The sequence below is a fragment of the Hyaena hyaena genome, unplaced genomic scaffold (genome assembly GCF_003009895.1).
Source record: "Hyaena hyaena isolate Hyena2069 unplaced genomic scaffold, ASM300989v1 scaffold_8, whole genome shotgun sequence".
Classification (NCBI taxonomy): Eukaryota; Metazoa; Chordata; class Mammalia; order Carnivora; family Hyaenidae; genus Hyaena; species Hyaena hyaena.
The window spans coordinates 1,244,130-1,305,077 of record NW_024080640.1 but is presented as its reverse complement, the minus strand read 5'-3'; the positions used below and the strand labels follow the sequence as shown (position 1 = coordinate 1,305,077).

Genomic DNA, 60,948 nt, shown 5'->3' with positions numbered 1-60,948 from the left:
AAGGAAGAATATTGTCCCTTCGTGCTTTCCAGACTAAAAAAGGCAAAAGCAGTAAGCCTGTGTTTTCATCTCTGCTGTCTCTGGACTATATAGGCCTCCCTGTAACCGCCTCACAAAAGGCGTTTGTGGAGTGGAGGGAACGTGGACTTCCTCCACTTGTCCACCCTTTCTGCCTATGGAACAGCCTTCTATTCACTGAGGCCAGAACCACGCCTCGCATTGTCCTGTGTTCCTCACTGTGGCTGTAGGAGCTCTAGCGGCTCTAGAAAACTCAGTCTAAATATACCCAGGGCCCAAATCCTTCCACATGGATTGCACTTCCATTCAGTGCAGTCACCGCTTTTCCTATAAAATCTTCTGAGACACATGCAATTAGAAGTGACTTCTACCTCCCCTGTATCCCCAGGCTCCTGGCGTCATACCTTTCCTATTCTATGTCCTATACTCTTCCTGTGTCACAGTTATTTGTATAACAGTTGTACTGGCCTGTGAGCTTTTTGATAACAGGCTCCTATGCGTCTCGTTACTTTTTGTGACCTGGCACTGCCTTGGAAAGAATAAGCACTCAGTGAGTGTACTGAATTAAATGGAAGCATTCAGTCTGTTTGAATGACTGAGATACCTTATTTGCCTTCTCTTTTCTTACCATATTTCCAGCACATAGTTTTTTGTGTTTTCTTTTTTTTGAGTCTGCATTATGCTACTTTGCTTTAAAAAAAAAAAAAACACAACCTTTTTTTTAAAGTTTTTTTTTTTACATTTATTTTTGAGAAAGAGAGAGCACAAGCAAGGAAGGGGCAGAGAGAAAGTGGAGCAGAGGATCCAAAGAGGGCTCTGTACTGACAGCAGTGAGTCTAATGTGGGGCTTGAACCTACGAACTGTGAGATCATGACCTGAGCTGATGTCAGAAGCTCAACCAACTGAGCCACAAAGCGCCCCTTTTTGTGTTTTCTGGAATTGAAATTGAGAATATTGGGGGTGTTTAAGGTGGATGTTGGGGATTATAGTGAGGGTTATTATCAACAGCCAAGTGCAGACATAAGACAGTTCATCTGAGATGTGAATCTTAATTTACTCCTGCCAGCAATTGTCTGTGTTTCCCCCTCTTCTTGAACCCTGGCAACCACATATACCTTAACTTTAGTTTGCCCTTTGCTTAGGCAGGGTTGGCCAGCTGCTGAAGCAAAAGAACCAACAATTATTCAGTGCCTTAAATAATAAAGAGGTGTAATTTTCTGTCACGTAGCAGTCCAGTCATGCAGTCACCCAAAGGCTCAGGCTGGTTGCAGCTCTCCCGTCCATTAACAGGGACTCTAGTGGAACTGTCCTTTAAAGTCAAGAGCAAAGGAAGAGGGATCATGTAAGGATGCAGAAACATTTTGTGGAAGAGAGGAAAGACAATGAGATGGTCACATTGGACGTTCTCAATCTTCTACATGAAGCCAGGAGAACTCGGGAGACAGCAGACAGGATGAGTCCCTGTGGAAGCAGTGACTCCAAGATTGAAAAGAAGACCCTTTTCCAGGGAGGTCTGTGGCCTGGAGTAGCCAGCAGTCCCCCGTGGGACAGCCAGTGTCAACTACCAGAGCTGAGGGGCCAGAGCGACAAAGAGGAAGTGCAAGAGGCTGGGATCTAGGTGACAGGTGATGGTGGGGGATGTAGAGGAAAGATGAGGACTTGGGCAATGGGTCCTGGGCTTGGGGAACAGAGACAGGGCAGCTGGAATGTGGGGGGTTTGGAGCTGCCAGGATCAAATGACCAGAGTCCAGGAAGGTGTGTCATCTGCTGAAGGTGAAAGAGCAGGGGTGGAGCTAAGGCAAGAGGCCAGGGCTCAGGTGGCAGCTTGAAGGGGCTCGAACTTCAGGACGATCCATGCATTTCCTTCAGGCACCCTGTTCTGGATTTCTCTGAGCTTAATTCACTCCAAAGAAAGTTATTTCAAGTCCAAGTAGACCCTAGTGCAGTCACATTCCACATAAATGCTACAGAGACATTTTGATGTCAGAAAAATCACCTCTCTTTCCCCTTCATCCAAATCTTTCTCTTATGCATTCAAGAATGGCATAAATTCCAATAAGAAATGATTTTCTGAAAAGGCAAATCATTCTAAAATTATACTACACCCTGATGTTCAGTGGAGAGCAGTTGATAGAGTTTGCTCTCTTAAGAGTACTTCAGAGGACAGGATGTTGCTTTACACCACATTTGAAACAGGCTAAACAACCATAGGGTTGTGTGATGTCTACATGCTTTTATTTTTTTTATTTATATATATATTTTAATCTCTTTTTCAATACAAAGCCTTTGAGCATTTTCCCTCTGCCTGGAGCTCTGTCCCTGCAACAAGGAAGAAAAGGGACAAAATTTCTGCCTTCTGGGAGCTTACATTCTAATATCAGAAAATGGGGATGGGATCATTATGATGGCTGAACTATAAATTAGGATTAGAGGTATTTGCAACGAAGGCAAAAATAAAAAAGACACATTAAGGTTATATGTGTCTCACTCTCTGACTAAAGGAGGCATATTATTTTCTGGAAAGAGAGAAACTTTTCCCTAGACATTGCATTCTAGAAAGTTTTCATTGTATGCATTTCATTCATATCTGAAGAGTAATCAATGAGTAATATAATGGGTGACAGTTTTGAAAGAAATGCAGAAATGTGGCTCTTTCTTATAAAAAGTTCACATAAAACCTAAAGGAATACTATTGGCTAGTAATTCAGCAAGAGTTTGATAGGAAACTGCAATCATTATAAAGAAAAAAATATGCTTGAAAAAAGAGGGCAAAAATACCTAACTCTTTCTTTCTAGGTACTGACAGTCAATCAAAACATGTAAGAAAGGGAAAACAAGACCTATAAGATTCTAAGTGGGTTGAATGTAGAGAATAATGCCAAGTCATTCACTGGCACATACCATTTTGCTAAGGGAAGATGTATGGAGAGGCTGTATAATTGGATTCCCTAAACTTGAAGTGACACTGACCCTTCACTAAACCCTCCCAATGTCATTGTAAATTGGTTTGGAGTGTATGGAGAATAATCTGGAAGATGTGTAAGAGCCTTCTAAAATTGCTTAAGACTCTTAACTTGGCAATTCCACTTTGGGAAATCTCAAGGAAAAAAAAAAACTTTCCAGGTCAGGGTGGGAGGAGTCCAAATGAAGTATTCTGACAAAGGGAAGAGAGTAAGGGTGCTGGGATATGACCGCCAGAATATGAATTGTTTGTGAAACTTATACTTTGCAAAATTTGCAAGTTACTTAAACTCTCCAAGTCTCAATTTCCTCATCTGTAAAATAGGAATAAAAATAGAACCTGCCTCATTAGGTTGTTGTGATATTAAATGAGACGATGAATAAAAAGTTCTACTTACAGTGCCTGGGATCTAGGGAGCTCTTAATAAGTTTGGTAAGAATGATGATGATAATGATGATCTTGAAAATTTTTTAAGTCACTCACAGTCTCAAAGATATGAAAATAGCTAAGAAAATGTGTGGTATGTAAACTAAATGATATACTAGGTAGCTATTAAAATGACATGTGTGTAAACTACCTGTATAGTGCCCAGGACATGAACGACTTCTACATATTGATTATAACAAAGTAAGAAGACATATCTACGTTAAACATAATCCAACAGGGGTGCCTGGGGGGCTCAGTTGGTTAAGCATCTGACTTCAACTCAGGTCATGATCTCACTGTTTGTGAGTTTGAGCTTCACATCAGGCTCTGTGCTGACAGCTCAGAGTCTGGAGTCTGCCTCCGATTCTCTGTCTCCCTCTCTCTCTGCCCCTCCCCGACTTGTGCTTGCGTGCTCTCTCTCTCTCAAAAATAAATAAACATTAAATACATATATTAAAATATGTATCAGAATTTTTAAACATTTTTAATGTTTATTTTTATTTTTGAGAGAGAGAGAGACAGAGACAGAGCACAAGCAAGGGAGAGGCAGAGAGAGAGGGAGACACAGAATCCAAAGCAGGCTCCAGGCTCTGAGCTGTCAGCACAAAGCCTGACACAGTGCTTGAACCCACAAACCGTGAGGTCATGACCTAAAGTCAGATGCTCAACTGACTGAGCCACACAGGAGCCCCCTCAACAGACTTTTTAATAGAGTTTAATGATGTGTCAGTTTTCTGGCTATTGTTTCCAATGTTTCTAGTGTTCAAAATGAATTCTTTTTCAAATAAACCTAGTTCTCAGTGCCAAGAGATTAATTTCTTATTCTGAAAGAATCACATGCAATTATAGGAATCACTGTCTTATTTTATTGTGAAATACAAGACAAAGTTCCCCAAACAAAAATGTACAACTCAATGATTTATCAAAAAGTGAACACCAGTGTAATTAATTACCTACCATCCAAGCCGAGAAAATGACACGAGTATCCTCAGAACGCTCTCTCCTAATTACTGCTCTCTCTAAGCATGGATCCCAAAACACTGTAATTTTGCTTGCATTTTTACAAATTTGTAACTGAAATTAAACAATATATATTCCTTTGTGTGGCTTCTTTTACTCAACGTTATGTTTGTGAGATGCATCCCATTTATGTAGCTGGGGTTTGTTCATCTTCATTGTCATATGGTGTGCCATTGCAGCAAACACACCACAATATATCTATTCATTCTACTGTTGATTGACATTTGGTTTATGCAGATTGTATTTTCCAAAGATGGTCACAGACATATCTCTCAACATACGTGTTCTTCTTATAAGTGTCCTTGAAATTCCTCCTATTAAGAGGTGGAATCTATGTCCCCTCCCTTGGACTCTGGGTGAGCCTTTACTCTGCCTCTGCCAATACGCTACAGCAAAAATGATTTCTTAAGTCACTTCATAAAATATGTCCTGTACTTCTTCCATCTTGTTCTTTTGGGATGCTTGCACTTGGAACTCAACTACCATGCAGTGAGAAAGCCCAAGCTATAGCACAGAGAGGCTGCATTCAGGTGTTTGGGTCAATAGCCCCAGCTGAATTCCTATCAACAGCTGGTATCAACAGCCAGATGAGGGAGTGAAAAAGTCTTTAGATGACTCCAGCCCCTCACCACTGAGTCACAGCCTTTGAGCTTCCCAGCAAAGCCACAGACTTTGCAGAGCTGGAACAAGCAGTCTTCTCTAGATCATTTCTTTCTGAACTCAGGACTTACAGAATCCATAAGCATAACAAAATGATGGGAGTTTTATGTCTCTAAGTTTGGATTGTTTGAAAACACAGCAACAGTGTCTGGAACAGTATTGTATATAACTTTTAGATATTATAAATAAAATTTCATGCACATGAATTTCTTTGGGGAATAATAGAGGATCGTAGGTTGTGAATATCTTTAACTTTGGTGAATATTGCCAAAATTTTTCCAAAGCGGTTGTAGCAAGTTAGACTCCTACAATAGTATCTCATTATTGTCTTAATTTGCATTTCCCTAATTTCTAATGAGGGCTAGCATCTTAAATTATGCGTATTTGGCATTTTGGTCATTTGTCCCCCTTCAGTTCATCCTTTGGGATTGTAGCCATTTACATGCTGTTCTAATCCAAAATGAGATAGGAGGGTGAAAGATTTACCCTTGGGAATATTCTCCTACTCCCAGAGCTTAGAAATTCATAATTGTAAACCACCTGATAAAATACAAATCCTTGTGGCCAGGACAAGGCGATTAACTCTTCTGAACTCTGGGTTCCCAGATTTTGGGACAAACATGAGGATGTCGGTGCATTTTAACTGTAACTTTAGACCTTAACATCTGAGTCTTTGAGTTCCCCTGGAAGGATTAAGATGGTTTCTCTTCCCAGGAATTATTATCCATGGGATTCCAGTGAAGTTAGATCTCCAGGCTGCTCTTCTCTAAGATGTGAGACAAGCTTCTTCTTCCTAGCTATGACAGACCAACGGGAAAATGTGCTCACCTACCCCAATGTTTACTGCTGTCCAGACTCCCTAACATTCATTTTCTTTCTTTCTTCTCTTCCTCCCATTCATCTTTCTTCTTGCTTATGATTCCTTCACATTCCTAAATGACTTTCTCTCTTTCCCCAAACTAAAAATAAACACATTGTAATTAAACGCCCCCAATACAAAAATTCCACCCCCAAGCTTTTTTCTCTTAAGATTTTCAACCTAAAATACAAGAACATTTTTAGGGCCAGGAAATGCAAGAGACGAAAAAGAGTCAAAATATAGTGGGAGCAGGGCAGGGGTGCCTGGGTGGCTCAGTCAGTTAAGCATCCTACTCTTGGTTTCTGCTCAGGTCATGATCTCATGGTTTTGTGGGTTGGAGCCCCATCAGGCTCTGTGTTGACAATGCAGAGTCTGCTCGAGATTCTCTCTCTCCCTCTCTCTTTCTGCCCCTCCTGAACTCCGTGCTATCTCTGTCTCTCTCAAAATAAATAAATAAACTAAATATATGTATATGTGTGTGTGTGTGTGCGTGTGTGTGTGTGTGTGTGTGTGTGTGTGTAACATAGTGGGAGCATAATAAATGCTCCCAGAAAAGGGTTGCAGTTGGTTAGGAGGTAGGTGGGTAGGTGGTACTGATAAGCCTTTCTCCCGCAAGGCAACCTTGAAGTGCTTGGGTGCTCACAGAGCCCCTCACTGCCCCACCCCTAGCCTCCATAGGGAAAGCATTTTTAAGAGTCAGCACCCCACTGTGGGGGGGGGGGCGGAATGCTGTTTTATAATGCTAGAGAAGAGCTCAGAAATTCAGCTCTAATCACGCATTCAGAGAACAGTGTTGTGGCCACTCTGCAGGAGTTGGTCGCACCAACCCTGCCTATTGGCCAGCACAATCCAGAGTACACTGTGGAGAAAGAGCAAATTGCTTCTCTCCAGTGACCGCTTAATTAAAAAAAAAAAAAACTTTAACATTTACTTATTTCTGAGAGACACAGAGACAGAGCATGAGTGGGGGAGGGGCAGAGAGAGAAGGAGACAGAATCCGCAGCAGGCTCCAGGCTCTGAGCTGTCAGCACAGAGCCCGATGCGGGGCTGGAATCCACAAACTGTGAGATCATGACCTGAGCCAAAGTCAGAAGCTCAACCAAATGAGCTACCCAGGTGCCCCAGCATGATTGATACTTATACCTTTCTATCTTCTAGATCAGAAGTCATCTAGGGGGCGCCTGGGTGGCTTAGTCGGTTAAGCTTCCGACTTTCGCTTAGGTCATGATCTCGCAGTTCGTGGGTTCGGGCCCCGCGTCGGGCTCTGTGCTGACTGCCAGCTCAGAGCCTGGAGCCTGTTTCGGTCTGTGACTCCCTCTCTCTCTGACCCTCCCCTGCTCTCGCTGTCTCTCTCTCTCCTAGAAATAAATAAAACATAAAAAAATATATATATATATATTTAAAAAAAAAGAAGTCATCTAGGTGAGGGAGAATGAATAGGAGTAAGCCTCATGTAATTGTAAACCATCAGCCTAGAAAAACTGCAGAAGACTCTTTCCCACCTGAGTTGTTTGTTTAGCCTGATTTTGTGTGGTGTCACTTCAGTATGCCTGTGTAACCCACATGCTCATCATTTTCACTAACAAAGAAGTTTCACATTGCCTTCTATTGGTGCTTACGTAAATTATAAATACTAGCTTTTTTATTCAGTTTCTACAATGTAGCAGGCATAGTACTAGACATTTTGAATATATTATCATATTATCTCATGAAATTGCTAAAATAATCCCATGGGGAAAATGTTTCCATTATAAAGGCAATAATATTGAGGCTCAGGAGGACAGGATTCCAGTCCAGGTCCATTGACTAATAAATTCAAGATCTGAATGCTTCTATCAGTTAACCTATTCATGATGCATTGTTTTGGAAGCCTCTGGAGTCCATCCCACCCCACCCAAAGGTTGAGGTCATTGTCAAAGACTTCCTCCATTTAATAACATTCACCTTATCTGCCAATTTTTTTCTTACTTCACAAGGGCTCCTGCTTACTCATCTTTTATTTTCCCCATCAAATGATTCTTTTTATTTCAGTCCTAGAAAAAACCCGCTGGTGACGTGAGTCATTGTTGCAAGCCACTGTGACAATTCTCTGTGCTCCTCCTACAGAAACTGTTATCTAGCTCCTTGGGAAATTTTTTTCCATTTTCTCCAACTTGATTGTCCTTTCTCTGCCAAAGAATTTTCTGTTCCTACACAGTAGAGATTAGGGGAAATCTCCTCTAAACTCTCTCTTGGGTTCAGACAGAGCTGACAATATCTGAGCAGGTTTGGAACTCTTGGGAATGGTTTTTAGGGAGGGGATTTGCTTTAATGGTCCTTGCTTATTCCAGCCCCATCCCCACATCCAGGGCTTCTGCCCCCTCTTGATGGCCAAACACTGCCCTCTGGCTGCCCAGCAAAGCTTTGTTGGCAGGGCATGTTCAGTGCTTAGCTCATGGCCATTCCAAGTCATATATTCCAGATGTCATAGGTTGGTCAAGGTGTTTGCTGGAGGCAGTTAACTTGAGGACTGTTTATCAGATGAACCCTGGAGAGCTCCTGATCTCCTCCTTACCCTGGGTCCTTCCTGGCCTAGTTCTCTCTCTCTCCAGGCCTCAGTGCTAAGATGTTACCATAGGTCAGGTCCTGATGGAAACAATGGAATCAGTCTTGCTAAGGGTTGAGCTGTGTCCCCCACAAAATTCATGTGATGAAGCCCTCACCCCCAGTACCTTAGAATGTGATTGTATATGGAGACAGGGTCATTGTAGATGTAATTAGTTTCATTAAAGTTGGGTCATCCTGACATACGGTAGGCCCCTAATCCAATATGACAGGTGTCCTAACAAAAAATGCCTTGCGAAGAGATAGATACACAGGAAAAACACCATGTGAACACTGGAGTTATGCAGCCACAAGCCAATGAACTACCAGAAGCTTGGAGAAAGACCTGAAACAGATCCTTCCCTAGAGTCTCAGAGGCAGTGTGGCCCTGCTGACACCTTGATGTCAGACTTCCAGCCTCCATGACTATGAGACAATACATTTCCATTGTTTAAGCCACCCGGTTTGTGATATTTTGTTACAGCCTCTTGCCTTGTGTTCTCTCTCAGCTGGGGTTCTCCCAGTACTCAAGATGTATAAACTCAGAACTATAAGGGAGTTGGGTTTTGTTTCATACACTGACATCTTTACAGACTTGCTTTGTTTTTACCCATTATCTACACACACTGACACCTCCATTCTTCCTCAAGCCTCCACCAATAGCTCCAAAAACAGCTTTTACTTTTTGGCACCAAGGTAATGAAGAGGAGGGAAAATGGAAGCATGTACAAGAGATTCCTTCCCCAAAACATTATGTCAAATGAAATGAGCCAGACATAAAAGGACAAATATTGCTTGATCCCACTTATATGTGGTGCCTAGAATAGGCAAATTCTATTTGGAGCTCCAAGGGTTGGGCGAGGGAGGAATGTGGAGTTACTGTTTAATGGGTACAGAATTTAGGATGATGAAAAGTTCTGGAAATGGAGAGTGATGGTACGACATTGTGAATGGGCTTAATGCCACTGAATTGCACACTTAAACACATTTAAAAAATGGTTAAAATGGTAATCTTCATGTTGTGTATATTTTCATGCAATGGAAAAAAAATTACCAGAGGTAAAATCAGCATTTTTACTGATCCTACACAATTACAATTTTCTTTTCTGAGTTACTAAGATTAGTACCTTTGGGCAATTATGTAGGACAATTTGACTGATATTTGTACTGGTTGTTTTAATATAAATTCCCTGTTTTCTCTTAAAAAAAAAAAAAGAAGAGGGGGAATTCTGTTTTCAAACTTAGCTTCCTCTAACAGTGGCAATAATACCCCAAAGATTTTACTCTGTTAGCTTTCAGAGCCAGTCTTTTCAATTCCATCCCTGGAGGCAAAAAGACACGTGATGCCTGAAGGGGGACACAGGGAGTAGATGTGGGAGAATGTGGGATGGACAGGGACCTGGGCTTCAGGGTGCTGGCAGCTGCCAAGTCTTTCCCAAGCCTGTATCTTCTTTGACCTTTCTGACCTGCTGTTGACTCTCCCGACAGTCACACTGCTCAGGAGAGATGTGATTTTTCTGGGTCACCCATTGCTACTGTTATGCTGTCCACACCACACGCAGGACACTGGGCAGGCTGCAGGGGGAGCCCGTATGCAGACACAGAGGGCCGCCTCTTCAATCTGCCAGGCTCCCAAGGGACTGATCTCAGCGAGGGTCAAGCACCAATAGCCAGCTTTCTCTCCCACCACCGTTTGGTTGGAACAATTATTATTATACATTAAATTACAAAAAATATAAAGAAAACTAAGAGAAAGAAAGAACTCAAGGTGCCAGGTGACTGAAGAGAAAATGGTATAGTGGGTGCCATGGGCGGTCTAAATGCTGGGGAATGGGAGAAGGAAGGAGAACTAGAGAGTTTCCTCTACACATTAGTGTTGTACGTCTTCCAGGAAAAAACAAGGCGGGGGGGGGGGGTGGCAGTAATGTGTTGCAGTGCAGGAAAGGCTAAAATCATTGATTCCAGATAGTGGAGACTTAAAAGTGCAGGCAGTTTGATGTAAAACCAAGAGTGAGTGGACCTGAGGACCAGAAAGGAGGTATCAAGTGAGCAGAGGATGGTGGCAAAAGGGATGCCAGGTGGGCTGATGATGACACCTGAGACCATGGGCCATTCACAGTCTGGTTACTGTGTTTGATGGTGCCAAGCCAGATAATAATGAGACTTTCTTTATAACCACCTATCTTTACATAGCTTGCTCTCTGGATAGGGTCGTGACTTCTGTTGGCCTTAGCAGGTGTTGCCTGGGAGGCCTTTGGAGGCACAGTAAAGATTAAGAGCTCTGGATTTCTGGGAGAGATAAGATCCTTATCCTTAGGGAGGGAGTTTTCTTCTCCATTGCCTTTGGTTTTGTAAAGCAGTGGGAAGTTACCCAAGTGGGAGCACTGAGCTTTCTCATGTAGGACCTGTTACAGATCTAGCTTCAGTGATGGCTACATTAAAGGTAACACAGTCCCTCTCATTCTGTCCTATGCCGGCCACGCCCCCACAGCCTTCAGACAGCTCACATGCAAAGACTTTGGATTGCTAGTGACTTTTGTTCCTCATCCGCTCCCTTTCAACAAGGCAAAACTTTTAGTATATTTCAAAGGCAGCAGAAAGATAGCCACTCAACTACCTCCCAGTAACTCTAGGTCAGAGAAGGAATTTCATATAATAGGCTTAATGAGCTCAGAGATCAGGAGGGTCAACTGAACAAGTGAAAAGCAGAAACAACAGGAGTGCAGAGTAAGGGCAGCAGGTTGGGGGGGGCCGGGCACTGGGAATCTCCTAGACTAGAACTACTGAACTCAGTCAACAGATAATGGTATTACCTACTGGCACATAACAGTAGTAGTAATAACAATAATAATATAATACTTATATAGAATGTTCTTTACATATATTAACTTATATAATACAACAGTCCTGCAAGGTAGGTACTACCATAGTCCCCTTTTAAAGGTATAGGAAATGCAAGCACAGAAATTTTTAAGATGCAAATCAATAAAAAAGCAAGTTCCAAGAAGGCTAGGATTTGTCTTTTTTTATTTAAAAATTTTTAAAGGTTATTTATTTATTTTGAGAGAGAGTGTGCAATTGAGGGAGAAGCAGAGAGAAGGGAAGAGAGAAAATCCCAAACAGGCACAGTACTGTCAGCACAGAGCACAACACAAGGCTCAGTCCCACTACCTGTGAGATCCAGTCCTGAGCCGACATCAAGAGTCAGAGGATTAACCTACTGAGCCACCCAGGTGCCCCTATATTTTTAATTTAATTTTAATTCCAGTATGGTTAACATACAGTGTTTTATTAGTTTCAGGAGCATAATATAGTGATTCAATAATTCCATACATCACCCAGTGCTCATCACAACAAGTGCACTTTTTTTTAAGTGTATTTATTTATTTTGAGAGAGAGAGTGTGCAGGGCAGGATGGGAGGGGAGGAGTGGAGACAGAATCCCAAGCAAGCTAGAACTGGGGGCTCAAATTAATCATGAACCATGAGATCATGACCTGAACCAAAATCAAGAATTAGGAGCCTAACTGCTTAACTGCTTAGCTGACTGAGCCACCCAGGCACCCTGACAAGTGCATTTCTTAATCCTCCATCATCTATTTCACCTATCCCCCCAACCCACTTTTTCTCTGGTAACCATAAGTTTGCTCTGTTTCTTGGCTTGTTTCTCTCTCTTTCTCTTATTTTTTCCCCTTGCTCATTTGTTTTGTTTCTTAAATTCCACATATGAGTGAAATCAGATGGTGAGGGTCTTTCTCTGACTATTCACCACCACTATCCCAGTGCCTGGTACATAGTAGGTGTTCAATAATCATCTGTTAAATTAATAGTGAACTGGCCCAAGATCATGCAGATAACATAGCAGGGAAAGGACAGGAGTTGAGGTTTGATGGTTAATTACTGAATCAAACTGTCCTGGATGGACTTACAGGAGATGAGCTTTGTGTGTCTCTCTCAGCCTGAGTTACATCTGCTTGACAGACTCTGCCTTCACTCTCAAAGTTGGCTATCTGAGGAAACACTTCCTAACTCATTTTATGAGACCGACATCAATTACCCTAATACCCAAGGAGATAAAGACATTACAAAGAAGGAAAACTGAAGACCAATAAGTCTCATTAATATAGATGAAAAATTCCTCAAGAAAATATTAGCAAATTGAATCCAACAATGTATATAAAGAATTATACACCATGACTAACTGGATTTATTCCAGGTATGCAAAGCTGGTTCAACATTTAAAGATTAATCAATATAATCCACCACATCCACAGGCTAAAGAATAAAAAAAGTTATATCAACGGATGTAGAAAAAGCATTTAACAAAATCCATTCATGATAAAAACTCTCAGTAAGCTAGGATTACAGGGAAACTACTCCAACCCAATAAGGAATATCTACAAAATCCACAGCTTAGTTTCATCAGTGGTAACAAATGGCGGATATTGAAAATGGGGGAGGCTATATATGTGTAGAGGATAGGGGGGTTGTGGGAAATTTCTGTGCCTTCCTCCTAATTTTGCTGTGAACTTAAAACTGCTCTTAAAAAATTGAAGTCTATAAGTATGGCGATATCTTTCTAGATACAACATCTAAAATATGATCCATGAAGGAAATAATTGTTAAACTGGATTTTATTACAATTAAAAATAAAATTTTTAATTTTATTGTAAACAATGTAATGTTTGACAATGTCAAAAAAAATTGAAGACAAGCCACAACTGTTAGATAATATTTGCAAAAGATACATCTGATAAAAGACCATTATCCAAAAACAAAGAACACTTAAAACTCAACAGTAAGAAACAATCTGATGAAAAAATGGGCCAAAGACCTTAAAAGACCCCTCCCCCCAAATATACACAGACAGCAAATAAGCACATGACAAGATAATGCACATCACAGGTCATCAGGGAAATGCAAATTAAAACAACAATGAGATACCACGACACACAGAATTGCCAAAATCTGGAACACTGACACCACCACATGCTAGAAAGGATGCAGAGCAACAAAAACTCATTCATTATTGGTGGGAATGCAAACAGTACAGCCACTTCGGAAAGCAGTTTGGCAGTTTCTCACAAAACTGCTTTTACTATCTGGTCCAGTAATTGTGCACCTTGTTATTACCCAAAGGAGCTGAAAACTTATGTCCGCACGAAAACCTGCACATGGATGTTGTAGCAGCTTCAGTCATAATTGCCAAATCTTGAAAGCAACCAAGATGTCGTTCAGTGGGTGAATGGATAAAGAAACTGTGGTATATACAGACAATGGGATATTATTCAGCGCTAAAAAGAAATAAGGTATCAAGCAGTGAAAAGACATGGAGGAAACTTAAATGCATATTACTGAGTGAAAGAAGCCAGTCTGAAAAGGCTACATACCACATGGCTCCATTATACAGCATTGTAGAAAAGGCAAAATTATAGTGATAGTAAAAAGATCAGTGGTTGCCAGGGACTTGGGGGTAAGGAGGAAGGTCGAAGAGGTGTAGCACCGATGATTTCTCAGGGTGATGAAACTACTCTGTACAATAACTGTACTTGTGCATACATAACATTGTGCATTTATCAATTCTATAGGACTTTATAGCACAAAGAGTGAACCTTAATGTATGCAAACTTTTAAAAAATGATGTAGAAGTCAGGGGCTCCTAAGATGAAATCCAGAATGTGACAAAATAATCTAACTGTATTACAAATGTAGGAAATAGCTTCAGTGAAGGGAGTGGGGGTTTCGGTACTGATTCAGGTATCTTTGGAAATGAGTGGAGTCTGCAAGACGAACAGAAAATAAGTTGTACATAAATATTATACGGTGTTCATAGGAACTAGGAGGGGAGGATCCATGTAATAGTGGATAATCATGTTTAGTTAAACATGTGTAGTTTAATATAGATTCAAATGGTCACATATAGAACTATTTATAGACATGTCTATAGACACTTAGTTCACACACATCTATTTCTCTGCTCTGTAACCTGAGAGAACCTCAAAACATCCCAGTAGCAACAAATGTATCTAGCACCAGATCTTTATTTCTCATACTATTCCCTTCCTTTCCCTTCCCTTCCCTTCCCTTCCCTTCCCTTCCCTTCCCTTCCCTTCCCTTCCCTTTTCTTTATCCCCCACAAGGTAATGATTCCTGGGGCTCCTTGGGGAAATGGCTGATCCTAACCCTGGGGCAGGAAATATACAAGATAAGCCGGGGTCATTTTGCAGTTCCAAAAAAGTAAGGAAACACACACACATGCTAGAGATAAAAACCAAACTCCACAACAATGAGCTATGCCAAAGGGATACAGGGGTCAAACTGAAAGAGGTCCTAATGGCCAAGGTTGGAACAATTTGAGCAACGAAATAAAGTAGTACATTGGATTATAATGCAAAGAATAAAATAATTATCCACAAATCCATATTTATATAAAGAAATTATTGAGTAAATGAGAGGGAAGAGAGAAATCTCCTGGGCAGAAGAAATCCAAATGATTTATGTAGATACTCCACCCTCGAACTGAAAACATACTCCCCCTCCCTCAAGTGTAAGGACTTTCTTCAGAAAAGCACTGCACGGAAAGGAGGCACAAGAGTAACTTCAGTGGAGACACCTGACAAACACTACCTCAGCCAGGCGATCAAGGTCCACATCAACAGAGATCAGTCATTTGACAGCAAGTACCCCTAATATAATGAGAATGGCACTTACCTTTTTTGATCTTCCTCAATACTCATAAGCCCAGTCTAACCATTAGGAAAACATTATGGGCTCCTGGGTAGTTCAGCTCAGGTCATGATCCCAGAGTCCTGGGATGGAACTGCAAGGGGCTCCGTGCCGAGCAAGGAGGCTGTTTGGGATTCTCTCCCTCTCTCCCTCTCTCTCTCTCTCTCTCTCTCTCTCTGACTCTCTTGCCCTTTTCCCAACTTGCATGTGCCCAGGAGCACACTCTGTCTCAAAAAAAAAAAAAAAAAATCAGACAAATCCCATTTGAAGGAAAATCTACAAAATACCTGACTCCCCAAAATTTTCAAAGTTACCAAAAACAAGAAAAAAACTGAGAAACTGTCACAGCCAGGAGAAGGCCAAGGATATGTGGAAGCTAAATGTAAAGTGGAGACCTGGATGGGGTCCTGGAACAGGGAAAACCTGAAGAAATCTGAATACAGACTAGTTTTAGTTAATAATAACATATCAATATTGGTTAAACAACAAATATACAATATTAATGTAAGATGTTAATAATCAGGGAACTTGGGTGTAAGGCATATGAGGACTCTCTGTACTATCTTTGAAAGTTCTCTGTAAATCTAAGACTGCTCTAAAAAACAAAGTTAATTCAAGTGTATTTAAAAAATGGACTGCTATTCTGCCTTCCCAGATGCTCTACTCTTTGCAACCTGGGTGGGAAGAGGGAGGGAAGCTTTGCGGAGCACAGAGCTGGTGGTCTCCTGGGAACAGATTGAATTTCAGGTTACCGGTGTGAAAACCCCAGCCTGAACCCAGCGCCTTCCCCACACTGGCCGGGCTGGTGCGCATGCGGACGCAAGCACGCGCTCTCCACAGGCTGCGCGCAGAGCCCTGGCTGAGCGCTGCGGTCAGCCGTAGCCTGGGTCGCACGGTGCTGTCCCTGGCGTCTCTGGGCTGGGCTCTTCCTGGCCTGTCCTTCACGTCCCCATGGGTTTCCTTGTCTGGCTTTCTTAGGCTCTTGGTTCTAACTTTTCAAATCCCCAGCTCTCTCTAGAGGGTGCAGACTCACCACCCTACCGAGCAAAGCCCAGTCCTGAGAAAAATCTGGGTAAGGGTTGAGCTCAGAAGCTAGGGGCTCATGGTAAAAAGGAGGGGAAAGGGGGGCATCTTCTGTGCCCCAGTTCAAAGCCTCAGTTGGGAGGACACGCACTTCACTGCCTCCCAGGCGCATTGGGAGGGAGGGAGCCAGATAGCCAGCCTTCTAGAAACAGAGCGATAAGCGCAGGGATTTACAAGTGTTAAGCGAAGCGTCTGGGTGGGGAGAGCAGAATAACTACATAAAGTTATGAGGGTGAGGAGGGGTTGCAGAGTCAATGTCAAGCTTAGGAATACCCAGGGCATTGCAGATTCCCCATGTTTTTGTAGCAAGGAAACGGCTGACTTTAAACTAGGAGGCAAGTGTTGCCAGAGTGCGACTTTGGAGAGGTGGCGGCTAACAGCGCGCTCTGGAAAGCTGAGGGCTGGCATGAGATGGTGCTTGCTGGAGAGAGGGAAGATGCGAGACAGAACCCCACAGCCTACTAACAGATGCCACAGGGAGGGGTGGAAACAGCCTGGAACTGGTGTCATCTCCCCCAGTGAGTGCCAGAAACCCCCGGTGAGGCGTTAGACCGAAGCCGCCGCCTGGGCTCGGCACGGGTTGCGCCCTGTCCTCTCCAGCTTTACGCACGAGACTGTCTTGTCTTCTGGCCCCTTGAGGAGGGCAGGGGAATTCCAGCCACCTCTCCGGAGGACAGATCTTTTCCCACAGCCACTGGGCTTCATCCTAGGAGGTCCTGAGGGCAGAAGACGCCAGCAGTTAGGGCTCTGCAGCAGGGTGAGGGACAGGCTGGAAAGGCCACGGGTGGCCTGGAGAGGGGCGCGCAGCCTGGCTGGCGGGTGGCAAGACCTCTGAGTTAATGTATAATTTCGAGCAGATGGCGGGGGCTGGTGGCAGCCTGGGCCTAGCTAATGAGGGACAATTAGCCCCAAACCTGGAGGGGGAGGTTGAGAGAGTCAGACAGTGAGGGCAGATATTTGCTCCTCAAACAGTCTGGTGCGCTGGGGAGAGGGCTGAGTGGCTGAGCCTTTGGGCTGGCTAGGCCCCCCTGCCAGGGCCCTTCCTCTCTTTTCCCTCCCCCCATCATCTCTGGGTCGAAAGCCTCTGTTTGTTCAGACCCAAGAGCGCGTTGTAAAGGCGGGGGGAGAGGGTGGTTTATGGGGGAAATCGCTGCCACCACCATCTGCCAGGGCTTGTCCCTTCTCCCCCTGATACCCCTATCTCCACCCTCACGCAGCTGTCTATGAGAATAGCGGGTCAGGACCTGCAGGCTTGGGTCCCCAGATCAGGGGCACATGTGGGGGGAAGGGATGAGACCGTAAAGGAGGACTGAGAGCAGACCTACCACAGGACTTCCATGAGACCCTCTCTCACCCAGGCATGGCTGAGTAGAGGGAGCACCGGTCCCAGCTGCCCAAGGATTGAATGGTTTCTACAGGCACTTGCCTATGTGCTGCAGTCTCCCCCATGGCCCAGGGCTCTAGGCCAGCCTGAGGGTGCTGAAGGAGGCTGAAAAGGAGGGGAGTACATATGAGGGTAAGATAGAAAAGCCATTTCTGTGATACATTTGGCCCTGTTTTAAGAACAAGTGTTCCCAACCCTAGGATCAAGCTGAATGTAGAACATCCCACCCCATTCCTCCCCAAGACCTGAGCGCTGGCCAGCAAAATCCATTCTTCCACCCTCTGGGTCTAGTCTTATTGCCCTGCACCCTGCTTGCTTTCAGCCTGACTTCTGAGAGGGTTTTACCAAGTCCAAGGTATGGAATGGACCCAAAGGACTTTCCATGTTGAATCCTTCATGAAGGATCTGCCCAAGACTATGGTGGCCATGAAGCTTCCATCGCTAGGCTGTGTTTCATTTCCAGCATCCCACTCCACAAGAGCCACCTAGCCAGTTACTGGTTCCCCCACCGGTCCCGACAATGATCCAGATAGCCTTTGGTGTTCTCTATGGGAACAGGGGTGTCATTCATAACATAGAGTTAAAAAGCACCAAATCCCTAGTAGGTTGGAGCCTGATAACATCCAGAGATGGAAGAAGAAAAACAAAGCTGCATACCTCATAAACATCCCGCCTTCTTCCTAACTACGCTTAGAGGCTCATTACCACCACCACTGTTGCCAGGGTTCTCGAGTCGAAGGTGCCCCTATTTCTAGGCAAAAATTCACCCTTGGTGTCACTTCAGCCAAGGAGCCAACTGGAGCGCTGGTGAAGATGCTCTGTGGAGAGAGCTGGTGCTATATGACACATGCTTTTCTACATGTACCATCATTCTCTCAGAGAGTTAGGGGCCAACTCAGCCAGTATTCAGTATCCGTCTATATACCCATTTCTCTTTGATAGTAATACACACAAGACCCAGGAGTTGACCCCAGACCCCTGGCATGTGTTCTCTGGCTGGGAAGCCCTCTGTGGTTCTGGAAGTCACACTTGGGCTTCTGCGCATTCCAAGCCTTCAGGAGACAGTCTGAAATTCCCCCATTTCCATATTCTCCATTGCCTTCAGGAGTACTGGTCCCTAGATGGGTGCACTCCGGGTCCCGGGGACCTGCATGAGAGATGGCTCTGTACCTGCTTTATGGTGGCAGGTACACACTGGATGGGCTCTGAGGATTCCCATGGAAGGACAGAATGGGTCTTTGGCTGTGGTTTGCTCTGCCTTGGGGCCGGTGTCTGTCAGCCCCATGCACACCTCCCTCCTCCTCTCTCCTCTGCTCATGGCCTGTGACATCACTGGCTGCTCCCAGAAGGCTGCCCTCTGCTCCTGAGCACGGGCTCTCTGTAGCTCTGGACCCCCTGGCAAGACTGAAGCAGAAGCAGAGTGGAGTCTGTTGCTGGGACCAGACCACCATCACCCCTGGCACCTGCAGGGGGCTCAGGAGCCCAGCATAGGAGACTGAGACCCTCCCACTGAAGCTCCCACCTCATTGCCTCCACACAGGTAGCTCACCTACAGGCTCATTGTCTGCTCTGCCTCCCATGCTGTCTCCATGTCTTTGTGTGGCCAAGCCAACTTCTCTCCTCCTCTGTCTTTGCAGAGTAGCACCTTCCTGCCTCTCCAACTCCCTATCCTGCTTTCCCAACTTGTGAGCACCAGTTCTTTTATCAGACAAGTTATTATGAGTGCCAGGAAGGAGTGGGTGGCTGCTGGGAATGGGGTTTCTGTTTGTGCCTTTTGCATTTGGAGATGATTTAAGTTTGGATATGGAACCTGAGTCTCCACTTCTCCTCTGGGCTCTGGCCACTTAGAGGGGACACAGTCATTTCAAAGGCTTGGCTGATATCTTGAGCTCCCATATCCCACTGCCCTGGCAGAGCCCTTTACAATCCCAGCTTGACTCTCCTGTCTCCATTGCTTAGCTGGCAATCCCACATACAGAAGCAGGGTTGGGGGCTCCTTTGTGCCAACAATTAGAATTGGAAATTTTGTCTTCTGGTGAGGGACTGGCTTCTAACCCTTCCTGGAGGTTTATTCCCTGGGTGGTCCCTGATTTGTGGGAATGCCTCAGCTTTCTTTTTGGAAAGATCTCTGCCTTCTTTCCTGACTTTCTGGGAAGATGAGAACTTGAAGGGGAATGTGTCTCTACCCGTCTGGAGAGGAATAGTAGTAAAAAGTAGTAAAAGCCAGTTCAGCCACTGAGTTGAAAAGCAGCTCCGGGTGCCATAATCCATGAGTTCCTTGTTTCTCCTGTGCTTTTCTCCTCTTTCCGGCTGCACTGTGATCTCTTGGAGGACAAACCCTTGTTCCTTTTCTTTTCACTCCCTTAATCCTGAACAACCAGCAGTGTGCTGATGGTTAATACTTTATTCAGCAAATCATTGCAGATTAGTTAACTAGCCAAGATGACATAGTTATCACAGGAAAGTTCTATGCACAAGCTATTTCCTGGGGTCACCTCAGTCCTGCTGGGGTTCTAGGCATGAAAGGAGGTGGTTTCAACTCCTGTTGCTTGCTGATGAAAGCAAGAGAGACAAAGCATCCCTTGCTCCTCAGAGAGTCTCTTCTTCTCACAATTCTGTGTTAGTGACCATGCAGCTCTCTCCTGCTCCTCACTCTCTCCCTTCAACATGCTTTCTGCTAGTTCAATGAATGTCTGATCCCAGGGAATTGGTCTCTAAGAGTGAAGCTGCCTCACTGCGAGATCTAGAACTCTCCAGAGTTAGTAAGAACCAATGACCCCAGCAGGTTAGAGATGCATCTTCTGAGAGAAGCCAGTAATTCATGCTTGTTCATCAATACTTCCAGTGTGTGGGACCAGAACCTTGAAGGGTGGGGTGGAAATGAGCCCCTGTGTTTCCCCAGAGGTTTCTGGAGAGTACAAAAAAAAAATCAGGAGGAAGACCCTCTCCTGAAGTTTTCTGAGGAAAGCTTTCTGGTAAGTGGTTTGGAGAAACTAATCTTAATAGCTTCCTGATAGTGAAGGCAGAGTCTTGAACCTGGTCTCTAGCCTCAGACCAGGGCAATTGGGATCTTTGGTCACTGATGCCCTCTTCTGGCTGGGCAGAATATTCCAAGTTTTGGGGTTTGACCCTACTGAGACTAAACTTAGGAGGCCCAAGTGCTAAGAAGGCTTTTGAGGGATCAGAGACCACAGCTGTCCATTTGCAAAAGGGAAAGCCTGAGCATTTGGAAGCATAAGCCTTTTCCACCTCCCCGAGCTCTTATAATGTATGCGTGAGCAATGAGAACCCTCTCACCCTCCAGACCCTTATCAGGCCATCCAGAAAGATCCAGTCCTCTGTTGGCCCTGTGATGTTTTAGTTCCTCACAGAAGGGCATAAGTAAAGAGAATTTGGATTTTCTCAGCAAACCTTCTGGCAGCTTTTAGAAACGTGGCCCTCTATCACAAAACACTCTAACCCAAGACCCTTCTGAGCAAGAGACTTCACCCAAATAACCTCGATCATTGTAGACTGAGCTCCAAGACCAAAGAAGGAGCTCCCAGGAGGAACCCCTCTCCCCAGTCTTCCCAGTTCCTGTCCTTCTGTGAGAAGTGTCAGCCTGGAACATGCAACAGGATGGTAAGACACCTGGGAGAAGTGAGAAGAACAGGTTGGTGCAAGGAGGGAAGGAATATCTCAGGGTCCTGCTTCCATCTGCATGGTTTCCTGCCCTTGGCCAGTGTTCTGCGGGAGCTCGGTTCAGTCACCCCTCCCTGCTCCGCTCTGCTTCCCTTAGATCACTAGGGTCAGCACAAATGGCCCCAAAGCAATGACTCACCTATGAGCCACCTCCTAAAGAAAGTGGGAACCAGGGGACCCTGGGAGCAGAAGGGGAGCAGTCCCCTGGGGAGGGGACTTTCTCTGTGGTAGGAAACCAGACTGGAGGGGCCTGAGTAACTCCCAGCCCCCTTCAAGAGGGTCCTCCTTGCCACAGGTGGGATGGGGAGGGGGAGATGTGTCAATGCCTCCTTCTCATGCTCAGGGATCAGCAGTGTGAATCAACTGGGGGGGCTTTTTGTGAACGGCCGGCCCCTGCCCCTGAACACCCGGCAGCAGATTGTGAGGCTGGCAGTCAGCGGGATGCGGCCCTGTGACATCTCACGGAGCCTTAAGGTAGTGTGCTTTACCCGGTGATGGGGACAAGGAGCTGGACAAAGCACCCTCTTAAGGCACGTCTGAGGCTGTTGCAGACTCTGAGGGCTGTTGGGGGTTGGGCTACTTCCTAGAAAACCCTCTTGGGGTCTGGGATGGGGAGCTTCAGGCTCCCAAAGGTGAGGCTGAATTCTTAACTCTGCAGCCTGGTCCACTAAGTCTCACTTTGCCTTGGAGCCTCCTGCTGCCCCAGGGACACTCACCCTCTGCCCATATACCTTACCTGTCCCTGCTTCTCTCCTGATCCAGGTATCTAATGGCTGTGTGAGCAAGATCCTAGCCCGTTACTACCGCACAGGTGTCTTGGAGCCCAAGGGGATTGGGGGAAGCAAGCCCCGTCTGGCCACACCCCCTGTGGTGGCTCGAATTGCCCAGCTGAAGGGTGAGTGCCCTGCCCTCTTTGCCTGGGAGATCCAACGCCAGCTCTGTGCTGAAGGGCTTTGCACCCAGGACAAGACTCCGAGTGTAAGTGCTCTCCCCTCCCTGTACCAGGGCTGGTGAACAGGCTGTCTATGAAGAAGATCCCTTACTTGGCAATGAGGCCATTTCAGGCTGGCGGGGCAGGGTTGCTGGGCCCCCTTCTGAAAAGTGGGAGTGGTGAGACAGGAGAGAAGAAGAAAGTGGGGGAAGAGAGGAGGCCTCCCTGGGAAAGATGTGTGGGCCCGGAGAGAGGAGAGAAAGGCTACTGGGGAAATATCCTCAGGTTACAACCCTGGATCTGTGCACCATCTCCCCACTCAACATCCTGATACCCCCAGGTCTCCTCCATCAACCGAGTCCTGAGGGCGCTACAGGAGGACCACCGACTGCCTTGGGCACAGCTCAGGACGCCAGGTGGGTTTTGGAGCTGCAGACGTAGGCATTTTACAGGAATGATCAGAGCAAATGGAAGCATCTTACAGTTTGCAAAGCCCTTTCTTGTTGTTTCCTGGATCACCCTCACTCACAAGACAATAAGGAGGGCCTGGCTAGGAGGCTTGCTCTCTTCTGGCAGAAGAGAACTGAAGCTTAGAGAAGAGAAATGGCTTACCCAAGGTTACCAGCTAGTTGTTGGCTGGTCCTGGAACAGAACTCAGGTCCTCTGGCCCCTAGGTTCACAGGATCTGCTGAGGAAACGGCGGGGCCAGACTTCCCACACCCTCCCTATGCCTCATGCACAGCTCTCAGAGTGCCCTTCATGTTCTGTGGGATCATGCAAACCTGGACCAGCCTTGCTGCTGTTTCCCCAAACACTAAGCATGCACTCGACCATGGCATTGGGAATGCCTCCCACAAAGTGCCCGCTTAGTAACCTCCAAGAAACTGTGAATGCCCTATGAGCATGGTTCTGCTCTTGTATCCACGTTGTCCCTTATCCACAGCCCCAGGGCCTTGGGAACCTCATCTGATGAGAAGAATCACCATCACAAACCACAACAAGCCATTGTTCCCCTTTACAGATGTTGTGACTCCAATTCCTCACACTCCCCATAGTGGGTGTGAGGTTCCCCGTGGTCCCCACCCAGGGACTGGCCACCGGAATCGGACCATCTTCTCTCCGGGCCAAGCTGAGGCGCTGGAGAAAGGTGCCAGGGCTGGGGCAGACAGCAGGTGAAAGGGTGCTTGGTGTGACATATGTCATGGCCTGTGGGCAAAGGCTGAGAAGTGGAGGCTGTGGGTAGCCCCGCTTTAGGGAGGAAGGTAGTTTAAGGTCATAACAGGTGGAAGTAGGGCCTGAGGGGGAGACCCATGCCTTGCTCCTCTCCCCATAACCTTACTATTTGAGCCTTGATCTCTGTAGAGTTCCAGCGTGGGCAGTATCCTGATTCAGTGGCCCGTGGAAAGCTGGCTGCTGCCACCTCTCTGCCTGAGGACACGGTGAGGGTGAGTGAACTCTGCCACACAAGGTGCACAAAATACAAGAACAAAGACTCTGTGCTGAGGTGGCTTTGGGTTCTGGTGAGGTGGGGATGGGATGAAAAAAGTGGAAAAAGATTTGTTTATAGAAAAAAATCAGACATAAGACCCTCCTTGTTCTCCTTCTGCTGATTGCTCTCCTCTCTTCTCTACTCCAAGCCTTTGAAGTGAGGAAGGGGACAGAGAATAAAGGCCAGAACAGAGAGGGAGGACATCAGGTCTGAGGAAGGGTCTGCGCTCTGAGTCCAGACCAGAAACATGTGATAAGAGCAGTAGGTGCCAGGAAGTGAAGAGCACAGCCAGCTACACTATTCTGCTCTCCCTCAGGTCTGGTTTTCCAACCGAAGAGCCAAATGGCGCCGACAAGAGAAGCTCAAGTGGGAAATGCAGATTCCAGGTCATTTCCCTGCACATCCATCCTTCTGTCCATCTACTCATCTACCTACCCATCCTTCCATCCATCCATGTGTGCATGGATATATCCATGCATCCACTCACCTATCCATCCATCTACTCACCCATCTGTCCATCCATCCACCCAACCACCTGTTCATCCACCCACTTACCTATCCACTTCTCCATCCATCCATCCATCCATCCATCCATCCATCCACCCACCAAACATTTAGTTGGCATCTCCCATGTGCCAGACCCTGTGTTAGATGCTCGGCATTCAGAGTCTCTGGTCTTTAGGTCGGCACTACCCCCAGTTTACCATCCCTGATCTTTAATCCTTCTTCCCCAGTCTCCCAAGGCTCTGCCTTGGGAAGGAAGGCAGTTTAGGGTTATAGCATCCATCTCCTCCCATCCCTGCCAGAAGTTGCCATCTTTCTTAGAACCTCCCTGCTTCTCACCACTACTCTCTGTTCCCCAGACCTATTCCTCCTTCTGAGTGGATCTACTCTCACCTTGTAGGTGCTTCCCATGTACCGACTGTGTCCAATGCCTCCCCTGGGATCATCTCTGCACAGGTATCCAGCAAGAGAGGGAAGTTCATCAATTGGGAAGACATGAGACTCACTGCTTCTCCCAATTCCTGATGCTCCTGGTTCCTACAATACACACTTCAGAAAACACCATGCTCTTAGTCTACTATGTGAATGGTGCCCTCTAGAGTTGTGCAGGAGACAGTCGGAGGCAGGGGGGCAGCCTTGGGGCCCCAGTTCTGCTAAATAGGAGGCATCACTGACAGCCGAGGATCCCCTCTTGCTTTTTGTAGCAGCTCCCTGGGAGTGTGCCCTCAGCCGTCCTGCCTACCCTGGAATCCTTGGGTCCCTCCTGCTATCAGCTGTGCTGGGGGACAGCACCAGACAGGTGTCTGAATGACAACTCACCCCAAGCCTCTCTCAAGCCCTGCTGTGGTAAGAATCCACAGGCCAGGCCTCACCCTGTGGGGTGTGGGGAAGGCTTACTCCTTGACCCTCAAGAGGGCATGGATCTCCAGTTGGGGTTATCAAAGGAACTTTGATACAGCTTTCTTCATTCTTTGCATGGCCTACAAGTTGGACATTAGCCCCTCATGCGTCTATAGTTCCACTGACAGACATAGCAGGAAAGGGGATTGGGATTGGGATGTGAGTATATATATCCAGGGTAGAGAACTGATATCTGTCCCTCTCCACACCAGTGACTTTGGGAGGTGGGGTGACAGCAACAAATCCAAACTCACCCTCTCTCTGTCCCTGCAGGCCACCTGTCTCCTGCAGCTGAACTCCCTGGATTCAGTACTGCTTTGCCATCCTTACCCTTCCTTCCACTGCCTCCATGGCCAGTCTTGGTGCCCCTGTGGCCTTGCTCTGGTCCAGCTCCCCACTCCTGCAAGGCCTGGAATGAGGGAGGAGGGCCAGAGTGGAAAGGAGATGGGGTGGGGAGGATCTAAGATCGTCCTGCCCAAGCAGACTACAGGTTCCTTCTTGTGACTCTTCCTCCTCATCTGTGGACCTGGTCTGGTCCTGCCTCGCTGCCCCTCCTATGTGGCACCTGGTTGGAGGACCTGGGAAAGCCATGCGCACCTACTTCTCACACCGGTCTTGAATGGCCTCTAGTTGGCAGGAATAAAAACTTTTTTTTTAAATTAGCAGTACTTCCTGTTTGTTTTTCCCATGAATATTCATACACCCACCCCTGCTTTTAATAACGATATAGTTTGCTCTCTATCATCTATCTAGCTGTCTTTTATCCTCCTCTCTTCCAATCTATGTATCTATCTGTGTGATCTATTTATATATATATAACTATGTATGCATTTAGCTGTCATCTACTTAATGTATCTATATGTTTATGTAACTATCTACCCAATCTGTCTAATCTATACAGTCATCTACTTGTGTGTATATATATAGATATATATATCTACATATGTATTTGGACACTCATACACCAACATTATGTCCCCCCTCCCCCCCTCACACACTAATAGTACATCATGGCATGTCACTCTTAAGTCCCAACAGGTATCTCCAAAAATAAGGAACGTTTCTTTCATAACTACAACACCATTACCACATCTAAGAAAATTTACAATAATTCCTTTATCTAAGAAAATAGACATTACTTCCTTAATCGCATGTGTATTTTTTGCAAAGCAGCAGGATGGAAATGGCATTTTTCATATTCTGTTTGTCCCTTCATACATACTCCTGGGGCATATTTGCTTGCTTCTTCTTGGCAGTAAGTTTTAAATCTTCTCAGTTTTGTCTCCCTGCAAAAAAAAATCTGGCTCCCCCTGGGAAGCCTTAGTATGCAGGGAAAGAGGGGGAATATGAGGAGAATGGGATGGAGACAGTGATATTTTGAATGGGGATGGGCTCATCCCTCCAAATTCTTTCCCATTTGAAGAGCCAGGGATGGAATAATGGCTGATGGTGCAAAGCAGGATAAAAGGAGTGGGGTGAAGTTTGTTGTCTCTCATCTGGGAGGGCTACTCATCCAGAAGTTATCTTAATCAAATACTCTGGAGCTGTGCTCTTCAATAAGTAGCCACCAACCACACGTGGCTATTTTAATGTGATTAAAATTAAGTCAAATGCTGGGACACCTGGGTGGCTCAGTCGGTTAACCAACTGACATCTGGTGGTTCACTAATGTGAACCCTGGGTCGGGCTCTGTGCTGACAGCCTGGATCCTGCTTTGGATTCTGTGTCTCCCTCTCTCTCTGCCCCACCCTCGCTTGCACTTTGTCTCTGTCTCTGTCTCTCTCTCAAAAACAAATAAAACAATAAAAAATTTTACGTAAAATGAACAATCCAACTCCGCATTCCCACTAGCTATATATCAAATGCCCAAAGGTCACAGGTGTCTCCTGGCTGCTGCATGAGACAGTAAACATTATAGAACATTTACATCAGCACAAAATTTTCTATTGGGACAGCATAGCTCTAGAATGAAATTCTAAGGGTAATGGAGCATACCCTGCCTCTGCCCTGCTGACAGACTGCCTAGGTAAATGGGTGAGGTTTTGTGGGATGACAATCTGCACAGTACAGTCTGAGAACAAGCCATTCATTCAACTATAGGACTGATGTCAGCAATGTAGGGAGCTGTCAGCTGAGGCCCCATGGTCAAGCACATTCAAGTGGAGGATGGGCGACCACTTGTGGGAATGGGGCATAAGAGACAATGTGTGTGTCTCCATCCACATGCATGCCCATGCATCTGAGTTTGTATATGCATTTATGGAATGATGAGGAAGAGATTCTGCCTTAAATGACCCCCAAGTTCCTATCTCTCTAAAGAGTGTATTCCACTCCGTATCTTTGGCCCGTTCTTAAAGTTCTCTGGGAAAGGACTGCCCTGGTCTCTAGTGTTCTCAAGCTTCACTTACTAGATAAAAATTTGTACAAAAGTCCTTCATAGCTCCTGAGGAGACACATACTTACAAAAACCTGAGGTCATTTTCCTCTATGCAAATGGAACCTCTCTCATGCTGTGGTTTGAGCTTCTTTTCTTAACAGATTTAAAAACCAGGCACTCTTTATAGTGTGGTGCAATTTTCCCAGAGTAGGGGGGGCAGGCATCACTGTTGGTATCGGAGAGCATTTTAGGAGGCAGATAGACACTGCGTTAAATAATATTGAGTCAGAAATGAGAAAATTATTTCCCTTTTGACTCCCTTTCAATTCTAATTGCATCAAAGAGGAGAAGCTTTCATTTTGGTCCTAGTCTTTAGTGCCTCTCTAACAGTCATTAATTTTTTTTTTTTTTAATGAGGGAAAGGGACCCTCAGGTTCTGAGTCTTGGACAGGGGAAGGAAATCTAACTAGGATATGATAACATCATTTCATTTTTATTTATTTATTTTGAGAGAGGGAGAGCATGAGTGGGGGTGGGGGGCTGAGATAGAAGGAGAGAGAGAGAATCCCAAGCAGGCACAGTGGGCACAGAGCCTGATACAGGGCTTGAGCTCATGAACTGTGAGACCATGACCTGAGCCAAAATCAAGAGTCATATGCTTAACTGACTGAGCCACTTAGGTGCCCCTCACTGTATTTATTTATTTTAAAAAAATTTTTTAATGTTTTATTTTATATTTGAGAGAGAGAGAGACAGAGAGAGACAGAGCATGAGCAGGGTAGGGGCAGAGAGACGAAGACAGAATCTGAAGCAGGCTCCAGGCTCTGAGCTGTCAGCACAGGGCCCGATGTTGGGCTCAAACCCAGGAGCAGTGAGGTCATGACCTGAGCCAAAGTAGGATGCTCAACTGACTGAGCCACCCAGGCATCCCTCATTGTATTTATTTTTAAGGTCACTTTCTATTCATGGTAAGTGATTCCGGTCTTCTGTTTTATGATAGTGATTAAAATATTCCTTTCATATTGATAGAGAATATGGTAGGTAGATGAAGGCCAAAGTTTTACAGACAGTACAAGAATGATGGTCATTTTGGAAGCTGTGTTTTGACAGAAAGAGTAGCGGACATTACAGTCCATTCTAATTGAAGAATTGAATCAGAGACCCTAGTCATGGGACCTTGGGCAAATCACTTCAGCTCCCTATAAAAGGTGGGCAGTGTTGGAGAAAGTACCCAGCTGATGAGATCAAAGGTAATGATAAGGTGGGAAAATTGGTAACCCTTAGGGGGGTGATGCTGAGGGGGAGTGCTATGCCAGCATAAGGTGTTATTACCATTGCCCTGTGCCCATAGGATTAATAATCCTTCATTCTTTCAAAACTGAAAGGGCATCTAATCATATCTAGATTCTTAATCCTTCAGGGCAAAACTGGCTCCTCATTGGATCACTGGAAAAAGTCTAGTGATTCTGGTGGGAATGGGGAAGATCAGTGGAAGAACTGGTTACCATTTGGTGCTGCCTCTTCTGGATAGAACTTGGAGTGGCCTGGGTCCTCAGTCTCCACCCACATCCAGATTCCTATTCTGTACTGAGTCAGATGCACACCAGGGTCTTGGGGGTGGCCTTTTGTGATGTATTGTTGCTCGAAACAGGTGTTTTGCTAAACTGGGTAGGGAAAGTTGTGTAACAGATATTCTCATGGATCTTGACTCTGGGGTTCCTGTTGTGTTTAGTGTAGTAGTTTCTCCTGGAGGATTTGGATTTCCGTAGGTAGCATCCCATTGACCTGGGAAGGGAAGAGGAAATAGAAACCTTCAGTCAGTCATTTGCTGATCTTGGACTTTTAGGAAAAATCTCATAAGACCATCTGTGAAAAGAGACAATAAAATGATTTGTCCCATTCTTGATGAGGGTTCACATAGATGTATGTGAAGTTAAGTTGTAGGAAAAGACAGTAAAACTTATTTTGCAAATAAAATTAATGGCATGAACATACCATCAGGGTTCAAAGGGATACTAAATTCAACAGAAAAGATTTACTAAGAGTTCAACAGGATCAGGGAAGACTTCTGATAGAGTAGAATCCACTAAGTGTCAGGCTGTCTACTAAGCATTTTATAATCATTAGCTCATGTGACACAACAATCCCATGAGATAGATATTATATTCCCATATTATCCACAAGGAATAAGCTTTGTGAGGTCCATTTCTCCAGGGTCAAATATCAAGCTAAACTGATAAAAATCTAATTAGAACCCAGTTCTGAGTTCAAAAATGAGCTCTTAACCATTATGATACACTGTCTATTGGAATGTCAGGCTGGAAGAGCCTGAGAAGTTTAGTTAAACTGAAACCCTTCATGTAACAGATAAGAAAGCAAGCCCAGTGGGATTTCATTTGATTTTTCTAGCATGGGTTTGTATAGAAAAGGGTTTGTATAGAAAACTGGTAGAAAATGGAAGAAAGAAGTGAACTTTTATTAGGAGTCTATATCTAGATTCATATTGTCACTTAACCTTCACACTACCCTATGAAGTAGATATTCTCATTTTACAGATAGGGAAACCAAGGCCTAGAAACGTTAAAGCAATCCCCCAAAGTTCCAGGTTTATATGATATCAAAACCAAAATTCTTCCTCCTACAGCATTCTCATAACTTTCTAAGTCAAGAAAGTGAGGTCGACGGTGAAGAAACAGGGCTAAAAGCAGTGAGGTGTCCTGAAGAGGTATGAACAGGGAATGATGGATTAGAGGCTGCACCTTAGGAAAACAAACTTGATGTGAAGACGAGATTGAATGGGATGGACCTGAGGCAGGGGAGTGCTGCCAGGGTGGGGGTGGGGGGGACTTCCTGCAGTACAGGCTTTTGGTGACAAGCCTGGAAGCAAATATACCAAACGCAGTTAAGAAAGAGGAAGCCCTCAAGAGGCATTGTTAAGGGAATACCCAAGAATTTTCAGGGTTTGGTAAAAGGAATGAAAGGGAGGAAGGAGAGATGGTGCTGAGGTCTTAATCCAGAAGCACTTGAGAGGGCAGCCATGCCCTAGATGGCCATGGGGAGGGCAGGAAGGATCATCTTTGAGGGGAGAGTGAGAAGGCTGATTTTGAGGGGATAACAAGACAAAGTCAAGTCAAGTGCCAATCAGGAAGTTAGAAAGAGATGAAGTTAGAGTTCAGGAGAAGGGTCAGGGGTGCAGTGAATATTTGGGAGCCATCAGCACTCCAGGGATCCAGGAGTGTAGGGATCAAAAGTGCATGGGATAGAAAGCATACCCTCAGGGTTACCTGTCTCCCCTAAAAATGGGACAAAACTCTGCATCTTAACAAAGAAAGATAAACACACGAGTACACCTGATTTTGTCCCCTGTAAGCTTGCTTGCACATTTGTATCAGTGTGGCATAATAGTGAGAAACCTAGATCTGATTTCCCCTCCTTTCTCTAGCAAGTCTGGGTTTAGAAGCCATGAGACGAAAGGCACAGATTTGGAACAAATGTCTGGTGTTGTTCAAGTTGTGGGACAGAAGTTGCCCAGGGAAGGTGTTTTGGTCTCTCTCACCCACCTCCCTTCCTTTCTTTCCCCTCAGTTCCTGCTCTCCCACCTCTGGGTCCTTACTCACTTTATCTTACCTAAAATTCCCAAATACACTCTTTGGTAATCTCCTCGCTGTCTGCCAACAGGGTGCCACTTCGGTCGGATCGCATGTAGAAGCCATTGGGTGCCAGTACCGTGAGCAAGTTGCTCCCATGAAGCTCTATACAGAAGTTGAGAGCAAACTTTCCCCAAGGGCGAAAGGTGCCAAAGGATGTTATTGACCAGAAGGATCCACCCTGTGCTGGGGAGGGAAGAGCTCAGGTCGGTGACCCATTCAGGACCAAATTTTCCAGCAGTACAGACTGAGGAGGCTCCCAGGAAGCATGCCAACCCTCCCTGACTACCCTACCCTGCCTGTGTTGGCAGGTCCCCCTATGGAAACTCAGGAGGTCTGGGCTTTGCTCTGCCCACCCATTCTGGGGGGCCTTGAAATGTGGAAACAAACAGAAACTCTGTTTTTCCTTTTATGATGAGTAGGATCTGAGCAGCAGGCTACAGGGCTAAGTCTGAGTCAGGGCTAAGGCAGGGCTAGACTCTGAACCCAGGGATGAAGAAGAGGAGCTCCTCACCCTGGAAGTGGTAGATGCCTTGGCGGCAAGGCAGCAGGTGAATGCAGTCAGGTTGATCCATATTGCACTTCATTAGGTCGTGTTCTGATGACGTGCCCACGTACCCATAACGACCTCGCAATACGAGGAAGGGACGGTTAGCTAATCGAATCCCAAATTCCTCATTTGGGCCTAAAAGATATAGAAAGAAGTTATCTGGATGAGCTGTTTCTAGATGCTTTCACAGATAGAAGTGGGAAGAGGGGCCCTAATTGTAAGATGTTGTCAATACTTTAACGATTAGTAAACACCTACTATGTTCTGGATCTTATGCTAGGTGCTTATGAAATGTTTGTGTAAGCACTAGTGGGACCCAAGAAATGTTGATGTTCTTCCTTCCTTTGAGATGTGTGAGTCTATTTAATCCTCATGATAATCCTGTGAGGCAGGCAGGCTGGATATCACCTCCATTGATATAAGGGAGCCAATGAAACCAAGGCCCAAAGAACTGGTTTGGCCAAGTGATGACAAAGCCAGTGACTCAGCAAATATACAGACCCAGATCTTCTCCCCCCAACTCCAGTGCTCTTTCTGTCATATCCCAGCTCCCTCTGAAAGCATCTCTTAGTTGCAATAACCTGGCAGGAGGTTTCTGTGCTTACCTGGAATGGTGGCATTGGCCATCAGCAGGCCATTGTCTATGATGCCCAAGAAGCGTCCATTGGGAGACTGCAGGATGATCCTGCCACAGTTCCAGTGCATGCGGAAAAAAGTGTCAGACTCCATTGGGTGCCCATTAGCCACCACTGTCCTGTGGTGCCTCTGGAGAGAGTATAGGGGGCAGAGAAGGGAAACAAGGACTGAAAATCTCAGCTTTCTTACCATCATTTCTATTCCTAGACCCTTTCCCACATCCCACCCACTAACCTTCTTCATTCTCCCTACCCTAGAAGGGTATGCTTTATGCTTTCACATCCTTTTTTGGAAAAATGTATTGTGGCCTTAGCTCTCCCACTTCTCCAGTTTGCTATTTCCCGGAGCCCATTATTAAAAAGGGACTGGATATCCATATGGAGAGAAATAGTCGTCAGCCCAGACTCCAAAATCATTTCAAAATGGATTATAGACAGAGAAATGAAAGCAAAACAATAAAATGTCTATAAGAACAGATGGGAAATTCTTTGCAACTTTGGGACAGGCAATGATTTATTGGAACAAAAAGCTCACTAACCATCTATAAAATGGGGAAATTGGAATTCCATCAGAATTAAAAACTTGCTGCTCAAAAGACACTATAAGCAAATGAAAAGGCAAGCCACAGATTGGGAGGAAACACAACACATATATTTGGCAAAGAACTTGACTTCAGAACATAGAAAGAACTCTTAAAACTCAATAGTAAGATAAACAATCCAGTGACAGATGGGCAAAAGATGTGAACAGACACCTCACAGAGAAGATCTACAAATGGCCAGTAAGCCACATGAAAAAATACTCAACATTATTAATTATAAGGGAGATGCAAATTAAAGCCACAGTAATATGTCACTACATACCTATTAGAGTGGCTAAAATTAAAAAGACAGAAAATACGATGCGAATGTGGAGCAATTAGAACTCTCATACATTACTGGCAAGAATGTAAAATAGTATATTCACTTTCAAAAACTAACATTTTCTTAAAAATAGAAGCACACATTGATCATGTGACCCAATAATTCTACCCCTAGGTATTTGCCTTAAGGTAACTGAAAATATAGGCCCATAAAAAAACTTGTACACAGGTGTTCATAGTGACTTTATTCATAATAGCCCAAACTGGAAACAACTCAAGTGTTCGTCAACAAGTGAATGGATAAGGAAATTATGTTTGCGTTTATGAGTGGTGGTATGAAACACTCCCTCGGCAATAAAAAGGAACAAACTACTGATACACAGATCACGAATGAATCTCACAAATATTATGCTGATGGAAGAAGAATACATACTGTAACTCTGTGTGATTCCATTTACATGAAATTCTAGAATAGACTAATCTATAGTGACAGAATACATAAAAGGGTAAAGAGGGGCTGACTGGAAAGGGGCAAGAGGAAATTTCTCTGGTGATAGAAATATTCTCTAACTTGTGATTGTGGCATAGTTGCACAGGTATATATGTCAAAACTTATTGTTGCTTAAAAATGGTACATTTTATGGTCTATAAATTTGCCTCAATAAAGTTGATTTTTTTAAAGAGGCCCCATTGGATAAAATTGGGCCACTGGTTGAAAATTGGCATGGCCCTCCATTGTTCACTTCAGCATCTGCCTTGAAGAAGGAGAAAGTACATCTAGAATGGGAGAGCTCAGGGATCAAGGGTTCTCCTGCTCAGAAGGCCAAGGTCTCACCTGGGCTAGGTAGCAGCCATTTGCTGTGCGAAGCTGCAAGGTGAGGCTCTCGTTGTCATATTCAAACTGGAACAAGGACATTGGGGTTATATGCTCAGAGGCAGCGTATACTCCAACATCTGCAGAAAAAGAATATGTCAGAAGAAGCCAAAGTCTGGTATCACCCTCAGTGTCAGCCCCTCCTCCATGATTTATGGCTGGGGTTCCCTCTGTCTTCCCCCCTCAGCCTTCATCATCTCCTGCTGGCCCATAGGAGCCAGGAAAGCCCCAGGCTACTTTCCCCTAAAGCCCATGCCCCTGGTATTATCACTATGCTCCATGGCACAAGAGATCTTCTTGGGACCCCAGGACGTTCAAAAATCTTTGTTGATCACAAATAGATTTTTCTCTCTCCAGCAGCCAGCTCTCCCTCCCTCCACAGCTGTGTTCAACCCAGCACTTGCCATAGATGATGGAGAGGAACTTCCGAGTCTTTGACCTGAGGCTGACCCACGTTGGACAGCGCTGTAGGATGAACCACTCCTCACCCCTATGGGGATTGGAGCCCAGGCCCAGGAGCAGGCGTGTGCCCTGTGGATACAACATGCCTCCTTCTCCATCGCTCAGTGCCACGAGCCCTCCAGGTCGCACTTGCATGTGAAAAGCTGTCTGTGATGAAGGTTGGGGGACCAGCCGGTCTAAATGGGACAAGAAGAAGTGTGTTGAGGTCTCCAGGTGGTAGCATCCATCTTGGAAATGCAACAGGAAGCCACATTCTTCCAGGCAGGGAACTGGTGCATCCACCCAGATGCGGCCTGTGGTAGGGTCAGCCCGGGCATAGCAGTGGTTGATGGGGCTGTAGAGGATCACATGGACATGCAGGGCTGGCCGGGGTGTCCACATGTGGTAAGCTGAGAGGACCCTGGAGTTGCAGAACACATCTTCACCATCAGACTCCAGGTAACGACCACTAATTATGCACTGGAGAGTCCACTTGCCATTGCGGTGGAAACGCAGTAGGAAGCACCCATGGTGGCTGGTCCTTGGCCGGCCATAGCACAGACTGCCATCTGCCTCGCATAGGAGGTAGAGGCCCTGCAAACTTCTTAGTCGTACTACAGCCTGTGTGTCGTGTTCATTGCTCACCAAGATCTCCCAGGTCTAGAGGCATTGGGAGGAAGAAGAAGGAAATCAGTACTGCCACATGCCTAGGCCAGGAAGCCCTACCAACATCACCCCTGGCATCACCCTAGAACCTTCTTTGGGACCAACCACCTTCCCCTCTCCATCGACCTCCTTGTTGTCAGCTCTTCCAGCCTCTCATCCAACAGTAATGAAAGGATTTCAGGGGATCTCTACTCCTGGAATCAGAGTGCTTCTCAAGAACCCAAAAGAAGTTCTAAACGCTTACTTCCAGCTAATAGAAGGTAAAGTTCCCTCTCTCTTACTTGCTGGCTTCCTTCAAAACCTAATTTTCCAAGGAGTGCTTTGATTTAAATGTTACTTTTCTCTTCCTCACTGTTGCCCCTGGATAGCACACTAGCCAAACTCCCATCCCCAAAGTCCACCTCGCCAGCAGGGCAGGAGAAAAGCAAGACCTCTTACAGGTGGGCCCAGACTCCAGGGATAAGGATGGGAACACACACAGTTGAGATACAATTGTCTGGTTCAGCTATGATCAACCCTGTTCTAAACAAGGACCTTGCTACTGCCTCACTCTGTAGTACCATTGCAGGGCTGCCTATACCTCTCTAAAATGAACTCTCCTAAGCTCATAGAGTACCCCATCCTTGAAATACAGCCAGAACAGAATCATGGGCCTCGCAGTCACTCCACTTGTACAACTTCCCCTGGATGCCCCTCCAGGCTGGGCTCTTCGTCTCTCCTCTTTGTGATGATGCAACCAGTCTGTAGTGGGATGGAGGGAAGAGAGCAGCCAGGGAAAACACGGCAGGAAGGGCTGATGCTTTGTCTCTCAGGACAGGTTTAGAGAGGGAGAGAGGGAGCAATGGAGACCTGCGAGTGACATCCTGGGGTCAGAGGGTCTCAGCCTTGCAATGGTAAAAGCTAGGAAGAGGATTATGTTGAGAGCGTACCTCTGCCACCACTGTGTACGTGCATACACACACACACACACACACACACACACACACACACACACACACACACACACACACACACGGCTTGGCCTTTGGGAAATATGGCTCCAGTATAGGTTTGCTTTGTTACCTGTCTCCGGCCCAAACCTTTCGCAGTAGCAGTGACTATATTCTTATAGGTCTCATAAGTGAGGTAGGATCCTGCCCAGCTGATGAGCCCAACCCTTAGCTCCTCAGGCTTGGGGCTTTGCGTCCACTCCATGTCATCCATGGGGCCGGCACCACAAGTGATGACACAGTCCGGCCCAGCCTTCCCCCAGTGGTGTGGTTCCACAGGCCATAGGGCCTGGAATCTGGCCTGTAGTACCCACCAGAAGACGTTCCCAGGGGGAACTTCTCAGGCAGAGGCTGGGCTAGGGCCCAGCGCCTCTGTGACCCGGGAGCATTGTGACTGTGAGGGCTGCCTCTTATCCATGGTGGGGAAAGGGCACTGGCCCAGCAATGTCAATCCACAACCCAGAGGAAGTGGGTCTAGGGCCTCTGGCACTAACCTCCTCACACAACTCCAGGCACCGAGATCAACTGAACGAAGACTGGGAATCAGAACTTTGGCCTGTACCAATGATCACCCTCACATGACTATAGGCAAGTCCTTCTCCTTCTTCGCTTTCTCATTTCAATGGCAGGGAGATAACCAACCTCTTTCTACCCTCCAAAGTGAGTTCTTCTTGGCTCCCTTGGGACTCAAGTGTTTTTGAAATTCAAAATATCCAAGAAAAATCTATTCACTTTTACAGCCCTTGGGAGGATGAGGCCAAAATGTCTTAGAAAGGTGCTTTTCAGGAAGTGTGGGGAAAACCTAGACAGATAACCCACAAGGATCAAATTACTCATATTAATCAGAAAGGGCTGGCTCAGAGCAGGGTAAAGAAAATGCCCTAGACGGGGAGAGCGCTGGGCATCCTCCTCACAATCCCCAGCCACACTGCTGCTGGGCAGACAGACAGTGCTGGCCCTCAGCATCCGAGCCCTTGCCCTCCAAGGGTCTCTGTTGGCCAACAGCCTCTGGCGCTCACTTCCTACAAAGCTCATGGAGATCAAGGCAGAACCTAGAGGAATTGATGACACAAAAGGAGAATGGCAAGAAGAAATAATGGTGGTGATGGAGGTTTTTGTTTAAGCTTTGCTGGGATTCAAAGGATAGGCAGAGTGGACCACATGTGGAGAAGAGCCCACCCTTCTGGTTCCATTCACCTACTTTCCTATTCCCTGTGGTGGGGGTGGGGGAGTAGAGGGCAGGGTTGTCTTCCCAGGTAGAAAGAGTTCCAGTGCAAGGTGAAGAACTTTAATTCGCAAGGCCCTACCAATGTTTTATAGAAGACGGCTAATAGACTAGAGTGACAGATTTCACCTGGGTAGTTTTTAAGATTCATATTCTTGGGCTTCACACCAGTCCTGATGAATCAGATTTTCTGAACGTTATCTTGGGACCCTATTTTCAAAAAATATCCACAACCCCTCGATTTTAATTAGCATAGTAATCATTAAGAGCCACTGCTCTAAGCAGCCAGGAGACGGAGAGGTACAGGACATACGTGCTTTACAGAATCATGAACGTAGAGCCTGTAATCCTCAGCAAAGTTCCCCTGGAATTGGGAGGGAATGGAAATTCCTCCACTGGAACTCCTGAAGTACTGTGGCCTTAAGAACAATGAGGGAGAAGCTGAGCGAGGGGAAGGCAGCAATGTGTGTGTGCGCGCTGGGGGGAGGGGGATGGCTGTGCAGCCTTAGCTACTTTCAGCCTCCCCCCATCATACTGTCCCTTTGTACGCAGCAACCCAGCACCACCCCCCAAGCCCCCGCTTCTAGGCTACAGACAACACTGTGTACAAACCACAGCAAATTTATTACTCAATATCCAGTGCCACATCATAGCACCACCCGGAGCCCTCACCTTCCCTCCCCACCTGGCCCCCAAATGGTACACCCAAAATGGAAAAAACAAAAGTAAACCCAGATTCCTGCTCCTCCTCTGGAAGAAGGGGCCTTAGCCCTGGAGGTCCCTTCCACAGGTTCCAGCAGGCAGGAGAGTGGACCCCTCCGTGCCCGGAGGCGAGGCTCCAGGCTCCAATGACAGAGAGAACATGCAGGCAGGAACAGAGGCCTGTGTCTGTGGGAGAGGAGGAGTGGGAGGGAAGGGCACTGCCTGAGGAGTCCGGGACTCTGGTCATCCCGGGATGCACGCGGGAGCTTCCGGGCAGCAGGGGCCGGCCCCTGGTTCGCTAGCGTTTCGACAGCTCATGGGACAGCCAGTCCAGCCCATCATACAGGCCTGTGCCTTGGGTGGCACAGGTGGCCTGGACGTACCACTGTGGGGAGAAGGAAAGAAAGGTCAGTAACAGGGAAGAAAAGAAAAGGGGATGCCTTTGCTCCTGGCCCCAGCCTGTGGCTCCCCCAGGAGAGGCAGGACCCTCACCGTGCGGCTGCGCAAGTGCTGCAGCCCCAGCTTGTCGGTCAGCTCGCTCACAGGCATGGCGTTGGGCATGTCCTGCTTGTTGGCAAACACCAGCAGCACCGCATCCCGCAGCTCGTCCTCCTGCAGCTGAGAGAGATGAAGGGGATGGAGTCTGGAGTCCCAGCAGAGTCTCCAGGCTTCCTCTTGCCTGCTGTGTAGGGGACCCCCCAACCCCCACCGCTTCTACCTTCCAGCATATTTGTGGGGAAGAATGTAATATTGTGCAGTCTACTGCTGAACACAAGACATAAAGTCATAAATCAGCTTGAGGCCATTTGGCCTGAAGTCCAGAGTCTTTTTCTAATGACTTGCCCTAGTCCAAATGACATTTCCAAATGCAAAAACAAGAATGAAGAATGTAAGATGAAGTTTCTCTCCACGCACATAATCTCCCTTTCCCTGCCAGCTTCTGAGGTGAAGATATGAGAAATCAAGGAAAAAGTCAGTCCTATACTTTTCACCTGACTCGAATTCCAAACAGGGTGAGATACTACTTGTGTCAGTGTCCACAAAGAGAAACACATTCAAGGCCTGTGAGGCATTTCCTGACTTTCACACTAGCACAGAGGTCTCAGAGCTCTGCCTCCAAACCAGGGCTCAGTTTCCAGCGCTCTGGGGGCTCACCATCTTCTGGAGTTCATCAGCAGATTCCTGGACCCGCTCTCGGTCATTACTGTCCACTACGAAGATGAGGCCCTGGGTGGGAAGGAAGAAAGAAAGGACGAGCAATCACTCTCACCCGGGACATATTCTAGTCTGGCTTTCTTCTTCCCATCTTTGTGTCCAAACCTTTCTCATCTAGTAAACTTTCACAAGGCTCTGCAAACATCCTGGCACAAATTGGAGATGCCCTGCAGGGAATAGTGCCTCTGCCCTCAGGCAAGCAGTGTAGCTAGAAGACGTGCAAGGGAACAGGGAAAGACTTGAGAGTTCAACGAGGCAGCATGAGGGTGCCTGGCTGTCTCAGTTGGTAGTAGGTGCAACTCTCGATCCTGGAGTCGTGAGTTCAAGCCCCACATGGGGGGTAAAGCTTACTTTAAAAATAAAATAAATAGGGGCGCCAGGGTAGCTGAGTCAGTTAAGCGTCTGCTCTTGATTTCTGCTCATGTCATGATCTCACGGTTCCCGAGTTTGAGCCCCATGCCAGGCTCTACACTGACAGCATGGGGCCTGCTTGGGATTCTCTCTCTCAAAATAAAGAAATAAACTTAAAATAAAAATAAAAATAAAAAGGCAGCATGGACTCAGAACCCTGCTTCTCAGGAGAGCATAAAGTGGCTAAGTCTCAGAAGACCAAGGCTAGTTCTGAAGGATGAGTAGAGGCAAGCGTACACACAGACAGAAGGAGGTAGAGAGTTTTTTCCCCTGGCTTAGGCCTTCAGTCTAAGCCATCATCTCAGTCTTTGCAGCCCTACCACTTTTTCTCCTGGGGTTGGAGAGCCCCATTCCCACCTGAGTGTTCTGGAAGTAGTGCCGCCACAGAGGCCGAATCTTGTCCTGGCCTCCCACGTCCCAGACTGTGAAACAAATGTTCTTGTATTCCACTGTTTCCACATTAAAGCCTGGAGATAATTGTAAAAAAAAATATATGTATATATATATATATATATATTTGAGAACAAAGTCCTGTAAGAAAGGAACTCACTAAATCTATGTGAAGTCATCAGGGACATAAAACCAGGAAACGATCAAGTCCGCTGGAAACAGAACCCCAGAGGACCTGCGGTACACAGACCAGCCGGGGCTAGGTCACATTCACCCCGCCAAGGCACCATCCAGCAAGCAAAGGTAACTGTGACCCACTTCTCAGGTGTCTGGTGTCAGGGTCAGCCTCTGCACAGAGATAAGGGCCTCAGGCAGAACCGCGAGCCCACCCAGAGAAGGCCTGCCGCCAGCCTCCCGCTCCTCCCGGCCTCGCCTCCGAACTCACCTATGGTGGGGATGGTGGTGACAATCTCCCCCAACTTCAGTTTGTACAGGATTGTGGTCTTGCCGGCTGCATCCAATCCAACTGCAAAGGAGAGGGGCAGAGGGCTGGAGATGGGAGCGAGGGAGCCCTCTAGAGACCAGGGAAGGGGAGAGGCCAGGACAGCCGACGGAGACGGGGGCGGAGAGCTCCTGCGCCTGCAGGTGCGCGCTGTTATCAACCTTCGAGGCCTTGAGGGCAGTCTGGTGGTGAACACCAACTCTAGCCCCAAAGCGGGCGAGGGGCGGGAGGGGGCTAGTGGGTAAAGGACACAGAGGAGGGCCGCGCTCCTTTTAAAAGTCGTCTCCAAGGGCGGAATCCTCCCTTCTTACCAGCCGGGCTGGGGCGTAGGGAGCTTCACCCCACCCAGGCCCGCAGCTCCCAAGCTCAGGCCCCGGGGTCGGCGCTGCAGACCGCGAGACGCCCGAGACCAGTGACCCCGGGGAGTTAGGACCTGGGTGACTCGAGATCAGAGACCCGGCTCAGCTGGGCTCGGAGGGACGCGGGGGCGGGAGGGCTGCGCGGGGGCCAACGCTCCCGTCCGGGCCGCGCGCTCTAGATTTGCCTCACCCATGAGGATCCGCATCTGCTTCTTCCCGAAGATCCGCGAAAAGAGCGCGGACACAGTGAGGCCCATGGCGGGGCCGGGGGAGGGGGTGCGGGCACGGACGCGGGGTGCGGGCTGGAACCGGCCGGCCGCTGGGGGATGGGGCGCAGCAGCAGAAGGAGGAGGCTCCGCCGCCGCCTCCGCGCGTCCCGGCCCGCCCTACGTCACTGCGGGCCCGCCCCCGCCAGGGCCCCGCCCCCTCCCCGCCCCTTCCCCGCCCCCAGGCTCCCTCTTCGGCAAATACTGAAGCTAAGCTAGTCTCCGCAGCCTTGCTGGATCTGGCGCGGGCTTTAAAGAGTGAAGGGTCTGGGTCTCCCCTTGTTTCTAGAGTGCTCGCAGCTCTGTGGCTGCTTCACCGGGAGCCCGAGCGGGGTCCGGGAAAGTCTACAATGCTCCACACGGACCCCGACCCCCAGCTTAACTGGCCGGCCTTTCGGCTTTGGTTTGTCGCGTCCAGCCCACCCTATTCTCCAGTGTAGCTTTTGCGAACTAGCATCATCGACTGTATGCACCACCCTCCTAGGGGAGCGGAAGCTCGGTGCAAGGGTCTTATTCCTCTATTTGGCCCTCTCAGCGCCCAGAGAGGGGCTTTGAGCGTGGCAGGTGGTTCAAATGACCCTAGAATCTCGAGAGGAGTGTGCCGGAGATGAAAAAAGAAGGTGCCCTCGTGCTAGCTGGACTTCTTGGTTTTCCAATCAGCAGAACCTACTGCTGCATACTGGAGAGCTCCGCCTTCGCCTCCATGGTTCCAGACACAACGCCTTTCAGTTGATCCAGACAGCTTTTCTGAAACTTCTTCTCTTGGCCACAGACCCGGGAACCCGGGTTTTTAATGCACACCTATCCAGGGTTTTACGAGACTTTTGTGGCCCTAGACTCCAGGAGCTTCACAAGTATTTTCCTCACTCAGCAACAGAGGGGAAATAGCAGGATAGGAATTTAAGTTTCTATTATGAGAGAGTCTGGGTCAGTGCCAGACACATAATATATGCTTACCAAATATGATACTTGCTGGATTTAACGGACTAATAGGATTGCTCAAAGGCAAGCGATTTGAAACTCAATTGCCAGTAGGCTTCTAAGATCAATGCTTACGGACTGGACATGGTGAGGTGAGCTGAGAATCAGAGAACCTTCATTAATTCACTCATTCAACAAATATTGAATGCCTACTATGTATCACTGTTCCAAGTCTCAGTTCAAATCTCACTTCTGCCCCCCGCCCGCCCCCCCTCCCTGGCCCTTTTGGAGGGTTTGGCTTCAACAGTCCTCATAACTTGTTATTTTCTAAAAAAGGAAACCAATATCTGTCATATCTCATGACGTTATGATGAATATTAAAATGATGAAACTATCTGAATGTTTTGTATATTGCAGTTGGATGTTATCTGGACCACTAAGAAACTAATTGGGTCTGAAAAGACCTCCCGGGTCTGCCCCAAACTGACCCGAAAAGTCTGTAAAGAGAATACACTTTGAGCACCAGGTATGAGTGAGTGTAAGACTTTCCTTTACTCTTTAGCCATATACTTGCATTCCTAAGAAGGCTCTTCACAAGGTTGAAGAGTGCATTTAAAAGAATCCCAATATAATAACACAACTAGAGCTGACTGAGTCAAGTCAGTTCTACATCTTGAGCTCCCCCCGCCCCCTCTTTAATGTTTATTTATTTATTTTTGAGAGGGTAGGAACAGAGAGAAAGTAAGAGAGAATCTAAGGCAGGCTCCGCTTTATCAGTGCAGAGCCTGATGCAGGGCCTGATCTCATCAACCATGAGATCATGACCTGGGCTGAAATCAAGAGTTGACGACTAGCTGACTGAGCCACCCAGGTGCCCCAATCTTTAGCTCTTTTAATTAGCCTCTTCTTTTCCATCCCTGTTGTCACTGCCCTATTTCACTACCATCTCTCTTCCTCGGGACAGAAATAGCCTCTTTACCTTACCTCCTTACCTGCCCCTTGGTATACAAGTCTTGATGATGCCACTCAAGATTAAAATCCTTTAATGTCTTCTTAGCACTCAAGATAAAAATAGAAATGCCTTGGGTGCCTGGGTGGCTCAGTTGGTTGAATGTCTGACTTCAGCTCAGGTCATGATCTCACGGTTTGTGGGTTGGAGGCCCACTTCTGACTCTGCGCTGATATCTTAGAGCCTGGAGCCTGCTTCAGATTCTGTGTCTCCTTCTGTCTCTTTGTCTCTCCCCTGCTTGTTCTCTCTCTCTCTTTCTCAAAAAGTAAATAAATAAACATTAAAAAATAAAAAAAATAGAAATGCCTTAATTTAAGTCTCTACCTATTGGGCCAACCCCATCTGTTGCCACCTCTTTCACCCTAAGCTACCGTCATGAAGTGATTCTCAATGCTTCTTGGGTGAGCCAGGCTCTATGATACTCCGGGAGTCCTTGCAATCATTTTTCTCTGCCTGGAATGCTTGTTTCCCTCACCTTTAGTTAGATCACTACTCATGCTTCAATCCCCACGTATTTTCCCTGAGAACCTTCTCTGCCTCCCCTAGACAGGCCTCCCTCCTAACTCCCATAGCACTTTGTGTATACCCATACATACTGGCATGAGAGCAGGACTTATGTTTGCACCTCTGGTGTTTCATTAGATGGGGGCTCCCTGAGGCCAGTCTCTTCATGGTAATCACCTGGAGCAGCCCTTGGTACGTTGAGAGTTGGACAGATATACATAGGATTCCTAGCTCTGTGACCTTGGGCATGTTATTTAACCTCTCTGTGCCTCACGTTTCCATTCACTGAGCAGAATAATTTTAAGGGCTAAATATCAAAACTCTTGTGAAGGTCCTGAAATATACTTGGCACACAGGATGGAGGTCATGCCTATAGGATGCCCTCTACATGTATTTGTTGTTTCAACTCGGCAGAACTCAGGAAGGGTGTAATAATCATACTAGACGCCTAGGAGGGCTAAAACTGTCCTATCAAGGGTTGCAGTTTTCGTGGTCTAAATGGGAGTCTCAATTGTTGATTACTTTAGAGACAAAGGTGCTGAGCCGCAAATGTGGGGACGCGTCGCTCATCTAAGTTAGGACTCAGTGCGACGTTGCCCACTCTCCCTCGCTCATCGTATCCCTATGGTACTCCAGCAAAGGATTATTTTTATTTTATTTGTTTTTGACTGCGCTGGCCCTGCGCTCAAAGCGCTGCTACTAACAGGCTGTCTCCCACCCACAGGCCGAAATAGCCCCACCCACCTCGCGCCTACTAGGGGCGGAACCTGCTGCGTCGCGCTGCCGTCACTTCCAGCGGACCCGGAAGCGCCGTTTGGGGCAGCTGTGCTTAGGAAGTCTTCATGGGGTTACGTTCGGTTTAAATCCTTGGCCGACCGTGGGCCGAGGGCCGTCTGGGACTGCTGTGACGGGCGCCAGCACCGAGATCGGAGCAGCCTCTGGGACAGTACAGGCGAGCCCTGGTCGTGTGCTGCTCTCGTGCCGGCGTCGCCCCGCCTCTAAGGTAGGACCCGCCCCCGCCCTCCGCGCCCGGGACCTGGCGGGCGCTTCTCCTAGGCTGTGCTGTGCCGGGCATCCGGTCTCGGACAGCTAGGAGGAACGGTGTGCGCCTGTGGGGACAAGTCTCTTTTTGTAGTTTAGTGCCCCCGCCACGGTCTTCGCGACCCTCTTCTGAGCTGCCCGAAGGCTGACGTCGAGTAACCCGTTCTGAACATGGAGAAGTTTGGGATGAATTTCGGGGGCGGACCGAGCAAGAAGGACCTGTTGGAAACCATTGAGACACAGAAGAAGCAGCTTCTCCAGTACCAGGCACGTCTCAAGGATGTGGTCCGTGCCTATAAAAGCCTACTGAAAGAGAAGGAGGCTCTAGAGGCCAGCATTAAGGTGCTGTCGGTATCCCACGAGGCGGATGCGGGCCTCGACGGTGTCCAGCCTCCAGGCCTCACTTTTCCTGACTCTGTAGATGACCGATGCTCAACTCACAGCGAGGATAGCACTGGGACCGCCACCAGCTTGGATACTGCGGCCAGCCTCACCAGCACCAAGGGTGAGTTTGGGGTAGAGGACGACAGACTGCCTCGCGGAGCACCACCTCCAAAGTCTGAAGAGGCCAGCGGGTCGGAGAGTGGCGTCAGCAGTAGCAGTGGGGAAGGACCATCTGGCGGTGGGGAAGCGGACAAACGACTGCACCAGCTAAAGACTCAGTTAGCTACTTTAACTAGCTCTTTGGCTACGGTCACCCAGGAGAAGTCTCGCATGGAAGCTTCTTACCTGGCTGACAAGAAGAAGATGAAACAGGACTTAGAGGATGCCAGTAAAAAGGCAGAGGAGGAAAGGGGCCGTCTGGAGGGAGAGTTGAAGGGGCTGCAGGAGCAGATCGCAGAAACGAAGGCCCGGCTTATCACCCAGCAGCATGATCGGGCCCAAGAGCAGAGTGACCATGCCTTGATGCTTCGTGAGCTCCAGAAACTGCTGCAGGAGGAGAGGACCCAGCGCCAGGACTTGGAGCTTCGGCTGGAAGAGACCCGTGAAGCTCTGGCGGGGCGGGCATATGCAGCTGGTCAGATGGAAGGGTTTGAACTGCAAACCAAGCAGCTGACCCGTGAGGTGGAGGACTTGAAAGGTGAGCTGCAGGCTCTTCGAGATGAGAAGAATCGGCCAGACCCGCGGCTGCAGGAGCTTCAGGAAGAGGCTGCCTGCCTGAAGAGCCATTTCCAGGCCCAGTTGCAGCAAGAAATGAGGAAGGTAATAATTGCTTCAGACATTCATCAGTTAGCCTGAAGTGGAAAATAGTGGGGGTTTTTTCATCTTTGGTAATTAGAACCAGTAGGTGTGCTGTCAGTTGTTGACGCCATTTAGAAGGTTTTACCTTGAGTCCTGGGAAATCTATTCTGTGTGATGTTGGCAGTATCCACAGAATGTGCTTCCAACAGGATGTAAAGTGTCTCAATGTCCGGCTGGTTTGGAGTCAGACACCTCTGAATTTCTGGGCCGTGGCCTCTTGCCAGGGCTGCTCTGTGAAGCAGGGTAGTGGCAGCCGCACAGTGAAAAGTAGTGCACATACCCATAGGTATATGCATGTGTTTAGATAGTGGTTGGTATATTCCTATAAGGAGGGGGCGAGGCAAAGGAATTTTGGCAGAAGCCACCTCTTGTAATTGCTTCCAGTCAATTTGCGTGTTCTGGAAAGGTGTGCTATTTTACAGTGGTGTGCTATTTTACAGTGCTCCTTTCAGTGTGGAGAGAGATCCAACTGAGTTTTGAACTCCAGGAATATTGGGAGAGGAAAAGAATGTCCCGTGATTTCTTAGTAGGATTTGGGGAAGCAGATGATAAACAAAGGTCACACACTTCATGTGCGCGCTTGGTGTATGACGGGAGAAAGTGGAAGCGTTAAGCAGAACAACAACAGATATACAGAGGTTCTTAATACTGTTTGGTAGAATGTAACTCTTGGAGCAGAACCCAAGCAGGTTATAGGAACTTTCGTTAGCTTCTGCATCAACAGAACACCCCCCCCAACCCCCCCCGCCCATTCCCATTCTTGCCAGGCTATTCCCACCTTGTGACCCTTTGGCTCCCTTCTCTTGCTTTCTCAAAGATTGCCATAGGGCTTTGTGACTTTTCTGGATGCATTTCCATCTGCTCCCTTGTTTTCCAGACAGCCCTTGCAGAAGATCAGCTGCGCCAGCAATCTCAGGTCGAAGAGCAGAGGGTGGCGGCCCTGGAGAATCAAATAGCTGAGGTGTCAGAACTGCTGGGCACCTATGAGAAAGCCAAGCAGAAGGACCAGCTGGCCATTCAGAAGCTAAAGGAGCGCATTCTGCAGCTGGACCTGGAGAACAAGACGCTGGCTCTGGCAGCCTCCAGCCGGTCCCCTCTCGACGGCCACGGAGAGGAGTCCAGTCTGGATGTCAACGTCCTGAAGGATAAGATGGAGAAGCTGAAGAGGCTGCTGCAGGTTGCTGCCAGGAAAAGCCAGGTGACCCTGGATGTGGAGAAGCTCTGTGACCTGGAGATCATGCCCAGCTCGGAGGCTGCTGACGGGGAGAAGGCCTCTGTGCTCTACTATCAACAGGAGCTGAAGCAGCTGAAGGAGGAGTTCGAGAGGTACAAGATGAGGGCCCAGGTGGTCCTCAAGAGCAAGAATGCCAAAGATGGCAACCTGGCCAAGGAGCTGGAGGAAGCCCAGGAGCAGCTCGCCGAACTGAAGGAGAAGTATATCTCCCTGCGGCTGTCCTGCGAGGAGCTCGAGCGCCAGCACCAGCAGGAGGCCGACGACTGGAAGCAGGAGCTGGCCCGGCTGCAGCAGCTCCACCGGCAGGAGCTGGAGCGCAGCCAGCTGGACTTCCGGGACCGCACGCTCAAGCTGGAGGAGGAGCTGCACAAGCAGCGGGACCGGGCCCTGGCCGTGCTGGCCGAGAAGGACTTGGAGCTGGAGCAGCTGCGTTCCGTGGCCTTGTCCTGCGGACTGCCGGGCCGCAGGAGCCCCGTGGGCGGCGGAGGCCCTGGAGACCCTGCGGACGCGTCTTCCCCAGACAGCCTGACCCAGGCGCTGCAGCTGGCTGCGGCCAACGAGCCCACTTTCTTCCTGTATGCCGAGCAGTTGGCCCGCAAGGAGGTGGAGATCACGTCGCTGAGGAAGCAGAGACACAGGCTGGAGGTCGAGGTGCACCAGCTGCAGGACCGGCTGCTGGAGGAAGGGGAGCGCCATCGCGAGGAGGTTGGAGCCCTGCAGAGCCACATCGAGAAGAATATCAGGGACCAGAGTAGGGAGGGAGCCAACCTGGAGTACCTCAAAAACATCATCTACCGCTTCCTGACCTTGCCTGACACCCTTGGCCGCCAGCAGACGCTCACGGCCATCCTGACCATCTTGCATTTCAGTCCAGAGGAGAAACAAGTGATAATGCGCCTCCCAACCAGTGGTAGCTGGTGGCCTTCTGGCAAGAGATGATGCCATTGTCACTGACTCCTGAAATTTCTGTGCCTCTTACGTGGGAAGGGACAGGATGTGGTTTCTACTGCCTCTTCTCTTACATTATCATTTTTTTCTTCACTGTGTTAAACTGGGAGAGTCTTCAATGTGGGATGGGGTTTTTCTGCCAAATGCCATTAATGCCACATTATCCTGGGGCCCAAGAGATACTGGAAGAGTCCCAACAGCATCTTCGGGTGGTGTGTTTGTGAGGGGAAGTGGGGTGAGAGATAAAGGTTGAGAGGTGCCAAAGTTGGAAGTGGTGAGAATCTTTTAAAATATGACTTTTTGTTTGAGTATTATGCTCCTAGCGCAGAACCAGGAGTAAATGTGACTCCAAAGGGAGTTCAGTTATTTCTAAACACTCACAGGACCAGCTGTTGACTCCCCATCTCATCTGAATCTGGTCCACTGCTGCCCCAATTTTCTGGGGACGTAAATCCAGGCTGGAGAGGGACCAAGACGTTTGAGATAGTGACAGATTGTCCACCATTATCCACAGATTCTTCAGTCCTGGAACTGGAAGCTTGGTCTAGGCGGGGCCGGGTACCACCCAATCAATCTGGATAAAGCACCCGCTGTAACCATCCTGTAGGGGGCGTTGAGCATCACTTCGGTCTTTAGGGATTTCCTGAGTAGCCTGCTTTTGGCCTGGATGGGGATATGATAGGCCTCTCGCATTTGACCCTGCCTTAACCTGACTGCCTAAAGTTGGCCTGAGATTGTGAGCGAATGCCTTTGCTATCTTTTCCTCCGCAGTTGAACTTTGATTACGAAAAAACCCCTAGCTTCTTACCAGAGGGGTCAGATTGGGAAACTGATCCTGTCTGGATGCAAAGAAATAGCTCAGAGATTTACAACTGCCTCCCATCCCCTCTGGCTGTTTCTGCCCTTGTAGGACAGAGAAGAGGAGGGAGATTTGCTGATTCCAGAAGATTGCTATGACCCTCACTGGAAAGTGGTGGAAGTTCAGCCGAGCGAGCGGCTGGAGTGCTTGCTGCCCTGTAGATAACATTCTGGCAACATCTCCATGTCCCTGCAGCCAGGATTTTCATGGGTTACTGTCACTAGGGTATTTTGCCTTTAGGGAGTAATAGAGTTTCAGTACACAATCGTTGTCTTCCTTACATGCGTTACTATAATTTTCCCTCCTTCCTGTGATTTTTTATATTTGGTCTTGTGTAAGTAGATTTGTTCTGCACTTAAGGAAAGGGGGCTTCAGGCATCTGGAAAGGGGAGACTCAGAAAAGTTGGGTTCAAACACTAATCAGTTCCCCTGCTTTTTCCTTTCCCCACCTTCTCTTGCGGGTTATAGAGATCTTTGGACCCTAAAGACCAGTGCTTTGCCACTGACTGGACTAATGTATGTCCTTCTGTTATTTCTTCATAGAGACCTGCTTTGGGATGACTTTGATTAAATGGGAGGCTGGGTGACCTGCACTATCTACAAACAGTAGACTTAAAACAGATGGGATGTGATGTGTTCAAATGATAAACTATGGAATCATTAAATCTGAACAACCTGACCTGTGTGCTTTCTTAGTGGTATACACACATACACACACACACGTATGTGTATACGTATACACATACACAGTGTGAATGCAAATAGTTAATGAAAAGGATGGAAATAACATATTAATTCATGAGCTTGGATCTAGGGAGGAATATTTCCATGCTTTACTTCGATCACAAAAAAATTTTTTTAGCCTGGAATTATGTGTGTTTGTGTGTAAGCAGCCACACTAGAAAAAGCTTTCTCATGGGTTTAGTGGGTGGGCTTGAAACTTCCGTAATTGCTGCTTGAAACTTGTTAAGAGTTAATCCATTTATTGAATGCTTTATTATGGTTCAAGTTAGGGTTCATGGTATTCTGGGAAAGTTTCTCAGGATTTCAAGCTAAAGTAAATCATCATTGTCATCTCTTAATTGTCTTACCTGATCCCCTTAAATGTAGCCTCTGTTCTGATTGCTCTCTCTAGGTGGTTTTGGACACCATAGAAAGATCCATAGTCCCAGCTGCTTTTTCCTAAGACTAGTAATTCAGGTGCTTTTGACTTTTGAGTAGATACCACATGGGAAAAGAAGGAAGTTAGGTTCTGATTAATGTAGAAAATTTTTTTTAACATTTATTCACTTTTGAGAGACAGAGACAGAGCACAAATAGGAGTGGGTAAGAGAGAGAGGGAGACACAGAATCCAAAGCAGGGTCTGGCTCTGAGCTTTCAGCACAGAGCTCGATGTGGGGCTTGATCTCACGAATCATGAAATCATGACCTGAGCCAAAGTCAGACACTTAACCGACTGAGCCACTCAGGTGCCCCTCTGATTAATAATTTTTAAAGTATTGATACTCATAAGCCTGTAAATACTCCCAACTGAAATGGAAAAGGCCTGCCCCCTTCCTGCCCTTAAGAACACAAATTCATTGTCTTCCCACATTTTCCTCCCAAATAAGTTTTTCAATTACTTGACTGGTTTTCTGGTGCTAGACACTCTTAAGGAAAGGGAGAGAGAAAAAATACTGAGATCAGATACAGAGAAAAATGAGTTTTCCCTTGGCCTCGGTTCCAGAATATCGGTGCATGAGGTGTGTCAATAAAGTAATGAAACAACTTTACCTTCATTGATACCACACAAATTGAGAATTGCTGAGAAGAACAGATGCAGGGAGAAGGGCTTTCTGCTTTCCCTTTTGTCCTCTTGTTGAGCTCCTCTTCTCTGGGGAAAAAAATGCCATGTAATCACGTCCTGGATGGAAGTCCCCCTCTCTTACCTAGAACTCTACGGCACTTGGCCTTGTCTTGAGAAGCTTCCACTATAGGGTTGTGTTTGCCAACTCTCCCCAGCTGCCAGCACCACGCCGAGCCATTCAGCCCTGTTACTCTACACACGTGTTGGTATCCTCCATTTTACAGATGAGGATTGTGGCTGAGATGTTAAATTTGCCCAAGACAATGTAAACAGTGGACGTCTGAACCAGGTCAGGTTACCCAACGCCTGTTTAATCTGGATGTGTTCCTGTCTTCTCAGGACTTGGGAGGGTCAGGACCTGCCTCCATGGGTGACTGCTAGGGATGGAGAGACTGATCTCTAGGTTGAACTGGGCCAGTTCAAATGGGAGAGAGAATCTCCAGCTATAAATTGCAGTCAAGAAACTTTGCTATGTTGTAGAATTAAACAGGCAACATTGGTTCTTTATAAAGAGCCTGAAAGCTGCCCTGTTCCCCAGGTTCTAGATGACCACTAATATTTAGGACTGGGAACATTCTAACAAAGCAAAAGGAGGGCTGGGTACCAGCTATTGCCCTGATGGGTTCCAACTATAGCTTCCAATAAAGCTGGGGAAACAGCTTAGGGAATTAAAAATGGAACCCTAACGAATGGGTCACTTTACCTGATCATCAATCCCCTTTACTTCCTCCTCTCCTCGGTTTTTGGGTGCCTTACAAGGCAGCCTCGTTACCTCAGGCTGATGGTTTTGGAGCAGAGACCTAGGTTCACACATTCTGGGTTGAAGTCTCAATCCAATCTCCTGCCGGTTCTGTGACCTTAATAAATTAATCTTACTGAACTTAATTGTTTTATGGGGATGGTAATACCTTTTCAGGGTTCTTTCCTCACCTTAAAGAAAAATAAAGAACCAGCACAGTACCCAAAACAAAGTAGGTTCTAAACCATGGAGTATTTAGGTGGCAGAATGGAAGGTAGACTGAGCTCTCTGGATTTGAGTCTAGTATTTCTTAGCCACAAATGTTGCCGTAAGCAAAAAGAAGTAACAATGGCCTTTTGTGGAGTGCCTGCTATGAAGCAGACTGCTAGCATTTTCCTACATTACTCAATTATCATGGCAATCTTGTGAAGCAAAAATGAGAGCATGGCAAAATATGAGGCTTGGCAAAACAAAATGAATTGCCAAAGGCCCAGGGCTAGTAATGACAGAATCAGGATTTAAACACGTGTGGCCCTGGGCTCTTTCTGCTGTGTTTCCCAGCGGAGGGCAATGAGGGAAACACTGGAAATGTGGCTTGCTGAGAAATTTAGGGGGCTGTGTTTCTGGGGGCAGGGGGGAGAAGGGTCACCCTCTCTGCACTGACAAGTGACTGCCTTATAATTTCTCTGAAGCCTCATTCTTCCCCTGCAACAGAGCTCTTTCTCACTGAAAATCATGAAATGGACTCGTGTGTTACAAGTCAGTTTTATGTGAATTTGAGTTTGAAAAATAGCCTGTTTTTCCTGGGACACTGATCTCCTGGATAACCCCAATGTCAAAGGTTCTGACAAACCCACAGTGTAGGGAGCCCCAAAAAGTGAAAGCCATCTGGAGGCTAGTGACCCTCTTTAGGTGGCAAACTCTATCTTTTCAGTTTAGCAGGTAGACATTCTCTGGCTCCCTGTACATTTGTCTGTCCCTATAGGCCACAGACAAGGGGCCAAATGTTTTCTTTCATGTCTGAGAGTATGATTCTGAAGACTGATACCACTTTATACAAATGTTACTTTTTTAATGTTTTATTTGAGAGAAAGAGAGAGCGCGAGCGAGGATGAGCAGGGGAAGGGCAGAGAGGGAGGGAGACAGAGGCAGAGAGGGAGGGAGACAGAGGATCTATGCTGGGCTCAAACTCACGAACCCTGAGATCATGACCTGAGCTGAAGTCGGACTCTCAACCAACTGAGCCACCCAGGAGCCCCTATACAAATACTAGTTTTTATTTAAAAAATTTGTTTAATGTTTATTTTTGAGAGAAAGAGAGATAGAGTGCAAGCAGGGGAGGGGGCAGAGAGAGAGGGAAATACAGAATTTGAAGCAGACTCCAGCCTCTGAGCTGTCAGCACAGAGCCCAACGTGGGGCTCAAACCCATGAATAGTGAGATCATGACCTGAGCCAAAGTTGGACACTTAACTGACTGAGCCACCCAGGCACCCCTACAAATATTACTTTTTAAATGTAGATTACACATACCTTTTTTTTTTAGTGTTTTTTATTTATTTCTGAGAGAGAGAGAGAGAGAGCATGTACAGGGGAGAGTCAGAGAGAGAGGGAGACACAGAATCCAAAACAGGCTCCAGGCTCCGAGCTAGCTGTCAGCACAGAGCCCGACGTGGGGCTCGAACCCACGAACCGCGAGATCATGACCTGAGCCGAAGTCTGACACTCAACCGACCGAGCCACCCAGGCGCCCCACACATACTTTTTTTTTTTTTTTTTTAACTGGGGCTATGCTGTCCACTGTCAAAATACTTTGGAGGTTAGTATTTAGAGTAGGGCTCGTTGTCTTTCTCTTAGTTCAATAGCTATCAGGTCTCTGAAAAATAGAGCCTCAGTCCAGGGGATTTTACAGGGCCATCCTAGGGGCATCCTGTCTTGGTGGCCTGTGTGGTCCACTGGGATCACTGCCCAATGTGAAGCTCTGGTTGGCTGAGTGGACATACCTAAAGGAGTCTGGCGGTCAAGCTTGTTTGTGTTGGGTTTGCAGGCCTAGGCTGTATCACCTGGCCAGTTTACATTTTCCAAAACTGGGATCCTTGGCACTGGTCTCTGCCATCACAATCCCTCCCGCGGCCCTATCAGAATACTCCCCAGCAGTATATTCCTACCCCTTCACGCCCTGCTGAGACGCCCCCTTCCTCCATGCTGATTTTTCTGATACCCAGCCATGTGCTTGTGCTTCCTTCTCTGAGGGCCTCCCACACCTTTTTCATACTGACCTTGGGCCCAGTGATTTACTGTGCTTTTATTTTTAAATTTACTTTTTTGTCTCTGACTGGCCTGTAAATTCCTCAAGGTCAGGCCCCATGCCTCATTCATCTTTGTGCTATCAGGACTTTTCATACCAACCACATACTGAGTGCTCAATACATAGCATGAATGGAAAAGAGGCTGAACATACCAATCTCATATGATTCTATAACCTAATCCACCATCTGCATTCTAATTTGTCAATTAAGGCAATAATATTCTTTTTTTTTAAAAAAAAGGTTTTTATTTATTTTTGGGAGAGAAAAAGAGAAAGAGAGAGAGTGAGCAGGAGTAGAGAGAGAGAATCCCAAATATGCTCTGTGCTGTCAGTGCAGGGCCGGATGTGGGGTTGATTCCATAAACTGTGAGATCTTGACCTGAGTTGAAATCAGGTCAGAAGCATAGCAGATTGAGCCACCCAGGCGCCTCATCAGTGACATTTCTAAATAATATAGGACCACCCCCACCATCCTTTTAACAGAAGTTTTTGAGTTTGATGTTTCTCTATGATTAGGTTCTGGTTATACATTCCATGCCAGGATACTATACAAGTGATGTGATCTCACAATATCACATCTAGAGGCAAATTAGATCTATTTGTCCCTCATTGGTGATATTAATTTTGGTATGCAGACAGACGTCAGATTTCCTCTCTGTATGGTTGGTATTTTCTGCCTTGTTACTGATAAGCAGTCTGTGGGGAGATGCTTGAAGTCCGTGAGGATATCCTGCTCCTCATCAAAGTTTCCCTCCTACATTTAGCATTGACCGATCATAATCCAATCAGTACTATCTTTACTGTAATGCAAAATGATTTTCAACTCCAACATTTATCTTTTGGTTCTTGGTATTTTCTAAGCAAGAGCCCTGCCTTCTCCATGACTTATTTAGTAATTTATTTATTTATTATCAGTATGAACTGATGGATTCCTACTTTTCCACAATTTGTAATTCGCTATTTTTCTTAATTCTTTTGACTCAAATTTCCTCGGATTTGGTAAAAGTCCCTTCAAATTCCTGTGTGCTTGTGACATTGTCCCATCATTTGTGGCACAAAATGGTTTCTGCCTCATCTTAGGGGTTCTATACCCCAGTCCTTGGAATCAAGTATTTCTCTGGTTCCTTTTAGTGGCGACTGGTATCAGACACCAATATTAGGGAGCTATGTAAGCTCATTGTTACTAGATATCATTGCTTTTAGGCCCTCACAGCAGACAGACTTAGGGAATATATGCATGTATTGTTTATACATACATACAATTGTACACATGTAGCTATATACATATACAGACACACTATAGAGGTCATGAGTTCACACTGACATCTCCAATTTCAATCCATTTACACTTTTGTTTATTATCCCCTCTTCCATATTTGTATTTCCTTTCTTCTACAGCAAGACCTCTAGGATAGAGTCCCTTAATGTTTCATTAATATTAAACATTTCATTAACATTTAAAAAGTAGGCTGAGTGGAAAGGGCCCAGGGAGACAGACAGGGAACAACGAGAAAGGGAGGAGAAAGCCAGTGCAGGGGATGTCAAAGAATTCACGGGAGAAGGAGCATCATCAGGGAGACCGCGCTCAGCCCTGTCAAATTTTAAACCACTTTACAAGAGGATTTTAAATAGTTTTTAAACGTTCACATATACTCCTGCTGTGGACCTCAGCACCTGTTTTCGGTTTGACGCTCCCTTCCAGGATCTGTGCATGGGAGCCCTTGCCTGTGTACTGCACAACTGTGACAAGTCTGCATTATAATTTAGAGTTTTGCTTTTTACTTGAGATTATTTTATAACGTGTGTTCATGTGCCACGTGTCCTCCTCCCCTGTTTAATCGCTGTAGTGGTTAAAGAGGGAAGAGGCCTCCTTTCTTTCGGCTTCTAGGGTTTCCCTCCCCACTCCTTTCCCCCTTCATTGGCTCACTCCCCCCGACTCTGTGGAACAGACAAGGGCTACAGTGTTTGCTATGGTGAAAACTTACGGAGACCCTGATAGTCAGTCCAACACAACAGCGATTGCACCTGTTTACAATCTAACATAGGCCAGCTACTATGTTTACATGTATTGAAAGACCTGACTTAAGAGCTTCTCTATGCTATTAACTTAATCATTAATTATTTCATCTTCCAAACAACCTTATGAAGTATTATAATTATCATCCTCATTACATCTGAGGAAACTGAGGTGAAGAAAGATTAAATAACTTGCCCAAGATCACATAGCTAGCAAGCAGCAGGTGTAGGATTTGGGCCCAGAAAGTCTGGCTTTGGGGCCCAGGTTCTTAATCATCACACTATAATGCCTCTCTAGGATTAAATCCAAAGTAAAAGAACAAAAGAACCAAATCCAGGGGTGCCTGGGTGTCTCAGTCGGTTAAGCATCTGACTTTGGCTCAGGTCATGATCTCATGGTTTGGGAGTTTGAGCCCCACGTTGGGCTCTGTGCTGACAGCTCAGAGCCTGGAGCCTGCTTCAGATTCTGTTTCTCTCTGCCCCTCCCCCACTTGTGCTCTGTTTCTTTCTCTCTCTCTCTCAAAAATAAATACAACATTAAAAAAAAAGGATCCAAATCCAAAGTTGTTGAAGGAACTGGAGCCAGTTTTCCTTCTAAGTGAGTGTGAGTACTTGGTGTTTCCTCCTTTTAGAATATATTGTTTAGTGTATATGTGCATTTCCCAATAGATGTCAGAGCTGGGAGGCTAGGGAGGGAGCCTGCTCTTTATGTCTTCGCTCCTAGTGCCTCGTGCAGTGTGCATGGTAGATGTGCCCTCAATATTTGCTGAAGGAGAAGGAAAGGGAGGAAAGGAGGATGGTAAATGGCAGGTAGGTCTTCGGTTGGAGATGGGAGGGCAGGTGGGGATAAATTGTAGCATTTGTGTGTTTGACTTTTGGGAGAGTTGAGCTTTGAGGGGCCACAACAGGGTGAGGTTTTCCACTTCTGGCATCCAGGGTAGGATGGGCCAGAGGGGCCAGAGGGATGAGTTCAGGCCAGAGGGATGAGATCTAGCCAGGGATTCTTCATGCCAGTCAAATGGTGAAACCCTGGTCCAGAGAGCTGTTGCCAGGGTTCAGAAGAGGGTGGATGCAAGGTGGGAGGGGAGAGCCAGGTAGGAGTAAACCCTCGAAGGAAGGAACCAGTAGTGTCTGTGAGTTCCCTTGCTCTGGGAAACACATGTGCTACCATGGTAGCTCTGGAACACCTAGAGCTGCCTGCGTACTTGCCTTCTGGTCATTGCCTGTAAGCCCAATGGTGGAAACTCTCAATTAACTTAAACGTCTCTGAACTCTTCCCTTAAGTGCTAGGTATGGTGGCAGACTGCCTGCAAACATACAAATGTCCTTAGGAACGTGGGCTTGTAGCGATGAGTCACACACAGAGTGTCAGGACTACTGAGGCTTTTCTTTCCAGGAAGCAGCTTTATTTGTGCCAGCACAGGTTCAGCAGCCTAAGAGCCCTGAGCCCAGAGTGAAGGGGTGGGGGAGGGTAGCTTTTGTACGATTTTTGTTCCTTTGTCTCCCATATATGGTGACATACAGTCTGAATGGGCAGTCCGTGTTACACAGTTGTGAGAAATGTTGTGCACGCACACACAGACAGCTTGTCTTCCCTGTGTCTTGAGGTTCTCACCACATTCCTTCGGGAGGGGCTCTACCACAGGCTTTTGGTTTCTAGCACCCTGGAACTCAAGTTCTTTGAAAGAGTAGGAGAGGTTGAGAGCCACTCCTGAAAGAGATAAAAACAAGGTGCTGATTCTGTCGTCACCTGTCTTTGGGACCCTAAGACCTTTGCAACTCACTGTCTTTAATCTGTCAGAAAGGAGGCAATGCATTTACATAGTTTTTCAGTTATGCTAATGATCAAATGAAACAATGCGTTGAAAGTTTTTGGAAAAGTGTAAAGTACTATAAAATGTAGTTAATATTAACGTTGACATTTTTTGCACTAGATAACACAATGCAGTGATAAATTAACTACATGTTGGTGAAGTGTCACCCAACCCCCAGCCTGGGTCCTCCATCCTACTGTCTTCCTAAGAAATAGAGTCATATTCTCAAAAGGACGAAGTAGGGAAAATATTAATAGATGTACTGATTTGCTACTGATGCCATAAATTACCACAAACTTAGTGACTTCAAAATAACGCAAATTATTATCTACTGGTTCTGGAGGTCAGAAGTCTGAGAGGAGTCTCCCTGAACTAAAATCAAGGTGTCCACAGGCCTCTGTCCCATCCTGGAGGCTCAAGGGAGAATTGTTTCCTTGCCTCTTCCAGCTTCTAGAGGCTGCCCGCATCTCTAGATGCCTTACAGTCCCCTTTTCCCATCTTCAAAGCCTGTGATGTTACAGTTCTCTGTGCCTTTCTGCTTTTTCCACTCTTGATTGACCCTGTGAGTGCATTAGACCCATTGGAATAATGAGGATGGTCTCCCTATTTTAATTCCCCTTTGCCATGTAACCTAACAGTCTGGAAATTAGAACATGAACATCTTTGTGGGGGACATTATTCTGCCTACCACAGTATATACCTGGTAAATATTTTATCTGCAAAGAATTTTAGCAAAACCGAAAATGGAAAAATCAAAACACTCTCTAACTTCTTGGTAATAAAGCCTTCCAGTACTACTGGATAACTCCTAGTGATGTTCTTTTTCATGGGAGAGCAGCAACACCTAGTGTCTCTCCAAATAAATTTCAACAGAAAACATAAAGCATCCTGTAATTAAAAATACAATAGAAGGTGCAGCTCAGTGCCTGATGGTGGAGAAAGGAAATTCTCATGACTCATAGAGGGAAAAGGCTGGTGATTTTCTCTTCTATCTGTTCTTTAGATTTAGTTGTGAGCCCCCACATCCACGCATGTATCTAGAAATATTTAAATTAATTCTGTTTGGGGCATGGCACAATATTGGGCTCTGTGATCAATGAAGGAAGATAAGAACGTGATCCCCATCCTCAAATTGCTTCTAATCTCATTAGGAAGACAAGACATGCATTGGCAATTAAAGCATATGTATGTACCCATTTACTCATATATATGTACCCACTAGAGACTTAATGGCCAAGGGTACCGTTTATAATTAGGTTTAGTTGTACATCTATCAAAACCCAAAAGAACACTGGCTTAAATCTCAGAGAAATTCACTTTCTATTCTTGTGAAAGAATTTGTATAGTCACTGGCGTCACCTTGAAAAGTTAAACATAGAGTTACCATAGGACTCAGCAGTTCCACAGCTAAATATATATCCAAGGGAATTGAAAACACACTTCCATGCAAAAACTTGTACGCTGATGATTCTTAGCACATATAATAACCATAAAGTGGAAATGACACAAATGTCCACCAACTGACAAATGGGTAAACAAAATGTAATCTATCCATATAATGGAATATTATTCAGCCATAAAAAGGAATGAAGTACTGGTACATGCCACAGTGTGGAAGAACCTGGAAACCATTATACTCAGTGGAAGAATCCAGAAACAGAGGCCACATAGTGTGTGATTCTATTTATATGAAATGTTCAGAACAGGTAAATCCATAGAGACACAAAACGGATTAGTGATTGCTAGGGACTGGAGAGTGGGAAGAGAAGAAGGGAAGTGACAGAGTTTATTTTGGGGGTGATAAAAATGTTCTGGAATTAGTGGTGATGGTTGAACAGCTTTGTACATGTGCCAAAAGCCCTAACCACCATTGAATTGTATATTTTAAGTGGGTGAATTGTTTGGTATGTGAATTATATCTCAATAAGTTTACTAAAAGCATGTCAGGAGGGTCAAGGAGGCAAAAATGGGTGATGAATAATTTGAGGACACGGAGAAGAGATTGGAAAAGTACCTCCTATGAGTTGTTTGCCCCCCTGCCCCCAGCTCCTTCTCCAGGCCTCAGAGTGGTTGCCTCTTTCTTTCCCATGTGTTAGGCCTCCTTTCTCTCCTCCTACCCAACTACAAACAGCAGAATGTTCACTGTGTGAGGCTGACCTGGCCCCAGACAGGGAGAGAGATAGCATTTCTGATCCCTATGGCGATAAAATGGAGAATGTACTGATGGAAACAGAATGGAATAGGGTTCACACCCCCTGCTACTCATGGTGTCCCCACATGGGAGGTGCTTCTGGTTCAAGAGAACAAGTGTCCTTGGGAGTCTCTGGCCCTGATAGGACAGGGGAGGGGCTCTGTGAGCTAGATACATCCCTGTGGCCCACAGGGAACAGTTTACCTATCTGTTTGCAGGATGAAGAATCTTAGGATTGCCTGTGTCCCTAATCTCCATGGGGGATGTGAACTAGCAGTGCCTGTCCCCACTCCCCTGGCTGGCCTGGCCCTGGGCCCTCAACCTATTCATCCTCCCCCCAATCCCCACTGATAAAGCAGAACATACATTCTGACACCTCCTTCCCAGACATGTGGCTTTATTCTTGATCTGTCTCCTGTTCGTCCTGTGCTATGGATACCAAGTACCCTCCCTCCCTCCCTTCGTTCTCTTTTCCTTCCTTCCTTCCTTCCTTCCTTCCTTCCTTCCTTCCTTCCTTCCTTCCTTCCTATCATTCTTTATTCATTCTTTCTCTTTTTCTGTTTTTGGAGTTGTCACACAGATGAAACTTTATTTGTGGCAAATAAGGAGATCACACAAAATAATTTCCAAAGCTGTGACCCCTCAAGTACTGTTTCTGACACCACTGTAAAAGTTATTTCACTCCAAAAGGTCTTTATCAACAGTACAGATTGGATTCAGCTCCATGCGTTACCTCAAGTGACTCATGTCTGCCCCTATGAACTTCCTCCTCATATTCATGGATTCCAGGTATCTGTGTAGTGTGGAGATGCATGGAGGTTGAGTCTGAGGTGGTGGAACCACCATCAAAGATAGAGTCCCAACTGTCACATCCAGGAGAAGTGCAAAGAGACGTGATGGCTAAATGTCACATGGTATCTAGGATGGGATGACATTAGG

At 46.7% G+C, this 60,948-nt stretch overlaps 4 protein-coding genes across 7 annotated transcripts; 2 read left to right on the top strand and 2 right to left on the bottom strand.

The window, feature by feature from the left end:
• Window positions 1-14,696: 14,696 nt before the first annotated feature.
• PAX4 (paired box 4) lies at window positions 14,697-25,644 on the top strand. The gene is given in 15 exon segments (XM_039243020.1): window positions 14,697-14,765; window positions 16,024-16,209; window positions 16,888-17,094; window positions 18,185-18,322; window positions 18,827-18,908; window positions 21,746-21,876; window positions 22,165-22,380; window positions 22,674-22,749; window positions 23,355-23,480; window positions 23,696-23,778; window positions 24,139-24,208; window positions 24,727-24,782; window positions 25,031-25,201; window positions 25,518-25,571; window positions 25,573-25,644. Coding segments are annotated over 15 exon segments (1,737 nt in total).
• Window positions 25,645-27,765: 2,121 nt separating this feature from the next.
• FSCN3 (fascin actin-bundling protein 3) lies at window positions 27,766-36,624 on the bottom strand. 4 transcript variants are annotated; one of them, XM_039243578.1, is made up of 8 exons: window positions 36,342-36,622; window positions 34,577-35,273; window positions 34,134-34,252; window positions 32,406-32,565; window positions 31,765-31,935; window positions 31,231-31,431; window positions 29,109-29,388; window positions 27,766-27,868 (listed from the first exon to the last, which is right to left on the bottom strand). In XM_039243578.1, exons 1-7 carry the CDS (start codon window positions 36,480-36,482, stop codon window positions 29,156-29,158), a joined length of 1,722 nt encoding a protein of 573 aa, XP_039099509.1. In that variant the 5' UTR covers window positions 36,483-36,622; the 3' UTR covers window positions 27,766-27,868; window positions 29,109-29,155. The 4 variants fall into 4 exon arrangements, with proteins under 4 accessions (XP_039099509.1, XP_039099516.1, XP_039099531.1 ...); XM_039243585.1 differs by lacking the exon at window positions 36,342-36,622 and adding an exon at window positions 35,896-35,951; XM_039243593.1 differs by lacking the exon at window positions 27,766-27,868 and having other exon boundaries at window positions 29,325-29,388; window positions 31,231-31,436.
• Window positions 36,625-38,096: 1,472 nt separating this feature from the next.
• On the bottom strand, window positions 38,097-41,450 carry ARF5 (ADP ribosylation factor 5). The gene is made up of 6 exons (XM_039243466.1): window positions 41,263-41,450; window positions 40,657-40,737; window positions 40,179-40,288; window positions 39,351-39,422; window positions 38,688-38,813; window positions 38,097-38,580 (listed from the first exon to the last, which is right to left on the bottom strand). Exons 1-6 carry the CDS (start codon window positions 41,327-41,329, stop codon window positions 38,494-38,496), a joined length of 543 nt encoding a protein of 180 aa, XP_039099397.1. The 5' UTR covers window positions 41,330-41,450; the 3' UTR covers window positions 38,097-38,493.
• A 3,081-nt stretch (window positions 41,451-44,531) lies between these two features.
• GCC1 (GRIP and coiled-coil domain containing 1) lies at window positions 44,532-49,775 on the top strand. Its single transcript, XM_039243453.1, has 2 exons — window positions 44,532-46,016; window positions 46,933-49,775. Exons 1-2 carry the CDS (start codon window positions 44,985-44,987, stop codon window positions 48,226-48,228), a joined length of 2,328 nt encoding a protein of 775 aa, XP_039099384.1. The 5' UTR covers window positions 44,532-44,984; the 3' UTR covers window positions 48,229-49,775.
• Window positions 49,776-60,948: the final 11,173 nt, after the last annotated feature.

Bases quoted from the DNA above. Each gene is read 5' to 3' on its own strand.
- FSCN3 (XM_039243578.1), bottom strand. From the start codon at position 36,482: ATGGATGACATGGAGTGGACGCAAAGCCCCAAGCCTGAGGAGCTAAGG. The intron at 34,253-34,576 runs GCAAGTGCTGGG...CTTTTTCTGCAG, and splicing joins GTTCCTCTCCATCATCTATG to ATGTTGGAGTATACGCTGCC. The intron at 31,936-32,405 runs GTAAGCACAGAA...TATATCTTTTAG, and splicing joins GGCCAATGCCACCATTCCAG to GCCCAAATGAGGAATTTGGG.
- GCC1 (XM_039243453.1), top strand. From the start codon at position 44,985: ATGGAGAAGTTTGGGATGAATTTCGGGGGCGGACCGAGCAAGAAGGAC. The intron at 46,017-46,932 runs GTAATAATTGCT...CTTGTTTTCCAG, and splicing joins TGCAGCAAGAAATGAGGAAG to ACAGCCCTTGCAGAAGATCA.
- ARF5 (XM_039243466.1), bottom strand. From the start codon at position 41,329: ATGGGCCTCACTGTGTCCGCGCTCTTTTCGCGGATCTTCGGGAAGAAG. The intron at 40,738-41,262 runs GTGAGGCAAATC...TCTCCTTTGCAG, and splicing joins GCAGATGCGGATCCTCATGG to TTGGATTGGATGCAGCCGGC. The intron at 39,423-40,178 runs GTGGGAATGGGG...CTTCCCACCCAG, and splicing joins ACTACTTCCAGAACACTCAG to GGCCTCATCTTCGTAGTGGA.